Source organism: Solanum stenotomum, chromosome 4 (assembly GCF_019186545.1).
Source record: "Solanum stenotomum isolate F172 chromosome 4, ASM1918654v1, whole genome shotgun sequence".
Lineage (NCBI taxonomy): Eukaryota > Viridiplantae > Streptophyta > Magnoliopsida > Solanales > Solanaceae > Solanum > Solanum stenotomum.
Window position 1 is genome coordinate 54,613,508 of NC_064285.1, and position 68,205 is coordinate 54,681,712.

Consider the following 68,205-nt stretch of genomic DNA (forward strand, 5'->3'; position numbering starts at 1 on the left):
ATATATATATATCTAATATAAAATGTTAGTATTTAGTAACAAAAAAATTATGTTAAATGGATTAACTATTAGCAACGATTAAATTAATCTTTTAAAGACAAATATTTTTGTCACAAAATAAATTAGGTTGTCATAAGTTGACTATATTAGTGACAAAAATATATTTGTCACTAATTATAATAATTTATAGTGACAATTTTATGTTGTCGGTAAAAGCAATACTTTTGATGACAAGATGATAGATTTAACTACAAAATTGTTAACTTCTTTTATAATAATAAATTTGTCACTAATGTATACATTTAAGGACGAAACACTTTTTTGTATATAAAAAGTAGTCATTAGTGACAAAATTACATTTGTTCAACTACGAAATACATATAACTTTAGAGACAGTTGGGATCGTCATTGATTGAACTAAATAATTAGTGACTATGTAGTTTGTCGGTGCTAATAGCTTTTTTAGTGACAAAATCATAATTTCAACCACAAAAGTTACATTTTTTATGACAAATAAATCCGTCACAAATGTTACGCATTTGGGGATGATTTTTTTATTTTTGTAGTTAATATAATCTTTTTAGCGACGACGCACTAAATCATCTTTATATACTTTTAGTGACACATGTTTAGGGACGATTGATTGGCGAAATATTTTTTGTCACACGAGATCTTTGATGACGAAATATGATTTATAAGTGACGAAATCATTTGTTGTAGTGGGTCTAGACAACCTATGCAGGTCTATATTGTTGCTAACATAGCCACTTCGAGCTTTAAAAACTCATAATTTTAAAAGTGAAACATATCTCATGCAAAGGGATTCAACAACAATAGAAGATGATACCTGTAAATTGTAATCGATCACTCAGAAACTCAGCAATAAAAAGTCCACAATCTCATCATTGTGTATCATTTATTAAAAAGCTAATAAGATCATATTTGTAAATAGTAAGACAAAGTTATTGTATTCAAGGTACTATGATAACATTGTAGCTAACTTTTGAATATGGGCAATTTTTTGTTTCTATTTCTCCTCAATAAGAGCATCAATTTACGCACCTTAATGCATCGTTCCTTCAATATAACAATCGTCAAAATTCAATGAAACTCCCCATCACAATTTACTGAGACATAAACCTTATATGTTAGGTATCAAGGCAGTCCACCAGGTATACTAAATTCTTTGATAATGTTAACAACTCTCTTCTCATAATTAGCCTTGTCAGTGTATATTTTGAAAAAAATAATTAGCAGTGGTATATCAATATTATGAATTACGATGTTGCTTTGAATTCTTTTATAGATAATAATAAATTACATCCAGATGTTGCACACATGCATCAACGATTTATGTATATGTTATTTGTATGTATGTATGTATATATCAACGGGTGTTAATCCAAATATAAGTGAGCATGGTTATACCTCATCATTCCAACACTTGTTGAGTTGGGACATTAGGTAAAACTAGTCCTTTGTCTTTGGAAATGCAACTACAAACTCTAGTTATTCAAGTCCAACTCTAGAGCATTTAGCCATGTACTTAGTTCCCATATTTGTATTTGGTGTCATTGTATAAATATTAAATAAAATTAATTAGTGGACATCAAGAACATTAATAACAATTGACTGACTTACTTTTGTGCATGATGCTTGTAAAGATTCTCGCGTATCCATTCGGAGAACGAGGACAATAGTTGAGTTGGACATTCACTCGAGATGTTATAACCTTCAAATGGATGTTGGTGCGGCACATCAATGCCTTTCTCCTTGCCTTTTGAGGTTGAACCAAAATTTATTGAAGGTAGAACAGATAGTGGAGTAGCATGACTTGATATTTGTCTTGTTTTGGGATTAGACAGTGATCTGAAAATTGATTTTTTCAATCTCCTAAACTTCAAAGGTTGTGCAATCTGCTTTGATGAAAGTACAATAATATCATATGTCAAATTCTTAATAGTATTTGTCAATTCCTTAACATGATTAAGAAATAATCATGTTTTGGATGACATACTTTGCATTGACAGGAAATGTAATTTTGGTTAGAAGAGGAAACAACAAAATATTTAGCATTTGTTGTTTGTCCTACTTCTGACATTTCATCTACAAGATAAACAAAAAAATTATAGTTAATTTCAAAAATGGTTCATTTGTTGCAGCATACTATCCATTTGTTGCCATAAATGAACCTTCGCAACACATAAGTGACATGTTATAACATATGACTCATCTTTGGTGACGTATGGATCACTTGTTAAAACATATGAACATTCTGTTGTTATAGCATATGAGTGACCTATAGCAACTAATCAATGACCACTCTGTTGGAATTTCTACCAACATATGACTCTTTTGTTGCAACAGATGACACTACTTTCAACAAATCAATTATGTTGTACAATTGAATTGACTATATTTCTACCAATATATGAGTCATCTATTGTAATGGATGACACTATTGTTTACTTTCAACAAATATGTCTGCTTGAACCAACAAAATGCTAAAAAAATAAAAGAACAAAAGCAATAAAAAATGAGTTTTCAGTTAACAACAAGAACACATCACATATTTTAAAGATTTTTAGAAAATTACGATTTTTTGAATTTCTCGATTTTTCATAAACAGTAAACAACGAACCCCATTAATAACCCATTATTCAATTTTCTCACAATAGAAAAATTTAAAATCCTATTTTCAACAGTGTTTTTGTTCACAATTCCTAAAATTTTACAAAACAACAACTCACTTGGTAGAAGAGTGAGGTCGACAACAACATTGAGTTTCATACAGAGTGACGGCCGCCGCCAACGAGACAGAGAATCTGTTGGTTGTAGAGGGGCGCTGTTGGTAGAAAGAACGTTAGAGAAGTGAGAAGTTTTGAATGTTTTTTGTAAAGTGGTTATGTTTGAATTAAAGTAGTTGAAGAATGAGGTGTTTTTTTATTTTTGAAATGATTAACAAGTTTTGAAAATATTAATTTGGTCCCAAATTAACTTATTAGATTTTTAAGTGAGTTTGACCTTTTCTTGGTCAAAGTATCACTAAAAACAAAATCAAAACTTATTTAACATTTTTTATTCAATTTTCTCAACTAGCTATATATCCACTCTAATGATAAAATTAAGGAGTATATGAGTTGTTTTTTCCTAATTTATTTTAGAGATGTATTTTATGAGTGATGAGATAATTAAGGCTTGTTAGGAAAGGAGTAATTAGACTCTCCAATTCCTAGGAAGGGGCTGTGAATTGCTGCTAATTATATGATGTAATTACAAGCTAATTATTTTTTCTTTTTATTTATATTTTTATTTTTTCATTTTAATTTATTTATTATTTCTATTATTTTAATTTTTTTATTCTAAAAATTCTAAATGTTTATATATATATATATATATATATATATATATATATATATNTTTTTTTTATTTTTTTTAATTTTTTATATTTCATTTCTTTCTCATTCTCAACCTTTACTTCATTTGATTTCATGCAATTTTCGTATTATCTATTTTTTATGTCATGTTTTTTTTATTAAAAAAAATTGACATAATTTTGTTAGTATACTAATTTTTAAATTAAAGTAGAATTCATTATTGAGTAAAGTTATAGACTTACATTTTTCTTTTCTTTTAAATCATATTTATGTATGTTATGTTGAAATTTGACATAAGACTAATTTGTTTTGAATATAGAACTTATGTTATGTTTTCAGTTTCATTTGTTTTAATACAATTGGTTTGACGCTTCACATTGCAAGTCATTTATTTTTTAGTTAGACATGATAGATTATATTTTTGCCAAATATTTTAATAATTTATGACATTTTATATAATATTAATGTTTTTAACAAACATGCATTTCATGATATTCATAATATTCATAAAATCTTGTGTTCTTGGTTTTTATGATTATTCAATTGAAATATACTAATCTGAAAGATATAAATTGATTATTTTTCATAATATTAGTTAAGAACATAATTGTGAAGTAATTGCAATAGGGCAAAGAATCATGTTGATATAATTATTAGGGTATGTAATTATACCAGTTTCAATTAACTCCCAAACTCGTTAATTGGAGTGAGATAAGAGAAATGGGCAGTGAATGTTGATTGTGGATAGTTGCGTGTGTCATGGCAGGGCTTTGTGTGCGGCTTCCTCAAATCCCTGTCACAAATCTGAGATTTTCACGTTCAGGCACCCTAAAGATAGTGCGGTGCTTTTCGACATCACCTGAAGACTTATCTGTGCAAAGCAACAAATGGGATCCTTTCATAAAAAAGAAAGTTGTGATGCGCGTGGGATACGTGGGCTCTGATTATCGAGGTCCTTTCTTTTTCTTTCACCACAAGCTCATATACCTAAATGTTGTTTTTTCCCCTAATATTGTTTATTGCAGGTTTGCAAATGCAAAGAGATGAACATCAACTCTCCAGTAAGATATTCTACCTATTTCTCTTTTCAATTTAATTAACTATTATTGCTTCACCAATAACTTAGCTATAAAGAGTGCTAGTGCTATTATCAGTAGCATTGATTCGAACACACAAACACTTTAAGTTTGTGTGTCTTTACTCTTTCTAGGCGCCTGAAACCACTAGGCTACATCCTATTGTTGTGTCAAGGGTGTCCAAAATATGTTATTTAGCCATTTTGTTTATCATTTTACTTGTATATACGGTATAATATTCCGACGAAGGTCCAATTGGACACCCTGACATAAGGGTAGCTACGTCACCGACACTAGGTCCCCTATGTAATCATAAACCCATCAACATCCATTTTCCTCCTTCACTCTACACAAAATCCTGACTGGTTATGATGCCTCAATAATATCTCACAATGTGCTTTGGTGCAAGGACATAAAGTTTGTTTAGGTTTGTCCATCTACATACTGATAAGCATAAGGCTGATTGCATACATATGTCAGGTGAGCGTGGGATGTAGCAGACTTCCTACTATCTCATTGGCGTTCAATCAATATCTTTGTGTTATGGAAACCTTGTTTAATTTCATGCTAGTGCAAATTGGATCACACTACCATTTCTTACTCATATTGAGCTTTCAATTGCATATCAATCTGATTGTATAATGCCTCGCTAACAGGTGCATACACTTTCTCACTCTCCTATTTGGATCCTTTGCTACAAGTCTTACTTGATCGTTGTCTATGTCTTCATTTTTGTCTTGAACACCCATTCTCCTAAACTATTTTCGATCTTTGGCGTTGAACTTGAAGTCTTTTAATGGTTGACATCTCCTCATTTTATTGCCTACTTTGAATGCTCTCTGACATACATTTAGTTTTTTCAGTTACCTCATAATTTACCATTCAAACGTATCCACACTCTGGTGAGGTCTCACGAGTAGCTTTGCATGACAAGTTAAACCTCCTTGGGCTATTATATATCATGCAGCTTTCTCCACCATGGGTTTGCTATTTGGCATCAGTATTTTAGGCATATGATGCCTTGCTTTGTCTTTGTCCCACTACCAAAGCTCTTCCTTGTAAAAGATTCCGTGCTAATTATGCTTGTCGATATACTGAGGCAGGACAGTTTTTGTACAATTTTTTAGCCATAAATCACACACTTCTCTCCTTTGTTTTGCATTTGGTACGTGTGCATTAGCAATGCAAACGTGTGCATTAGCAATGCAAAATAACAACAACAACAACAACAACAACAACAAAATAGCAATGCAAAATAAAATTTTAAATAACAACACCCATCAAGTCTTTTTCCATTTCAAGTTTCTTTGGGTCTCATGTCTTACAAAGCAAATGCTGGGACTCCTACTGAGAATGTGCACACTTCAATGCTGCTTCATGCTATAATTTCTTTGTCTCTTAATCCTGGTAGACTCTCACCATATTCATGATTCAGTTCTCCCTTTCACCTACTTCATTTTGCTGTGGAGTGTAGGTCGCCGTTATCTATCTCTTAATCCCGTTAAACTCATAAAATTTTGAAAAAATACTGCAAGTCATACTATGGTCCTTACTCCTTCCTGCTTCGTTATTTTTTGCTGTTTATTTAAACATCTTGAAAGCTTTGGATTTTTGTCCAAAAATTACTCGGAGATTTTCTTCTTATTCAATCATAAATGTCGCATATTACCTTTTTCCACTATTTGAAGTTCGGTTATAGACCAATATTTATTTCAGTGGACAAGTTCTGTCACTAATCCTGATTTTTGAGTTCCTCCTTTTCAGAAAAGACTCCTTGTGCTTCTTCCAATGACACTATCTTCTCAAATACCAGATTCTAGTAAATTTGGAATACCAGTGACTATGCTGTATTGTAAAAAATTCTTCTCCTCGAAATGCAAGTGCTCATATCTGAAAAGCCCCAACCAAGCTGTCTCCTTTAGTTGATAATGTATCTTTAAACAAGACAATGGAAGTGTCAACCATCTTTTTTTGCGCTGTCCCATAACAGCTGGCATATGACATTTCTTCTTCTCATTGTTTGGCCTTCAATGGGTTATGCCCCTCTCCACCAAAGTTGCTTATGCTAGCTGTATATGTGGAGAGTTGACAACACCATCAAAAGGATCGGGAGGGTGACTGCAACAATAATTTTTTGGAGCATTTAGAAAGAGAGGAACTGCGGATGCTTTGGCCTTTGATGGAATATCAACTCCCATAAATACCATTAAGACTAGGTGTTTAGTTAGTCTTTTCATGTCACTCTCTCTCCCCCTTAAATAGTATGGATAATTTTGGATTTTGTTAGCTCCCTAATTCTAACACAGAAGGGTTTAAGGGGGTATCTTTTTGGCTGCTTTGCAGGTTTTTGCTCAGTTAGCTTCATGTTTTTTTTTTTTGTTTTTTTCTGTTTGAAGCAATTTTATTTTTAGCTGTAACCGCTGCATCTCCTTGATGACTTCTAATACAATTTAATTACTTCACCAAATAAAAAGAAGTAAAACATGACTGTTCAACATGACTGGTTTTTTTCCTTGGGTTCCCACCCGGTGTTTAGTACTCGCATTGGATCCCGACTAATCCGAATTTGCGCATTGCAGGGCCCATTTCTTGGGGCAGCGCTCCCAACATGATCTTTTCCATACCCAGGGCTCGAATTCGAGACCTTTGGTTAAGGGTGGAGGGATCCCAACCATCCCATCACAACTTAGTCAACATAATTTGCTTACTTGTGCTACAAATGTGAAATTCTATCTTTTGCACATGACATCCTTAATTCACTTGATAGGCTTCTATTAGCAGATGCTTAGTTAGTAGGTCCTCCGCATGGTCAAAAGGGTATATAAGGAATTTAAATCAATTGTATCCCTTTTGTTCAATTCTAGTCTGACATTTCCTATTTTGGGAAGTTCTGAGTTATCTCCAAATTTCACATTGTCTCTGAAGATTTCTCTCAATTTGAGGAAATTTTCTTGTTACCACACATATGGTTAGTGCAACCCAAGTGCCACTAGTCTTTGGCAGCTACATCTTTTATTGTTTTTCTTTTCGAACATCTTTTACTTGACATTTATGGCATAGAAGAGTGAAGTTAAGCTGTAATTGGATCGGACTACGTTGCCTAGATGTAGACAACTAAGATATTTAGATTTGATGTTAAAGTAGACTGAAATGACATAAATGAAGGATTTACACTAAGAATAAAATAAGATGGTTGAATGGAGAAGCGTTGTCGGAGTAATATGTGATAAAAGGATATTTACAAGAGTAAAAGGAAAAATTTATATAACTGTAAGAATAACAATATTGTGTGAGAGCGAATGTTGGGTCTCTAAAGTCAAAAGTATTCACAATATAAGTGTTCCGGAATTGCGGATGCTAAGGTGGATGTGCAGTCATACAAGATTAGACAAGCTTAAAAATGACTATATTCGGTAGAAGTTGCCAGTGTCAGTAGTGATGATAAAATGAGAGAAGGTTATTTGAGATGGTTTGGTCATATCCTACGTCAACCTCTAGATGCACCGATTTGTAAGTGTGGAACTAGTGTGAATGATGATTTATAAAAAGGTAGACCTAAAATCATGTGGAAGAAAACTATCTTGAAGGACTTGTAATTTCTTGGAGTTCGCATGGATCTAGCAAAGAATATGGCAGAATGGAAGGAAAAGATCCAATGATTGGAAAACGTAGAGACATTTCTCTTGTGTCTTCTTGGCACTCCTCTTGGTGTAATACAAGATTAGATAAGCTTAAAAATGACTATATCCGGTAGAAGTTGCAAGTGTTGGTAGTGATGATAAAATGAGAAAAGGTTATTTGAGATGGTTTGGTCATATCCTACGTCGACCTCTAGATGCACCGATTTGTAAGTGTGGAACTAGTGTGAATGAAGATTTATAAAAAGGTAGACCTAAAATCATGTGGAAGCACACTATCTTGAAAGACTTATCATCTCTTGGAGTTCGTATGGATCTAGCAAAATATAGGGCAGAATGGAAGGAAAAGATCCAATGATTGGAAAACGTGGAGACATTTCTCTTGTGTCTTCTTGGCACTCCTCTTAGCCCATTTCCGCGTTTTGAAATGTGGTGACATTTTGCTCCAGCTTTTTGTCCCAACCTTCTTTTCTTTTCCCTCTTCAAGTCCGAGCTTTATTCCTTGATCTTTCTTCTACCCAAGTAATGTGAAGTATGAAGTGGACTTCTCCAAGTGGTCCTTTGATGCCCCCCACTTCGACATAAGTAGTTCCAATGCTTTTAGCTCCTTAGCTTTGCTACGAGTGAAGGGTCTTGAAACTTGAGCACCACCATCATGTGGCCAGTGAGGATCATATGACCAACCTAACTTGTTTGGGATTGAGGCATAGACGCATAGTTGTTGTTGATTTGATAATTGAGAATTTGACATTTACAACTTCAAAAGTAAGTGGATGATAATGTTACCTTCTCAAAAAAAATAAAATTCAGTGGCCAGAGATGTTTCGAAAACAAGAGTTGCTCTCTGCAGAAACTGAAGATGAACTGTCTAGTCCTTTTCTTTTTTTGGTGTAAAAACTGTAAGAAATATAGGAAAAGAATATTATTGAATTGTTGTTGTGTCTACATTATTACATTGAGACCCTATTTATAGACCCTAGAATACAATCCTTTACCAAGTAGGATACTATTTGGTATTCCTATTTCTATTTCTATTCCTATTCCTATTCTAATAGGATTGTATAAACCTATTCCTATTCTTATAGGATTGTATAAACCTATTCCTATTCTAATAGGATTGTATAAACCTATTTATATTCTAACACTCCCCCTCAAGCTAGTGCATACAATTCATGTACCTAGCTTGTTACAAATGTAATTAACACGAGGACCGATGAGGGGCTTGGTGAGATATCTGCAAGTTGATCACTCGACTTCACAAAATTGACAATAAATTTCAATGTGCTTGATCTTCTCATGAAATACTGAATTTGATGCATAATGCCGATAAAACACAAAGTGATAAAATTACAGTGTTGGAACTTCCCAAACCAAGCTTGCAAAGACTGTTTCAGACCATAGAGTGACTTACGTAATCAACATACAAGGCTACTAAACTCCCCCTGAGCAACAACATTAGGTGGTTGCTCCATATAGACTTCTTCACAATGCAGCGAACATTGTAAGTGCTCAAAATCTAGTATAAAGTACATGGTTCATGTTGGAATCAATAGACAGTCGATATTAAACAAGTCACCGAAAAAACTGGCCAGAACATGCTCATATGCCGGAGTATTAGATTTGATGGCTAAAAGTAGTCACAATCTAAGAAATAAAATTATATGGGTAGGGTCAGAATGATGTCATAACCCAACTAGAAAATAGAAATAATATAGGATAGTTCGAATTGATGGAACGACCCTATTGAAAAAGAGAAATAATATGGGTAGGGTTGGAATGATGGCACAACCCTACGCAAATCAGATTTGAGGAGTCACCGGAAAGACGAATGGAACTATGCAAATCAAATCTGAGAAGTCACTGAAAAGACACATGATGCTATGCAACTCAGATATGAGAAAATAGTTCGGAAAAATCCACGGTACTACACAAATTAAATATGAAAAGTAGTCCGGATAGATGCACGGTGCTACGCAAATTAGATATGCAAAAAAAAAGGTAGTCACCGGAAGGATGTCACGATGCTACAAAATTATATATGAAAAAGTAGTCACTGGAATGATGACACAGTGCTACACAAAAAAGTAGACACCAGAATGATGGCACGGTGCTACAAAAATTAAATATGAAAAAGTAGTCACCGGAATGATGGCACGGTGCTACACAAATTAGATATAAGAAAGTAGTCACCGGAATGATGGCACAGTGCTACACAAATTAGATGTGAGAAAATAGTCACCAGATAGATACACGGTGACCCAACTTTTGCTAACATAATCATTGGCCAGACGGGCAGCATATATGGGTGCCACCCGCCGGCAGCGGAAGCTCTTTAATTCTCTACCAAGTTCGTAGAGTCTCTGATACCATGTAAGAAATATAGGAAAAGAATATTATTGAATTGTTGTTGTGTCTACATTATTACATTGAGGCCCTAGAATACAATCCTTTACCAAGTAGGATACTATTTGGTATTCCTATTTCTATTTCTATTCCTATTCCTATTCTTGTAGGATTGTATAAACCTATTCCTATTCTTGTAGGATTGTATAAACCAATTCCTATTCTAATAGGATTGTATAAACCTATTTATATTCTAACAAAAACGAATATCCTCAAGAAGAAGAGGATATTCCTAGTATTTTAGATTATTTATGAAGCTTAGTAGGGACACCCCTCCCTCTGTAATTTTGTTGTAAGTATTATTGGAATACTTTTCTGAGTATTCCTTTTGTTCATAATACAAGTTACCTTTTTCAAAAACAAAAACAAAAAAAAAAAAAATTCAGTGGATAATGGGCTTGCCCCTACCCTTTCTTAAATAAAACCTGGTTCCACTACATGATTTAAACCATTGATGTGCACCTACCACACATCTCGTGATGTACTACCTTTGCTAGGATGTGAAGGCTTCTACTTATGTAAAAGCAAAAACACTTATTCACTCTTTCATGTACTAGGGGATTTCACTTTTTCACCTGGGTAAATTCTTTCTTTGCTGTTGTTCTGTATGCTTACTTGAGTAGAGACTTGAAGGGCTTGAGGATCCTACCACATCTTTTTGCCTTATCACCATATTCTTGACTGATTCTTTGACTTCCTGGAAGCTTCAAACTTGGTGTAGCGTGCCAATTCAGAGTGCATGAAGTTTCTACCTGTAAGTGACAGAAGAACCTGGGTACTTTTTTGATAAGAGTCCATATGTGCTTGGAGTTGACTTTGGAAAGAACTATCTCGAAGATCAAATGATCTATTGCCTATAGCCTTCAGATTTGTTGATTTCGACTAGTCTACCTCTGCCTTTTGTGCTTCAGTTGTTCACATGACCACTTGTGGTGAACTCTTAAAGCTATTTCCACTTTTCTTTTGATTTTAGAAAGTTTTCTGCTGAAACACTGGTCATAATGACCATCAAATCGTGGAACATATTGTTGGATGAAGCTTGCAGACGCGATGAGAGAGAGCATAAGCTTATCAAAACATAGCTGCTGCAATAAACATGTTAAAGTGTTCTCAAAGTAATTTGTAATGGTTCTGTTCTGGGTTTTGGATTCTCAATTTTTTTGGTAAGTGTTGAATGGTCAGATTTTTTCACATGTTATCATAGTCAACAACATACATTAGCTCTCATCTGTTTTATATCTTTGTGCTCTCTCTCTCAATTTAGTCTGTCAGTCGCTCCGAGTTCCACTTCTCAGCTTAGCCCATCGAGACACCAACTGTACGACAAGCTATGCTACTCGGACTCTTCAAAAATGTCGACAGGTGCATGTAAGATACTCCAAAAATTGTGCATTTTCAGAGAATCCGACACTGGTGCGGCAACATTTTTGGAGAGTCCGAGCAACATAGACGGCAAGAATACTCCTTCGGCTCTTGAGCCACTTTTCTCCTTGCATTAGGTCCACTATTCAGCCTTCACTTTCTGCTGAATATACTCTTCAGCCCGTTGAGTCACTTTGTTCTTCTAAAAGATTACAACAACAAGAAGATATCCTTTGAAATCCCACAAAGTGAGGTATGGGGAGTATAGAGTGTACGCCCTTATCCCTACCTCGTGGAGGTAGAGAGGCTGTTTCCAAAAGACCCTTGCCTCAAATGAAAAAAGGAAAAAAGAAAATAAAGGAATTTCAATTCATGTGTAAACCCTAGAACTGGTTACCAAATATAAATGTCCCACATTAGTTGTTAAAAGGTATTTTTGGTATGGTCCTCAGCTATTCCACTCATTGCCAAAGTTTAGATTGGAGGAGAGGATTCTTGTTTATATACCAAATGTTATAACTTAAGACGAAGGATCAAAGAATTGAATATCACAAGAGACAGAGAATAGATGAACTCCGAATGTAAATATTCATCAAAATCTAGACTTAACATTGGCTGAACATATTACTAGAAAACAATAAATGGGCTCATGATCAGTTATCTACCTGCTACTTTTTGAAATAAATTGATATTTCTCTCCTGTATGCTATGATTCAGTTCTTAAAAGATCTAACAGGAAAATTATAATACTTTATTAGAAGTTAATTTTTTACATTTCTCAATTACTTCCAACCTTCTTTATGATACCAATTTAAAAATAATTACTTTTTTTTTTGATTTGCACCGGGTGTCCGAGTCTCTTTGAGCCCCGACTAATCCCGGGGTGCACAGGCCCTCGGCAAGGAGTTTCCCGCAAGTGCACCACGGTTAATTCAGGTTTTACCCAGTCCGATGGCCCTCAGAAATTGTTTGCACCTAGTGGGTTTCGAACTTGAGACCTTGAAAGGGAGCAAACCCCAAGGCTCAAAATTTAAAAATAATTACTTCCAACCTTCTCTATGGTGAGAGGAGAAAAAGAAATGGAATGGAAGTGCTATGTCTTTTGTTTTGTCCTAGAATTTTTCTCAAGGTGTTAATGATTTGCTTGACTTATGATAACTAGTGGCAAACTCCCACTATTTCTTGATATTTGGTGGTCTTTTATTGGGTTTCACTTAATGTTACTCATTATATTCAGCATAGAAGTACAACTGGAAATGGCTTATATACTAATACAGGACTATTTAGTGATATTTATGATTGATGTATTCACTAGTAGCAATTTTATCTAGGTTGCTGGATTGTCTTGCTTGGGAGATTAGCATTCCGGGTGTTGAAGTAAACATATTATCGAGTGAATTGGAACTTGCAGGGTTTAATGTATAATTATCCTTGTAAATTTGGGTCATCTGCTTCATGGATGTGCTTTGTTGGAGGAGAACTTTTCGTGGAATTTTGTTCAATATTTTGTGTATGATAATTTGAGTTAGCCTTCCCTTTGGCAATCCTCTATTTTTTTACCTGCTGCATAAAACTTGACTTGTATACATGTTTCGTTAGTCTAGATGCCATGTGTGGGGTTTCACTAAACCATTGCAAGTTCTGTAATGCAGCCATTGAAGGTGAACTGGAAAAAGCTATCTTCAAAGCTGGTGGTATTCGAGACAGTAATTTTGGAAATTTATATAAAATTGGCTGGGCGAGAAGTAGTCGAACCGATAAAGGAGTAAGCTAGAGATTTAGAATAACTTGCGCATCACATTTATTTTTGTTTCCCCCCTAAAAGTATGTCTTCTCTTGCCATCATGCTGATTTTATTTCAAAAATACATATTAGGTTCATTCCTTGGCGACAATGATATCTCTTAAAATGGAGATTCCTGCAGATGCATGGGAGGATGATCCAAATGGGATCACTCTTGCTAATTGTGTGAACTCAAGTCTTCCAGAGAATATCAGAGTTTTCAGTATTCTACCCTCAAAAAAGTTAGTTTCTTTCTCTTATTTCTGAATTAGCGTGTGACTTTCACTTTAGTTCTTGTCCAATTGATAACCACAGATAGAAGCACATTTACCTAGAGACTTTTGTTCATTCTGTTCTTAGTTGAGAATTGAATTTTCATTATCATTAATTGTGAAGGAAAAACTTGTAACTTTGCTTGTAAGAAACTTGTAAATTTGCAGATTTTAAGGTTAGAAGTGAAAAAAAAAACATATTTCCTTCCTTCCTGCGGGTTATAGCAAGTAAATTTGTTGGGCTAACCTGAAACAAGCATAACTCATAAAGTAAGAAAATACTCCCTAATGTACTTCATTAATTGGAAGGCTATGACATAGCATCAAAAGCATTCTAGTGCAGACTGTTATGTGCATTATTATGTTTTCTTATCCTTTCTGCTGATCAGTTGTTCAGTGCCTTATGTTTTGGGTAGTGCTTTAGTTACTTGAATATGGGTAAACCTCATGACTCAAAATCCCTAAGCCGTGATGGCAGTACACCCCAACCCGATAGGCAAACCATTTCCAGTTTTATTCAATTTCCATTTAATTTAAGCAGAAAAAATTAAACATGTGAATCACAATAAGTCATAACTGAGTTTCGATAATCATAAATGCGGAAAATGATGGAATCACACCCGAAATCTGGTGATATGAATATAGGTGTCTCTAAGAGTAATCAACATAAATTTGAAAGCAGTGATGCACGGTTAGAAACGAAACAAGACAATAATGAAATAAACAGAAAGAGAATCTGGTGTTGCAGATTTGCCCATCAGCTCACCCAAAATCTCCAACTCACGAACGCTCAAAAACGACCGTGGGCTCCACTGGTACGGGCTATGACATTCTTCTTTTTACTCCTCCAAGTCATGAGATTTCCCTAGATAAATGTACAATATCTAGACGTTGACCTCCTGTCAGTAGTAGAACCTGCCCAATCTGCATCGGTAAAGCTTTCAGTACCCCTATGTTGATGCTTTTTAAAAACAATCCTTTCCCGGCTGAACTTTTATATATCTTAGAATCATGTAAGACCGCTTCTTGGTGCTCTTCCTTTAGAGAGTGCAATAATTGACTGACTAAGCTTACAACAAAGCTATATCAGGCAGAGTGTGTGACAAGTAGATCAATTTCCCCACTAGTCTCTGATATTGACTTTGGTCAATTCAGTTTCCTTCTTTGTTTCTGAATTTTATATTCGTATCAATAGGTGTTTCAGCTTGACGACAACCACTCATCCCTGTCTCTTAGATCTAGCACATACTTCTTGTGACACAATAATGCCGTCACTTGATATCTCGCTACTTTCATGCTAAGAAAAATATTTCAAATGACCAAAATATTTGATCTCAAATTCTGAGGCCAATTGTTTTATTAAGTTCTTCATTTCTGACAAATCATCTTTTGTAAGTATAATATCATCGACAATTAGTTAACTCTATCAAAAGAAAAATGCTCTCAGGCACGAAAACCAAAAATCTTCTCTCTCCTACTTCCTAGGAGGGAGAAACATCTTTTCTTGACATTTTCCGGCACTCCTTACTGGAAAACCTCTCTCTCACCTCCCTGAGTTTATCACCTTCTGTGGTCACTCTTTTTTCGCCCTTTTGAGCACTTCTCTCAACCAGAAATTCTATTTTTAAGCATGGAGGACAATAGGATCTATTTCAACGCAGGGTTTATGTCATTGGATATCACAAGGTGGGAAAATGGCATGTCTGAATGGTATGAATGGTATGAATGGGTGGAAAGGAGTAGGAAGATGATACGAAGGTCCACTGTGAGCAGAAAAGCTATGGAATGGATATGCTTTTGTATGGAAGAAGCATCGAAAGATCAGAAGAAGGAGATCAGGAGATGGAGATTTTCAGAAAAGGAGTCAGACCTTTTTTGCACTAGAAAGAGCAATCAACATGGGAGATTTATAAGCATAATCTCATTGAATGGAGGGGGAAGGTCTGGCTTAATCATTCCTGAGATAACATTGAATGTTGGGTGGATGGATATTGCATTAAAGATAGAAAGGTTCATTAAATGGCAGAGGAGTAAGGTACAGATACCTCCTCCGAGAGTGACGGATGCCAAGTACCCTTTTGCAGCAATTGTACGAGAGAGTAAATGGCAGTCACAAAGTCTCCGTACTGCTGAGATAAAGAGTAGGAATGGCAACATAAAAGTGACTGATAGAATGGACGATCAAGCAGATAGCCTACTCAAGAGATGTGTAGTTGGTTCTTGCGGAGAGGAGTTGAAGGAAAAGCTAACACTTGCTGACATTAGAAGGTGGTCCTCAACAAACTCGAAGAAAGCTTTTGGTGTCAACATCTACAAGCTTAATGGTTGAATTTCCAAACAAACACATGGCGGAGCAAACCTTACAAGGGCAATGGAGATGGAAGAACTGCAACTTCTATCTGGAATGGTGGAACCCTTTAATAGGAAGCATCCCCAACTCTTTAACATGCAAAGAAACTTGGATCAGAGTGGTGGGCATTCCCCTGCACTTGTGGTCTCAGAAAGTCTTTCAAGAAATTGGAGGAGTCTGTGGAGGATGGATTGCAACTGAGGAAGAAACAAAGATAAAAAATCACATGAGGTGGGCAAGGATTCTGGTGGCCAACGACGGTAGGAAAATACCCAAGGAGTCGGAGTTTGGAGGACTATCAGAAGCTTTTCGCCGACTCTAGAAGTTAATACTAAAGTTGGGAGGGGGGATAAGGTTTTATTCTGGAAAGAAGACTGGATTGGTCAAGGATCTCTTCAAAGGTTGTTTCCTGGATTTTATTCTATCAGTATGCATCCGGATAGCAAAATCAGTGAGATGTGGTCTCAACAAGGGTGGAATTTGGTATTTTGAAGGTTGTTAAATGACTGGGAGATAGAAGGGGTAATTGAGCTACTGAATATGATAGAAGGCTTTCCAGACACTAACTTGGAAACGGACAGTCTATTATGGAGACAACACCCAGATGGAAGATTCTCTGTCAACAGATTGTACAAGTGGGGTCTATCAGTAACTGGAGGAAGGAAAACAGGGCCATGGAGTGCTGTTTGGAAGAGTGTGGCTCTTACTAAAGTGAAGTGTTTTGTTTGGCTGGTAGCTAGGAGAGCCTGTTTGACGCATGAAGCATTACAGAAAAGGGGCATCAACATAGCCTCTAGATGCTTACTATGCAAAGACGCACTGGAAACCAACAAACACTTATTTCTGCATTGCAAAGTAACAACACAAGTATGGGCTTTATTCTTCAATTTAGCTAGCCTAAACTGGTGTATGCTAGAACACACAGCAGATTTATTGAGTTGTTGGATCAGAAGGGGGGGCAGCCAGAGTCAAAAGAAGTGGTGGAGGACAGTACATACTTGTATCTGGTGTAATATTTGGAAGGAAAGGAATCAGAGGATTTTTGAAGGAAAAGAATGCTCAATACAGAAGATTAAATGGAAAGTAATTACTTCCTTAGGTTTTTGGTGTAAAGAACAAAATATAGAAGAGGTAGAAGAGGAAATCCAATTAGTTGATTTCGTAGGTTATTTGTAAGTATTTCTGTTTTTCTTTTTTTCTTTTTTTCTCTCCTCTGTTAATACTTTTTGGAGGTGGCCAACATAGCCCTTAATGTTGAGGAATACGAGTTACCCATTTAAAATAAAAATAAAAATAAAAATATAATATCATCGACATACTCTATCAGGATAGTTGTCTTTCCCTCGAGAGAATGTCGAATGAACATGGTATGATCTGCTTGCCCTGGAGTGTGTGCTTGTTTTCTTACAAATTGAGTGAATCTCTCTAAAGATCCTCCTTTTTATCCCTTGAATCTTCACTATGTTTCTCCCCGTGAAGATGAGTGAGTTCCCAAAAACAACGGAGATTCAAGAGTGTGACATTTATTGTGACAATAACCTTCCTAGTATTTGGGTTATAACACTTGTATGCCTTTGACTGAGAGCATAGCCAACAAAAACACATTTTTAGTACTTGGATCAAGTTTACTCCTATTATGGTCATGACATGAACAAATACAGTACTCCCAAAGACTCTCAAAGATAAACATAGACGTAGGAAAGTATATCTTGAACATACTCAAAGAGGTTTTAAAACCTAGAACATAAGAAGACATCCTATTAATAAGATAGATGGATGTTTTTTTTTTGAGAAGGTAACAACTTGTATTCTATTTCCAAAAAATCTAAAACCTGTACCACAACAAGTTACAGGTTTCCTAATTACAATTGAGGTGGAGTATCGAGAAGATCTTCAACCCTTTTAACAAAAAAATTACAAAGATCTTAAGACATCTATAATTGATTCTAGATCTTCCATATACTCCTATTTACACCAAAAATGAAACAAAACTAAAAACTTCATCTTCATCTTCTGGATGCTATTGCTCTTGTTCTGGTGGCACCTGAGGTTTCTTTCTGTCCAAGCAGCCCATCAGATGCAAGCTGGTATAATTTTCCATCTATCCGTATGATCCGAAATGTTAGCCTAACTGCTCCTGATCTTCTAATCTATTTTGCTTGGCATCGCCCAGCTCAGACCCTTCATACTTAAGGAAAATTTCCCATAGTTGAAAGGTAATCCTTCGGTGTATAAATTGATGGGTTACTGTCTCAGCCTTTTCTTCACAAAAAAAATACCCAGGGCTTAGATGGATAGCCCTTTTCATGAGATTTTCTTGCGTAACACAACTTGTTTAGCTAATAGCCAAGTGAAACAGGAAACTTTATAAGGAATTTTAACTTTCCATATAAGCTTCCAAGGCCGGTCATCAATCTGATTATCATAAGGGTAACTTTTTGTAGGCCTCTTTCACACTGAATCTACTATGATTGTGGCCCTGCCACTCCAATCTATCTTAGTCAGTTGAAATTCCTTTGAATTGCTCCAATTTGCTGTAGAACTCAACTAACCTCAAAATCTCCCCGTCATTGAAAGGTCTTCTAAAGCTCAAATTCCATCCCTAATTTGACCAAACTTCAGCCACAATGGCCCTTTGCTATTGGTTTAGGATGTAAATGTCATTGAAGGTATCCCTTGGGGGAGCTTGTTCTAACCAATTGTCTTCCCAGAAAGAACCTTCCTGCCATCTTCTGTTCATATACTGCAATTCTCTCTAAGCTTTGGCCATAGATTCTTGATGGACTTCCAAAGATTGATTCCATAAGTGATTTTGGTGATCCAATGATCTGCCATTTCATACTTCAGCTGGATTACTTCTTTCCAGAGTGCTAACTTACTAGATGCAAATCTCCAGAGCCACTTCATCATAAGGCATTGATTCTGAGTTTCTAAGTTCCTCACCCCCATACCCTTTTTGTTTACTCCGAGTCAGTGCATCCCACTTTACCAAGTGAAATTTCTTAGTTTCACTATTTCCTTCCGAGAGAAAATTTCTTCTTAGAGCATCCAATCTCTCAATGACCCCATCAGAGATAGGGAAAAGGGATGATCATATAAGTAGGCATCGAGTCCAAAACACTATTGATTAGTGTTAAGTCTTCCTCCTAAGGAGAGGTATTGACTTTTCCAGTTCACCAACCTTTTCTCACACTTCTCTACCACCCCATTCCATATATCTATAGACCTATTCTGATCTCCCAATGGCATGACCAGATAGACACTTGGTAACTCCCCATTACTTCCACCAAGAATCCAAGCCAATGAAGTTAAATTAGGAACCTCATTTACTGGATATAAGCTCTTATTCCAGCTGATGTGTAACCCTGAGATTGCTCAAAAAAACAAAAAAGACCCTGAGAATAATGAGTTGGTTCCTACTTGGCCTCACAAAAGATCAATGTATCATCAACATATTGCAAATGAGTAATCTCCAAGTTAGAGCCTTCCCTATGTGAAGCTTTGAATCCCTTCAACCAACTATTTTCTTGGGCAATTTTCAACATATCATTTAGGCTCTCCATGGAAATGATGAAAAGGAAAGGAGATAGTGGGTCTCCTTGCCTTGGACCTTTCTGTGAGGAGAAGAATCCTATAGGGGTGCCATTGATAAGGATAGAGAATTTAGCTGTGCTTATGCAGAACTTCATCCATCTGCCTCCAAATCCCTTTTGGAAAGGGTCTCAAGCAAAAAATTCCAATCAAGGTGGTTAAGGCATTCTCTTTTAACCACCAACCAAGCAAAACATTTTACCTTGGGTTGGGGATGGACTCTTTCATAAGTTCCTCCATATTTTTGGTTGCCCTCTATTGTCATGATCCAAGGTACACCCTAGACCTGACATGACGCATAAGACCCCGAGACGCCCTACACAAGCCACTTAGCGTACATCATACAAGATAATAGAAGCAAAAGAGTTTTAAAGTAGCATTTCATATAAAAGAGTTTGACACAAGTAGCGGAAGTCTAAACATAAGTCTCAAACCATCTATTACATCAAAGGAGTGATTGGGACATAACCCATACCTCACATACAACAATCTAAAAGGAAAAGACATGAAAAGCAATAAAGGAGTCTCGGTCCTTGGACCATGAGGACTCACCAATCTTCAAAGCTCATTATGGGATCACTAACCCCGAGTATGCAGAATGGAAGTGTCCGACCCTACATTAGAGAAACAATGTAGACACAAGTATGCATTAGTACATGGAATGTACTAATATGATAGCAATGCACAAGTGTATGAAGTCATCTGAAAAAGGGACTTTATATGACATGCAATGACCAAGCTAAATCATAAGTTAAAAAGGGTTAGAAAACATAAATCATAAGCACGATCAATGCATGCTAAACATCTTTAAAACACTTGTGAGATACTTCTAGAAGTAACCTTAGTTCATTATTGTGGGAGATTTACCTTTAACCGACATATAGACCATGTGAGTTATAACATGGAATCCGGTGTCTATCCCACACCGAAAAGAGATGTCCTTACTTGCTAAGGTAAGAACCATTAACTTCGTCGGGATCTTCTCCCTTGGTCCTCTAACTCTGATTCTTGCCCATCTCAGATGATTTTTAATTTATGTCTCCTCTTAAGTTTTGTAGCCACCCTCCACATTCATCACCTATCTTTTCCATTACCTTGTTCCAGAGTTGCAATGGTAGCCCTAAAACCCTAATCCAAAACCAATCAAACCTTTTTTCATCTGGGATGACTCCTATCGTTGGAGACCACCATTCCAGCTTCAAGGTTAGACCTTGTCTCTTCCATTTTTTTTTGAAATAGACCTTGTCTCTTCCATTCACCCATGATAACATGTTCAGCCATCCTTCTGGTCTGAAATTCGAAGAGGAAGAGGAAGCCATTCATGTTGTACACCTGAATATTATGAGCTCCTTTCCACATTTGTTGGGCCCATCTATGCACTTCATTTCAAATTGGTGCATCTCCTTCTCCACAAAACTTGCCAACGAGACATCGTCGTAACATGTTGCTGTCATCTACATTGGAAGACACTGTCAACATTGAATTCTCACTGGGGTTACATTCATTTCTCTCTTGCTCCATTTACTGTTGTGCTGAGCTCCCTTGTAATCCCCCTTCCCAACGATTGTATTGAGATTTAATTCCCTTTTTGTAATAAATACCCCTTTCCCTTTTTGTAATAAATACCCCTTTCTTCTCAACAAGTATGGGCAGATGGAGGAGTGGGTGTCTAATGTAGTAGATAGCACGTATGGGGTATCCGTTTGGAGATAAATCAGAAATTTATGGGATAGTCTAAAGGAGAATTTGGTGGTCAAGGTGGGAGAGGGTAACAGAATATTTTTTTGGAAGGACAAGTGGATTGGACAAGAGTGTTTAAACTCGGTCTTCCCTGATCTTTTTTCTTTTTGTACCAATCTTGAGGCTAAAATTGCTGAGATTTGGTCCCCTCAGGGATGGAACCTCACTTTCAGGAGAAATCTAAATGATTGAGAAGTGGATAGAATTGCTGAACTGCTACTCAAATTGGGTGAATTCACGGGCCTTACTACAGAAGCAAATAGTATAAGATGGAAACATAACTCTGATGATAAGCTCTCTGTGCGTAGACTGTATAAGAGAGAGGTCATGACTCACTCTGGGGGAATTCTTGGTCGATGGAAACAAATATGGAAGGGCAACACCCCAACCAAGGTGAAATGCTTCACCTGGTTGGTCATCAGAAGGGCATGTCTCACTCAGGAAAAACTCAAGAAAAGAGGCTTCCAGATTGTTTCCAGATGTTTTTTTTGTCATGAGAAGTAAGAAACTAACAGCCACTTAGCCACTTATTCCTACACCGTAGGGTTACTGGCCAGGTGTGGCGCATGGTTCTCAGCATTTCTCAAGAGCCCTGGGTGATGCCAGAACATACTGCTGATCTTTTGAGCTGCTGGATGAGGAGGGGGGGGGGGCAGCAAGACCCAAAAAAGATGGTGGTCTATAGTACCTACTTGTGTCTGGTGGGCTATTTGGAGAGAAAGAAACCTTAGGTGTCATGAAAATATTACTAACTCTATTCAGAAAGTTAAAGAAAATTTCATTTACATGTTTTTTTGGTGTAAAGAAGATGGTATAGAAGAAGTAGAATAGTTGGTAGATTTCCTAGGATCTATGTAATTATGGTTTTAGATTGTAACTTTTTGGAGGTAGCCAGCATACCCTTAATGTTGAAGAATACAACTTTAACTTTATCAAAAAAAAAATGAAGTGTCACTTAGTAACAAAACAACAAATTTACTAAGTAAGAAAAATAAAGACTATTAAGATTTAAGAGCAGCAACCAGAGCAGTCACACTGTATTGAAATAAAAATAAAAAACAGAGCAGCAAGCATACACACATCACTGATCACAGTCACTGTATAGAAATAAAAAAGAAAACAGAGCAGCAAAAGAATTGGAAGAAACAGAGCAGTAATATTAATTGAAAAAAAAAAACAGGTCAGCAATAGAGATTGAAAAACAGAGCAGCAAACAGAAATTGGAAAAAAAAATGCAGCAATAAAAATATAGAAAACACCCAGCAACAACCAAAAAAAAAAAACAGTAGCAGATCAGTCAGCAGCCTCGCAGAGAAGAAGAGAAGAATAAGAAGAGAACTTACAGCAGTGGCAGCAACCAAAAATAGAAAAAAAAGTCGCAGAGCAGTCGCAAAGAAGAGAAGAAGAGAAGAAGAGAAGAAGAAGAGAACTTATAGCAGCAGTCGCAGCTTCTTAGTCTCGCAGCAATCCAAAAAAGAAATTTGAAGTCGCGAAAGAGGTATATTAAGTCGCATAAGGATTTCAGAAATTAAAAAAAAAAAACCTTACAATTTTAAAAAAAGAAACCCTAATTAGCACTTTTTCAAATTAAGTGCGCTTTTTTACGCTTTTGCTTTTCTTGCGCTTCTCGCTTCTATAGTAGAAGCGAGCGCCTTTTCAATGCTACCTTGCTTCATGAAATAAAAGCGCAGGGGCCTTGCCTCGCCTCACTTCTCGCTTTAAGCGCTCTTTTCTGCGCTTTTTACAACACTGCACAAACCTGAGTCAAATAGTGCGCAAACAACTAGCAGATCAATAATTCTTGCTACAAAAGGCAATACACCACCTACTTATAATGGCACCAATAACCCATTAATTCGGGCACATCATTGTGAACAATCTTTTGAAAAAAATCAACATAAACGAAAGCAAAAAAAATATTAGTGTGCTGGATTTCACATGTTCGGACTAGCACCATTATTGTATTATCAACTTAAACGAGCGAAAGACTCAATGAGTTAGGAAGAATTTCAGCGACTTGGACCTCATGAAAATAGCAACCTGATGGGTGGATTAGTCATGTTTCAGCAAACTGATAGAGTCGAAATTTATCAATGTCAACTTCAAGCTAGGGCTGGAATTGGATAAGTTGATACTGATCCAAATTTTCTGGATGATTATTGTGAAATTCGAGCTTGAGGACAAGCTTTTTCAACGTAAGAGGGGGGGTAATGTTGTGGATGCGTTTCATAAGGATTAGGTTAAGTTATAGTTATTAGTTTGGAATAGGATTTAGGTCTCCTACTTTTATAAGAATTAGATTTCCTATTGATGTAATAAGACTCCTATTTAAAAGGGCTCTTGATGAATAAATCGTTAAGTCATTTTTCAGCAAAAAGCTGAGTTCTCTCTTCCATTGAACTCTAAGGTTTCAGCCTCCCTTTGAAGAGTTGAGAGATCAGAGTTCTCTCTTTTAATGAACTCTAAGGTTTCAGCCTCCCTTTAATGAGTTGATTTATAATTCGCCCCCGTGAATCGATCCTTCCCTAAAGGTTCATTAGAGTAACAAATAGAAACTAACAAATAAATAATCGATATGTAACAAGAAGAATAAATCATTGACCTCGACAAAGTAGTGGTGAGGGTTGGTCTTTGAAATGCTTACGACCACACTTAGACATAAGATAATCTTTAATAGTTAATGGACAAATAGAAAGATATAACTCATCGATATGTAATAAATCATTTAATATGGTGGGATTTAGCACAAATCAACTCAATCAAATGGAGATGTGCATATCAATCCAATGCATATTATGTAAAGTGGAAACTCATGGACAACACCAAATAAATCAATATCCTCAACACCTATGTACACCTGGATGGGCTTGGGGTTGGTCAGCCCAACAATTCATGGGGAGAACTGGGTTGTCCATATGTCGTACTCCACGTGCAGTGCATACTATATCAACGTGCTATCATTCTCATCACGAACGATCTCAACATGCACCTTTTATGATCAATAACTCATATTTAGCACAGATAGTCTCCACGTGCTTGTCTCATATCAATTTCTCAATCACGATTATAATCACCAGATAAAAGCATGATAGGAAAATTTCCATAGAGTGAGTTTCAAGTAATCATGTCATCTTATATGCAATTAGCTCAAGATAAAGCCTATCTGGCATCAATATTAATGGATTTGTCATTTAGCATGAATTTCCTCTTACGTATCAACTATTGAAGTAATTAAATTAATTAAGCACTTAACACATGTCAAGTCACTCGATGTTTCCATAACCTCTCAGCACCTCATAAGGCACACCCTTACCCTTAATACACTACATTAATTGTTTAATTAAGGCAAACTATCCCCTATCGAAGGTCAAGTCTGAACTTACCTTGAACCAAGTGCCACAATGTCAACGAATGGACTTTCTTTTCTGTAATGCTTTTTATAGCTCCCAGTCTATTAAAAATTACGATCTCCTCGATTATCAAGTCATACCCTTGCCCACCCCACCTTATTTGCTGGAGGGAGGATACGATTGTCGAAGATGAAGTCCCGTATTGACATGATAAGAATTCGGTCAACTAAAATCTAACGTCGAGCCACTGTGTCCAAAACCATAAAGATCTTCTAGAATTGGATCCCTCATAAGCCTATAGATCTTTCCAATCATTAATTGGATCCCTCATAAGCCTATAGATCTTTCCAATCATTAATCGATCCCCAAATTGGATTAAAGCACTAATTAGGATTAAGGAATCATAGGAAAATACTAGAATCAAAGTTAGATACTTACCCTCTTATCAATTTGAGTTGATTGTTTAAAAAATCGCCATAATCCGAGATTTAGAGCTCCCAAAAATGTAATTTGAATAGTAAGTTTGAAGTGGGGATTCATAAGTCTACCCAGATTCCTTCTCTATGAACGTCAGGCCCACCTCTCTCGATCGTGGGTCCTTGATTCCTTGCACTTTGCGGCTGTGAACTCCCCGTACGCGACCACGGTGACCCCTGGAACACATTCCCCTTAACGATTGCGTCTACCAGCCCACAAAACCATGAGTCATGAGCCTAGCCTCCTACATGACCATGGCACAGTCCACGCAACTGTGAAGAACAACAATTGATGGCACCAACAATAAAAAAAATTGGTCTCTCCTTTGCTGCCCCAAACACATCCGAATCCATTGGGATGGAAACCAAATATGCAAATCACTTCAAAAAACCCTGTAAACCCGTTGGAATACTCAAATTACCAATCCAGTGTCATCTAGGCATATATTTGACCGTGGTAAGCTGTTATTTTCTTAATTCACTAGTTTACTACCTAAGTGTCCGAATTACTCCCGAGTCCCTTGAGACCATCCAACCAAGTCCTAAATCATTTTCTGAACCTACAGGAGCTTTCAAATCTCGATTCTGAGCTCGTTTACTCCAAATGTTGATTTTGGTTAAATCTTTTGTTTTCTCCCAAACTTCTAGTATTTAGTATTCTTTTCTAAAATACATCCATGTCCCTCGGGATCCATGTCATCCGTTCTCGCAAGTCATAATTCACATTTTGTATTCTTTTTGAGTCGTTTCAGTTATTAGTAGGTGGAACAGAGCTTCCTTCATTACATTGTTCCATGATATTGGTCAATTTGTGCCATTTGCCTGTCTTATCTGCTGTCTTTGATTTGTCTTAATTCAGTTTGAAAATGATGTAGCAGTTATGGTTTTCTTTTTGTGTCAGTTAGTTATTAGTAGGTGGGGGAGAGGTTCCTTCATTACATTGTTGCATGATATTGGTCGATTTGATCATTTGTTAGTCTGTCTGCTGTATGATATGTCTTTATTCAGTTTGAAAATGATATAGCAGTTATTGTTTTCTGTTCCTTTATAGTTAATTCATTTTAAACGAGCTTCAGGAGGTTTGATGCCAGAAGAGAGTGTAATGCACGCAAGTATTCTTATCTCATTCCTGCTGAAATCATCGGGATAAAGAATGATTCAACTTCTTCTGAAATCGAGTACCATATAGCCAATTTTAATGACATACTGAATTCTTTTGAGGTATTTTCAAGTCTATTAGATTGATCTTCTTTTAATGGCTGTGTTTCATGTTCTTTAAAATTTTCTTTTATATTCCTCATTTTATAAGTGATTTGTATTGTGCTCGTATGGCATACCTTACAAAACTTCAATTTTCTCTGGTCTGTATCTTAAAGAGCTCTCTAGTGTGGTTTGCGAGCTATTGCGTAGGAGCAGGGGTTTTACCTTGTGTGCACCCAAAGAGTAGCGGCTGCGGGTTTCCTTGTCATAAAAAAAAAGAATTATTCTTCATATTAGTCCTAAGAGGACTGACCTTAGGTTTCACTGGGAGAAATAGTTCACGAAACTTAGAAAATGTTACGTGCCAATTCAGTAGATGAGTGATTTCATTTTATGATATCTAGTCGTTTTCCGTTGATAAAAGACAATGATTCTGCTCTCTTCACTTGCTGTTTGTGATTTGGGTTGCAGGGAGAACATCCTTTCCACAATTACACAATACGATCTAAGTACAGGAAACAATCTCCTGCCAGAAACTTGTTAAAAAATGACAGTCTCTTAAAAAAAGGGAGGCCCTCTAGTGAGAAAGAAATATCTGGGTCTGAGGAAAGTGATGGAGAACAAAACGGTAAAGAGAAGGGGGTTGTGACGATTGTTGAGGCTGGAAATCAAAATCCAGAAGGCAACTGTAATGAGAAAGTTAGTCATTCAAAGGATCTCAATTCTGTTATACCAATTCAAGCAAGATGGCTCCATGAACCCGATGCAAGAGATAAACTTAGCTCTGCTCATTTCCGAAGGATTTTTCACTGTCATTGTGGAAAATTGGAGAAGTTGCTTGGCATGAATTATGTTGAAGTTTCCATCTGTGGAGAGTCATTCATGTTACATCAAGTAATTCTCTTTGACTATCATTTTGCCCTGTTCATTCTTTCTAAAACGTTTTAAAAGGGAACACTCTTGAACTTGCTAAAAATATTTATAACACCTGGATACTTGTCCATTGAACAAGGGTGCCACTTGGTAAGCAAGGATCTGTCTGTCCACAGGAAGAAATGTATTGTAGTTGCATTACCATGATTCTCATTTGCTTTGATGTATACATTTCAATTGGGGTGGACATAAATGTGAATCCTTCTTATGGATCCTGCAAAATACACTGGTATCTTTTTTTATTTGATACACCAAAATTTGTTAGAACTTTATTGTGCTTGTTGTATACATAACTATATGGGATACTCGCCCTTGAGTCCATGCATGAGCCAAAAAAAGGGCCAGTGATTTTTCAATATGGCAGCTTAATGACCAAGCAGAATGAACTGTTGTTAACTTTCTTGAGTTTCATTACATGCAGTTGTTTCTTGTCTTTATTCAGTTACATGTGCTTTGTTGTGATGTGTGTTTTTGTTGACAAGATATGTTGTATGCGTCTAAGCCTATATTGTTGCTCTTTTTCAGATACGCAAAATGGTAGGGACAGCAGTTGCGATAAAACGCAATCTTCTACCACATGATATTTTGAGAATGTCGTTATGCAAGTTTTCAAGGATTGTCTTACCCCTAGCCCCATCAGAAGTTTTGGTTTTGAAGGGGAACAATTTTGCTTTGAGAAACCATCCAGGCAACATAATAAGACCTGAAATGTTGACATTGTTGGAATCAGATGATATTCTCAAGGCAGTTGATGACTTCTATTACTCTAAAATGTTACCTCAGCTGTCTAGATTTTTAGACCCTTCAAAGTCCCCTTGGAGTGAGTGGGTAGAAATACTGGATGCAAACACAAGCATTCCAGATTCTCAATTAGAAGAAGTAAGGGTTGCTTGGAAATTGTGGAAGGCACAATATGATAGCAGAACTGAGTTTCCATCAGTATTGGCTCAAGGTACATTATGCATTATCACTAATTTGATGTTCTGTTGAGCCCTTTCTCCTTTCTTGGCTTACTGGATGTTATGCCCAGGTCAGGTGTGTGTAGAAACAATAAAATATGTTTCTGCCTCTTACTGCACCATCTTGTATCACATTGGGTACTTGGTGCAGAAGTTTTTTTTTTTATGGAATTGTATCATTGAAATGATTTGTGTTTCTCCTGTGCAGAGTCTGGTGTCTTGTGATGGTCAAATTGTTAGGAGCAGCAATCAAAGATAAAACCTCTGTTTGGTATTTGCTAAAACAAGGATGGAAATTGGCAACTTGGAGGCCATTCTAAGAAAAATGACCTTTTGGGCATGCATGTCGACAAGTCTGTTCCACAATCAATATTGCTGCTTATTATGACCACCAGACAACTATTACTCTACCTACTTGGCATATGCAATAGTAACTGTGACTTGCCATTAGCTTCACTTTTTTTTTGTTTGTCAAAGAAGAAAATAGTTTATTTTTGAACCAGCTTTTCTTTTATAAATTCAAATACAATATAATTCTCATTTTCTCTCTAAGTTCAATAATTTAGGCTTACTTATCAATACGTAAAAACAAAAATTATTTTCAACAAAATGCTTATATGTATATATAATGTATGTTTATGTATATACAATCTATTGACATTGTATACATAGTTTACAATCATGTATAAATAATGTATAATCATGTATCAGAGATATATATACGTTGTTGATACAATGAAGTATATATATCTTTTTTTTTTCAATCTCAATCAATTCAAATCTCCTCTAAATAGTCCCAAATTTTAAACAAGAGTTCCGCTCAATGCTTTGAGTATTTTGATATATATTATTCACTCAAAAAGATCTAGGTTTATTGCACTTCGATTTTTAAAGTTGAGCTTTAAACATGGAAGAAAGAAACAAGAAAGAAAGAAGCAAAGAAACAAGAACGAAGAATGAATGAAGGAAGAAGCCAATAGTTGTTGGAAGAAGACAAAGTAGAAAGGAAAAACAATATCGATAAAGCATTGCACTTGAAATTAGAAGTGGCTAAATGACCATTTTATGTAATTAGCTTATTTTGGGCAAGAAATTTTGACCAAATCAACATTTTTTTTAATTCCAAATAATTTATCCAAAAACTTTGGTAATATTTTCACAAAAGCAATCTAAAAAAGACAAGTTATTTCTAAGAATTTACAACAGGTAGTTCTATACATATTACTCTCAAGTAATATAAATATTATTGTACTAAAAAATAGGCTGAAGAAGTAACAAAAATGTCATGCATTAGAATTGTGAGTACGTATTTTCTGGACCAGTGACCAACCTCTCCACAAGCATAGGAGTCTGAATCCCGGCATGAAGAACGCGATGAGTTGCCATGTCTACCTCCACCAAACTTAAGACCACCCCTAGCCAACTACATCGGGGCCCTACGACAATCTCTAACAAAAGGGCTTACTTCACCACACTCGTAGCAATCGTCACCAAGAGCAACCTGTTGCGAAGACCGATCTGGAGTAAAATGAGCTCCAACTCCCAAAGGAACAAAATGCACACACAGATAAGTCTGACCTGAACTCTGTATACAATAGTCACCATGACCTGTCTTAGATCTCCCCCGAAACCTAAAGTGCTACAGCTATTGTAACACCTTAGACTTTGGAGAAGGTATAAGAGGTTAACGGGCAAGTCCACGAACCCAAAACGGATCATGAACCCTTCACAGAACCCTAAATGGTCCGTTTAGGGAATCACTAGTAGTTTAGGTGAAGTAGCCTGGCCGTTTAAGGCAACAAGGAAATTAGGTGATCTGTACGGCTCCCTAAACGACAAGTGGTGACTTATACATACCGTTCAGGGATCCTAGGTCACCCCGTCAGCTTTTAAGTTTGGGCTATTTTAGTCTTTCCCCTATGTGTTTGTTACCTAAGCTATGTTGTTTTAACCCCTATCCTAAGACCTATATAATTGATTTAATTCATAAAACTACCCATTGATATGCTTAAATTACACCTCCTTAAGAAGTATAAACAATCGTTGTCAAATAAAGAACCTAATTGAAGTTAGGGTCGATCCCATGAGGAATATGGTCTAGACTTTAGTCTAATTTACTATTGATTGTACATTTAGTCAAATTACTTCTATAAAAAGGTGGGATTTGTAACATATAATAACAATTGATTCATTTGTATTAATAAGCAACAAGTAACAAGTAACAAGATTTGCAGTTTGTAATATCAATATGAGATGAAACTAGGGCACATGTGTTCCCCATAAGTTTTTAATGCAATATTCCTAATAATAGTAACTATTTCCTAGTGTTCAACATGCAAAGTCAGTAAGTTAGGTATCTCCTAAGTGATTGGTCGTCCAAGTTGGAAATTTCGCCACACAACTTGGTCGATCTACGAGTGTATGCTTTACTAACCCTTACCCTTGACCTCAGATTAGCCCTCACTTATTTGGGTTCTGCATTAGATGATGGATTATCACGCTAAATCTCCGTTGTTTAATCTCTTTCTAATTCATTACTTCTGTGGTGGGGAAAGTAGGAATGTGGCGAGTTCTAACGCAGTGCACTGTTAAAAATCATTCAAAACGAAGAGATTAACATTACATGCATAAACACTATTCTAGAGTTACTTTAGTTTTATGTTGTTAATTACTCATGGTTCCCACAATCCTAGTTGTGGATTTAGTTACTGATGCATGTGTGATCACAATTCACAATAGGGTTAATAGAATAAATCATGAACTTACAATTCAAATAGATGAATTTCGGAATCTTGAATTGAAGAACAAAAATAAAATTTCATAAACCTACACTCCAAGAATTAAATGTCAAAAGTGTTTGCAAAATAATTCTAAAAGCCAAAAGTACATATCTCAAAAAGTCTAACAACCCATAAACGAAAAATACAACTAATATTTATAGAAAACAAATCCTAAATAAAGTAGGAAAAGGAAAGATAAGGAAATTTGGTTTGGGTAGGGTCGTCTATGGTTGGGCACCTACGACTCGTATATACTTCTACAGTTCTTAGGTTGCCTCCACCAATCAGCAGTTAGTCCATCATCTAGAGAGTACTGATACACCCAAATTACACCTCACTAAAGAAGTATAAGTGGTCGTTGTCAAATAAAGAACCCAACTTGTAGGTTGGGGTCGATCCCACGAGGAATATGATCTAGACTTAAACTTAACTCACTATTATCTCCGTTTAGTCAAATTATTTCCGAGAAAAGTAAACAGGGGGAATTTTGTAATTAAATTAACTGATTGTTGATTAAGTGACAAGTAAACAAGATTCAAATTTTGAATTATCAATATGAGATGAAAACTAGGGCATATGTGTTCCCCATGAGCTCTTAACGCAGTAATCCTAATAATAGTAATCCTTTCTTAGTATTTGTCATGCAAGGTTGGTAAGTTAGGTATCCCTAAGTGATTGGTCCTCCAAGTAGGGAATTTCACCACACAACGTGGTCCGTCTATGGGTGTATGATTTACTAACCCTTACCTTTACCCCATATTAGTCATCATATCAATTTAGTTTGGTTTTCACCCTCACTTAAATTGAAATCAGACTATTAGATAGCATCCACTAAATCTCTGTTGTTTAATGATTTTCTCATTCATTACCTCCTTGGTCCGACAAGTATGAACTAGGTGAGTTCTAACGTTGTCCTACGTTAAAAAGACTTCTAAACGAGGGATTAACAATACACACATAAACACTATTCAAGAATTACTTAATTATTATTCATACATTGTTAATTGCTCATGGTTCCCACAACCCTAGTTGTGAATCTAGCTACTCATGCTTGAGAGTTCACAATTCATAATTAAGTTGAAAGAATTCATAAACTTACAATTAGAATAGATGAAACCCGAAATCTTGAATTGAAATTCAAAGTGAAAATGTATAACCAACTTTTGGAAATTAAATTGCTAAGAGTTTGCAAACTAATCCCAAAAGAACAAAACTAAAACCTTACAATGGTGTCTAACTCTCAAAAACAGAAATAACAACTTATATTTATAGTACTAAAGTCTTAAACCAACTAGGAAAACAAAATAGAATTGGGCCGGACTCGGACTTGACTGACGGCCTGACCTACAGACCGTTGATTGACCTATGGTCCGTGGGTTGCCTCCGTGGTTCAGGTACTGGAACTTGATACTTGCTGATCGCATCGACGGATGTACAAGATGGTCCGTCACTCGACCTACAGTTCGTAGGTGACTCTTGTGGTTCCACACTTGATCAGAATTCCCTGAACTCCACTTCTACTGCAGCACCTACGGGGCGTCGTTGGACCTACGTTCCGTCGATGGCATCGTTGGTTGCTGTTGCTATCACTTCAATCCATTTTTCTGTTAATCCGCTTCCGAACCAATTTCCTGCAAAATATTACATAAACACATTATTTCTAATAACAAAATAGCCTAAGATGCGCACAAACTTTAAGTGAAATGCATCAAAAATACCGTAAACTCACGATATATCAACATCCTCAACTTAAACTTGTTGTTTGTCCTCAAGCGACACACTAAAACTCTAAACAACACTTATGTAGAAGCAAACATGCAAACGCAAGCAATCACACGACTTTTTCAATCAATTCCATCACTTAGTGCAAATCTTTTCATCTAGACTCAACAAGCTAACTCATGAGGATCAAAATATGACATAGATTGACCAATAGACATCACAACATACACTTTTCACAATCACCAAGGTACCAACTCTCCAACAATGTAACTAGTGCCCTCACTTCAAAAGAAATCATTTTTCACACAATAGCTATGAATTTTAAGTTTAAGGATTCATTCAACACTCACGCTTAGAAGTAACTTCAAGTACAGTTAGTTCTCAATACCATAGGCTTGTCCTTATTTTCGCTGCATAGATTCACCAAACTAGTCACTAGGATCACTATAGGACTTTCTTAGCTTGTAACGTAGGCTCAGGGTCAGGTAGGGTACATTTGGGTACTTTATAGTGACTTTTCTGCCCTCCTTGAAATTACATTGACTTTTTACCTCTTTTCTCAACCAATTTTTGACATCCTTTTCTTTTCTGCTCTTTCCCTTGACTCTCTTCAACACAGATGAGACTTTGACTTTGTCGCTCTTATTTTTCACTTTCTTCTTTTCCTTTTATTTCATCTTTCTTTGTTTTTTCAGCATTTTTGTCATTCCTCTTTTTGTTTCTTTTGACTTCATTCACATCTTTTTTCTATCATTTTGTTTCTTTTACACAAAACTTTTTTCGTACCCTTTTTCTTTCAGTTTCCTTTTTCATAGCCACCCTCAACTTATGTATTTTGCATGAGTTGAGGTGCACAATATCTGATGTTGTACCAAAGGTAACTTTTTGAATTGGCCACCCTCTACTTAGGCTTTTGGCCTAAGTTAAGGTGCACATGTCCAAAGAGGGACTGGGGCCAAAATAATATTTTTAGGGAAGGTGAATTAGGTGTATTGAAAAAATTGGTATTCGTTAGACTCAAACATTTGGATCAAAGGGAGAGTTTATTTCTTTTGGTTGACTTTTAGGCTTAAGTGGACTTATTTGAACAAGGGGCTATGATCATTTCCCAACTTCTAGCCTAGATTATCTTAGCAGGACCAACGAGGCAAGTTCTAGAATGGCACATACTGCATGAACATACAAACTTTTCTTACACACTTGGCACATTGTTTCATTATCGAATTATTGAATTACCCAGTTCAAGTTTTAGCTTAAGTCATGAAATCATACCGGTTCCTTATCATGTCATATGAAGATCTAATACATTCAATTTATTAAGCCTATAGATCTAGCACATTTCAAATTTTTTGGACAGGTATCAATTTCATGCTCTTTTTCCATCATGCTTTCATTCTTCTACTTACTTCTACACCTACAATCCTAAACATGCCGGTTCAACATAAAAGTAAACAGTCCCTTGGGGGAAAATAACACAGGAAAGAAACCCCAAGGGAGGATTATAAGTTGGGTTGCTCAGACTTCACCCTATCACTCACAACCCATTTACCCCACCCCAACAAAAATAAGGTCCAGGTGCCCTTAATGCACAAAATAAAAAGTAAAGCATATAGTGAAACAAACATGTGGCGCAAATGCACCAAAGACCTATCAAGAAGTAGGTGGGTCCGATATCCCGGAACCAACTGGATCAATACTAGGGACGCCATCAGTAGCGCTCTCATCAGTAGTCGGAACACCCCAGTAGTGCTCAATACGCAGATGGACCAACATCATCTTCTCGGACCCGCTGCTGCTGCATCTCCTCATCAATGATGGATTGCCTCTATGCTTGATTTAACATTTCAAGCACACCTCATCTAATTCTAGGTGTTCAACGACCATAAATCAGTATAAAACCCAACTAAATGAGTTGGGGTCGAATTCCACAGAGAGTGGTATGTGTTTCAGATTCAATTGGAAAGTATAAATATGGTCAACTCAGTCATAGGAATAAAAATTATCGAATAAAGACATTATTCGAATCAAGGGGTGACACGAATGTCAAATGGGGTTTTGGTTTTGATTATCAGCAACGAACAGTCACAAACAATACGAATTAACAATATTGAGATGGATTCTTGGGATGCGATCGATTATAGGCTAATTCTTACGCCGCCTAAAACTAGAAGAATAAGCTAGAGCCTAATGTGTAAACTAGTAGCCTAAATGGGGTTTAACGTAAAGGTTAGAGTTGTAAAATAACCTCAGGTGTTCAATATAAGTGTTTTTGGGTGTAGACCTCAAGGTATCACTCCCCAAGGACCAACCAAGGGTCCTTGAGGAGCTCCCTATGGTAACCCCAAAAAGCCGTAAAAAACAACCTACTCACGAGGGCATCCACGATCCGTGGATGGACCCACGCCCCATAGGTGGTGGTCGTGGGTCAAGGCTGGACCTCCCCTATTTTTCTTAGCCCTAAACCATGACCTGCGGACCTGCAGGACGGCCAGTAGGTCCACCTACGGTCCATAGGTCACCAACCATAGGTCATGCTTGAAACTGCCATTTGGTAGTTAAGGTTAGGGGTTCTTTTGTAAATTCCTTTTTATTAAATGGTTATGTGGTGTCATTTTAAGTTTATTTTAAAGACCTATATAAGTATTTTTACCACCTAAAATAACCCATCTAAGATCATAATTCATAAATCCCCAAATCCAATCAAAACCTCTCCAATATTTCTCTCACTAAAACCTCCATTGAAGAAGAAGAAGAAGTTGAAGTCTAGGAATCAAGAACTCATCTTTTCTACCCAAATTCATGAAGAATATTCATATAAGGTATGGTAGTTTTGATTCATGGTTAGATTTTTATCCATAAAGTCCTTAAACTCTCAATTTCAAAGCAGAAATGTCTCCAAAACCTAGGGTTTTCACTCCAAGTTATTGATTCTTCCTAAACACGTTTTCAACGATTTAATTGTCTTATATTATGATTGAATTACTCTTTTATGGTGATTTTATGATCAAATCTCCCATGGATCCAAGATTTTCCCATAACCTTAATTTATGACTTGTGATTTGGGTGAATTGCAATAACTATGAAATAGTACTTGTAGTAGTTTAGTTATTTGATTCATGTTACCATCTATATCTAATGTAGTGATTCTAGATTTATTGGTTGAAAGTGATCTATAGCCCTTGAAGGGTAAAGCATGAGAACTAGCTATGTGTATGAGACTTGTGTATATACAATTGGATTGGTTTGAGAGTAAAGTGCTTATATTATGATCTAATTGTGGTGTTGATTGGATGATTATCTTCATGTACACACTTAGGTATGAATGTCATATAATGTGAAAGGTTTGTCACATATAGTGATTCTAAGGTTTGAAGACTTGTCTCACCTATTAAATCTAGGAGCTTTAGTATGAGTTGTTCGATTAGGTGTCAAGACATTCTTCCATAATTATTGACTTAAGTCAAGACTTAATATGAAATAAATGGGAATTAATGCTTAGCACCGAGTAAATATGAATATGAGTTGGAAGCTTTTACACTAGTTGAGTCTGGCTTTCTAAATGGGTTCCTTTTACACTAGCTGAGTCCGGGTTCCCAAAGTAGTTATCTCATGAGATGGAAACCTTCTACCATAGTTGAGTCTGGGTTTCTAGAAGCTATCTCCTTATCCCATAAACTATGTGCCCATATAGGTCTTTAGCTAGTGGATCCACTTAAGCTAAGAGTTTGGTTCTACCTTTGGCAAGTAGGACAACCCCTTTTCGGTGTGGTGTAGACACCGAATTACATGATTAAGCTCGCATGGTCTATATCGGTTAAAGCTAATTCCACTATGATAGAATGAACTAAAGGGTGTGTTATGAACTATAGTCACTTAATAAGCTTTCCTTAGTGTGGATAGGAGTATGGGATCTTATTCATTTATTGCACAAGAATACTTTGAGGGTGCTTATGGTTTGTTTCCATTATGATATGATGATCAATATGTTGAATATGCTTGTATCTTATGCTTTTAGACTAATTTTCATGATGAACTCTAAACTTGGTAACGTGCATACATTTCAACTAAAATGTCCCTTTTTAGTATGTTAAAGGTTTTCATGCATAGCTACCATACTTAGTGCATTTTTGTACTAACCCATATTTCTTCTACATTTTTCTACAAAGTGTAGGTTCCGGTGTTTGAGGTGATTCCTTCTAGTTCAAAGCTTGGATTGACTATTCACCAAAACTTGTGGTATGTCCTCATGGATCTGAGGACAAGTGCTATGTTGTTTTTTCGTTTCTTTTATTATACTAAACTTTCGGATTTCCTATTGTAAGGGCTGTGACCCTATTTTGTCTTTTTGAGACTTTGATTGTAATAGATGGCTAAATGAGACTATGTCTAGACTGCCGCTTTGCTTTTATGAAAACTTCTCAAAGACTTGAAAAAGGTGTTTTTTTACTCTTTATTATTCTTTACTTATGTGATTATATGCTAAGTGGCTTACATAGTGCCTTTAGGGGTGTTATGTGCCATGTTACGTCTAGGGGGTACCCTTGGGTCGTAACACTAATATAGACATATGGGTAATTGGAACTATTAGTAAATAACTAGATATTAGTGAGTAGGCTAGGCAATAAGGGAGGTAAATTTTCTCTCGAACAATTTACCCCGAATCAAGTGATTTCTCTCGAACACCAACAAGCATGCAAATGAAGAACAACCCACACCTTAATCCATTTACTCTCTCGAGCTAAATGTGTGTAAAAAAGGTTTAGGATTCACTCTCTCGAGCTGAACCCAAGTCAACCCAATACCCAAAAACTATCAATCAAAAACCTTAGTTCTAAAACCTGTCTCTCTCGAGCAAGCCAAGAACACAAACATAGAACTACATTTGCAACTACAATTCTTAAGTTAACCACAATTAATGATTAAACTCACTTTTAAATAGCATTTAAACTAACAATTAGGAATAACCATAAGCTAAATCACCCCATAATCACATAATCACATAATCACACGCCAAGAATTGGGGTTTTAGCTAGACATCATAAAAAGGTAAAAACCATTACCAAATTGATTATCCATCAATTGGGTAAGAGTGATTTCATCTTTACAATTCTTCAATTTGAAGATTCTCAAAGATCCACTTCCAAATTCTCAAAAGTGAATTTCTTCAATCCTTCAAAGCTAAGAGAAACTAGAGAAAACTGTCTCCAGATGCTCAAAACTTAATAACAAAATTGTTCTAAAAAGTATTACTAAAAAAATTGTTCAAAAATGTATTTATAGTCGCCAAAAATGAGCTACGAAAGTGTCAATTGGCGAAGTAAGTCGGGCTAGTCGAACCACTCAGCGAGCCGCCCTTTGGTCTCTTCCATCACCCTTCTGCCTTGGTATTCAGCATCCTTAAGGTCTGTAACTTTGGGCGATCTATCTTGGCTTCGTAGAATCACTCGGCGATCCACTGACTGCTCCTTTCGCCAAATTGGTTCTTTCCTTCAGGGCTTGGCACACTGGAACTTTAGGCGGTCTGATAAGCCACTCGGCAACACGCTGAGTGCTCTTGGCGATCCTCAGGCTCGCCCATCTTCATCTCTTTAGCCTGATTTGTTCATTTTTGCCTGTTAGTGTCCTTGTTTTGTTCCTCAATCTATATTTATGAAAATCAAGGATTTAACATCAGTTATCGGTACAATATAAGAATTTGAGGACACTAAATCTATATAAAAACCCCTAAATGAGTCCAAATCTCGGACTCATCAACACCCCTAACTTAAACTTTTGCTTGTCCTCAAGTAAAACTCAAGTTTAGTAGTTCAAAAGGGATGTCTCAAATAGTGCTACATAAGACTCAATCATGAATTCACACAACAAGACTCAACTTACTCTGCAAGAATGAATTGTGCACTTAAAAATTCAAATTGTGACTCACCATTATCAAAGATGCTCAAGTTCACAATACTTTCTTCAAATGCAAGTTCAAACTTAACAAAGGTACTCAAATGCCCTCACAACAAAGGTGATTCCATATTCACACACTATTCTTCAACCATTTATAGCTTCAGAATCACACACGACTCTCACACTCACAAAGATGAACACATGCATGACTTCACCCATAGGTTTGCCCTTATTTTCCAGTCAACATTCGTTTAAGCTCACTCAAGATCAAAAAGGTCTTTTCAAGGCTTGTAACGGGGCTGAGTGTAAATGTATGATCATTTAGGCTCAATGGCTGCTACCCTCATGAAATGTGGTTTGAACATTACTTTTCTTCCTTTTCTACAACATTTTTACTCATTCTCAAAATTCACCCCATTATTCAACTTCAAATGAGTTTTCGGACACCCCATTTCTTTTGTAACTTTCAAAACTTTGTTTCTCAAGTTTTTCATTCATTTTCTTTTTCTTTCTTCTTTTCCTTCTCTTTTATTATATGGAGGGGTTCCATCTTTTTCAAGACCATGGCTCAAAGGGAATTCTTCACATTTCTTGATTTACCTTCTCTTTTCACCACACCCCCGGCCTAAGTTGGCTATTCAAACAAACCACACTTCATGAGAGTTACGGGTGAATGGAACAAGAGGGGTCACATTTGTTCAAGTTTCTTCCAAGAAAAGGATAAGGCTCAAAGGGGTTCAAGAAAGGTTCACACCTCTCACAAGGTTGGCCACAAAAGAGATATATTGTCAAATTGTTTTTCACTCTTCAAAATTGTTGCCTAAGATCATTTCAAGTGCTTGCATCACTTAGTCAACCGGACCAACGGAGAAAACTCTAGGTGTCATCAAACAGGGTTCAAAGAAAGCTCATCACACAAAGCATTGATACCAATATCAAATGAGACTCCACACTTTTGTTAGTGTGCAATGTTCATCACAAGAGACTCATTGGATAATCGGCTAGTCACAACGAGATGCAAAAAGTTTACACTTTGTCTATGCAACTTCATTTGGCCTCATCGTAGCCGCGCATTCATTTTTGTTCGATTAAGAGCACTATTCAAGTCATTGGTATTGATCATTGTCGCGCCCCATTTTTCACAAAATGGGTTTTCGGGGCACGACCTAATAACTCTTTTGGGTTTTAGAGATTGAAGAGTCGCCACCTAATGAATTAAGGCGCGTTAGGGCATCTATCTAACCTAAATAAATCTAACTAAAGGTCAACGAACCAGAGATCGGGTAAGGGTTCAAATTGTCGTGAGGAAAAAGTATTAAAATCCCTCGAGGTCCACAAATGTGGGTCCCAACAGTATCTCATGCAATTTATGTGGGAGTTACAAGTAGCAATTAAGGTCTATGTTATTATTTAGTTAGTTAAACATGCGAACTAAGTGATATAATAAATAAAACATTAGACAAATATTAAGCATGAAGCAATTAGAGGAGATAAGCGAGAAGATAGAATTATACACAAATAGATATAGAAGATAAATCAATTTTATTTATTAAGCTACCCCAAACAAGAATAAAATGTGCAAAGAATTAGTTTTGAAAATTGAGCAAATTATGAATAGAGTTTTTTATATTTTTTAAAAAATGTTGTTTCTTTATAGGGATGATACCACAATATTGTTAATCGCGCTCCTCGACCAAAGAAACAATATTTATTTGAGGTCGGTCTTAGAAAATTAGTAATAGTTTATTTGAAGAAGACAACTAAAAAGATTTTGTTTACACATAAACACATAAATAAACATAATCCCTTTTTGTAAAATCTTGGGTAGGTGGTACTCCTGGGGACGCCTTGGTTTAATTTGAAAATTGAAATTAGGCCTCGTAGTTCCTTTGACTTTTCCTCTAGCTATAGGTTAGGAGATAGTGCTTATACAAATTTTTAAAATGTCATAGTCAACTCAAAGATTTGAAAAGAGAGTTGAACGATGACTTTGACAAAAGAGAGATATACATAACATGATTATAGCTCATTTAAAACTAGACATAACTTTTATTGCAGAGAAACAACTTAAGAATGCAACAACAGATTATTAATGCAGAATGTTTATTTTAAATGGCAGCAGTTTATTAAATGCAAAAAATTATTTAATAGCAATATTTAACTATGGCAAGCAAGTAGCAAATGCAGGAAATGATTATTAATTGATTTTAAGTAGAAGAACAAATATTTATAAGCGAGCAGGACTTAATAGGGCAGCAGGTAGTAGCAGATTTTAAGAAAGATATGCAGAAAATAATTAATCATGATGCAGAAAAATTCGTGGCAGATTTATTTCAATTTTAAAACATGTTGAAAATTGTTAGAAGCCTATAGACATGCTGTCTAAGCGATTAGTATACTTGTACTAAAAGTTTAACATGCTGTAGCCATTGACATACAAGATTTATTAAAATAATCAACTGATAACAACTTTAAAACTGATTGGCTGAACTTACCGATCAACCTGCTATAATTGATAGCTAATTACTCTAAATGGATTATTACCAAAATTATTAATCTTACTAATTATACAGATTCAAAATTCATGCTGGATTTATTTAAACTGATTAGCCCTAGCTTTATTAATTAAATCCTATAGTCATGATATCTACTCTTTAAATAACACTTAACTATCTACTGGCGATCAAAAACCATTTTCATTCATAATAAGGAGCCATAAGCTCAGACATCTACAAGATTGAAACCAAAAACACAATTTAAAACACAAAACCCAATATATTCAAAATATAGTCGCACAAGAGGTATGTATGGAAATTCCTCACCCCACCACAAACAAAAAGACAGTTGTCCTCAAATGCAACAAAATAATCAAAAGTCAATAAAAGCGATATAGAGGGAGGTAAAGAAAGGTCTTGTCTACATAGTCGCTCCATCAGTCGGGGCATCAATACCCGAGGTCACATCAGCACTAGCTCCACCAGAGTCTGCCATGGGTGTATCTGCTAATGAAATCTGCACAGTTGAATCCACCATAGCCTCCTCAATCCTTGTAAGGCCCTCATATATGGTCTCCTCTTGGACACCGAGCTGTTTCTCATTCGTCTCTGTCTTAGACTCAGCAGCGGCCACCTCCTCAGCTCGAACCTAATCTTCGGTGGTAGCCAGAAGCACATCCACATCAACTGGCATGTTGGTGATGAGTCCTCAAATTGGACTCATTTAGGGCTATATTTTGATAAAATTAGTGTACTCAAATGCACATTTTGTCTCAATATCTAATGAAAACCCTTAAGTTTCAGGTATTTGGAGTTTGAGGGAAAGCATGGACACTACTTAGCAAAAAAGGAACAAAGGCTGCTGAAAGAACGAAGAAATGAAGATCTAAGAATCGCCGAATAGGTCTTATCCTTGCCTTTTGTTCTAGTGTACTGAGCCCAAAAGGAAAGGATCAAATTAGCGGTGAAAAGGAGCAGTCGGCGTGTCGCCAAATAGTTCTGCAAAGCAGTACTATGTCGTCTAATGATCCAAAACACGATGATGCTGAAGGCTAACGTAAGACGGCGATGAACTAGACCAAAGGGCGGATCGCCGAGTGGATCGGCGATCCCGACTAACTGCGCCGAGTGGATCCTTCGCAACACATTTTCTGAAATCTATAAATACTAGTTCAGTTTTTATTCTTGTAAAAGATTTAGAAGGATATTAGACATTTTTTCACATTTTCCAGCTTTTAGCTCTAAGTTTTGGGAGACATTGTTCTTGAAGGGTTTCAACTCCAAGAAATTGGGTGTGGGTCTTCAAGATTCTTCAACCTTGACTTGTTTAATGACTTAATTCTCCATACCCATTTGATGGTAACACCTTTTGGTATCAATCTCTATCTCTTTAGCATGTCTAGCTAAAACCCCGATTCTTGGGGTGGATTATGTAAATATGAGTTAAATTTACTCTTGGGTATTGCTTATTGTTAGTCTATTTGTTGTTTATTTGTGATTTCATGTAGTAGTTGTGTTTGAACGTAGTGAAGTTGTAGTTGCAAATATGACTTCTTCTTCGCGTTTTTGGCTTGCTCGAGAGAGAGGTTTGAAAACCAAGACTACTAAATCGATGGCCGGTGGTATTGGGTCGACATGAGGTTCAACTCGAGAGAATGAACCCTAGTCCCTCTCACACACATTCAGCTCGAGAGAGTGAATGGGCTAAGGTAGAGGTTGTGCTTAAAACGACAACTTGGTGTTCGAGAGAAACTGAGTTGATTTGGGGTAAGTTGCTCGAGAGAGAATTTACCCCCACTATGGTCTAGCCTAGTTACAAATATTCAACTATTTTCTATCAATAGCATTTACCCAATTGTCTAGTTTATCCCATATTCCTATCACATACCAAGAATCCCCATCTCCTAATTCGTATTCTCTTATTTGCACTGTTTTTAGTTGTTACTTGCTACAAACCCCCCATTTTATAATTGACACTTTTGTTAAATCCCTTTAATTTATAATGTTTTTATTTGTTAATATTGTTTAGCTATGGTTGACTAAAGCAAATTCGTGTTTGACCATTAATTCTCAGAACCGCTCCCTTGGGACTCGACCCCAACCCATTCGGTTGGGTTATATTACTATTGTAGGATCGTAGACACTAGAATTTGAAGTTGTCTTGATTACGCAAAAATCAAAATGGTGCCGCTGCCGAGGAGTGGTGTTACTTGAGAATTTTTAATTAAGTTAAATTTTGTTCTTGTTAGTTATGGTGATACTTACTTTAATTGTAGTATTGTTTTGTGTGTTGCTATTTTAAGCAGAGGAAATGAGTGAGGAAGAGGTGAATGGTAGCATGGCAGGTCATCGAGATGGTATCGATGATATTAATAGTGTTTGCAATCCAACCCAATATGGAGAAATGGGTGCAATTTGCCTACCACCAGCTGATGGGAATGCGATATTTGAGGTCTTGAGACAACAAGGGGGGTTGCCTAGTGACACTATGACAAACCTCATGAATGAAGTTTGAATGAGGACTTGCGTCGTGCCACGACGTTAACTAATGCACTGTTTGGGAGGCAACCCAAAACCCTTTTATTGCTTTACTTTGCTTTGGTAAAATAATGGTGTGTTGTTTATACAGGTTGAAGTGTGGAAAGTGTTTGTAAAAGTGCAGGGTGGCGATAAACAGGTCCAGTCGACGAGTCGCCGAAGTGATCGGCGAACCCGACCTAATCCGCCGTTTGACTCAAGGGACTTAAGACAATTTCAAAGTGGAGTCTGTAAAACTCGGCGAGCCTAGGAAACTATTGGTGAATCGCCGACCAGGTCGGCAATCGCGATGTAGTACACCGTTTGAACCCCCAAATTTCCTGGAGGTCCTATAAAACTGGGCGAGGTATGTGACCGCTCAGTGTGTCACCGAGTGGGTCGGCGAGCACGACTAATATCACCGAATGGGCGAGAACTGGATGGTTTTTAAAAGGCCAAAGGTTTAAACTTCTAACTCTTTCACTTTTCCTCACTTTCGAACTTCACAAACTCACACCTGCACTTTAGTTTCTATATTTTTGCATTTCTATAGTATTTTTGTCATTGATTTGTGCTCGGATTTGGATTGCATTGCTGCCTAGCATCTCAATTGCATCTTAATCGGCACCAAATGTTGGTTTCCAAGCCCTAAGCTTCTTGTATTGAAAGTTGTACTCAAATAAAATGTCATTACTTTGATGATGTGTGCGGGGCCTCTCTGATAGGATTAGAATATTTGTTTGCCTGTTAGGTTCGCAAAATTTTTCCTGTACTAAGTTAAATAGCTAATTCCTGAAGGTTGCGCTTTAAATTGGATGAAAAATCATGGGTTGTGCATGATTGTCACTGGGTCTAAGCCTAATTTGAGTTGTGCATGCCTTAATTTTGTTTTCGGGGGTTGCGCGGTTGAATTCGGATAGAAAGCAGGCACGTTGGGTCATTTGGCGAGCTGGGTCTAGCTCGCTAAACCACTCGGCGGTTCACCTAAAATCCCCATATCGCCTTTAATTTAATGATAAATATGATGTTGAATTCTGTAACTTTCGGTGAGAAGCATGATGTCGCCGAATGCATTCGGCGTCTCGTCGAAAGACTTCTAGTTTGCCCTTTGTCTGCACCCTTTTATTCTCTATGCACTACACTTGGCGAACCACCTAAGTGGTTGCGCGCTTCGCTAATTGGTTCGGCGAAGTGATTCTGCAATTGAACTGCCTTGCTTTTGTCTGAATACTTTCTAACTTTTTCTCGAAGCTTTGCAAAAATGGCTAGACCGAAAGTAGCTGAAAGAGATATGCCAACCCGACAAACAAGAGCAAAAATTTCAGGAAAAATACAAAGGCAACAAATCCTCCCAAAACGTATAATGAGGGCAAGAAGCCCAGTGCCAGCAAGAGAACAAATCCCCGAGACCCCACTATTCCCTCGTGAAGACGTGGATTCTTCACAGCTATCCACTCCTTTTTGGCGGCTCATGACTTGGACAATCTTAGTAAGTTAGCTACCGCTGAATCTTCTGAAGAAGCTCCGGGGGCTATTATCAAATTCCAGACTGATACATCGGGCACTGATTCCCAAATAAATGGAGCAACTGTGTAGACATGATTTTTCTCTACCTCCCTCTCTGTCTTTCTTTATTCTAAATTCTGGATATTTTGTTATTTGCATTTGAGGATAAATGTTTTTTTTATTGTGGTGGGGTGAGGCCCACCTTTGTGTGCCACTCGTGAATCGTGCTTTGTTTGAGTATTTGGGTTGTGAGCTATAATGTTGTGTTAATACTGTTTTTGTGGATGTTTGAGCTTGTGGCTCCTTTTGTTATAAATTGCAAAATAATTTTTACCCTTCCAAAAAGTTTTGCCACCTCTCGTGTGTTGAATATGGCTGTTCTTTTGCAAAATTGAAGTCTTGGTTTCGATCAATATCGATGAATCGATAGTGCTCTCAATTGAACGATCATGAATGCGCGGCTATAACGAGACCAAATGAAGTTGCATAGACAATATGTGAACTCTTTGCATCTCGTTGTGACTTGCCAATTATCAAATCGAGTCTCTTGTGATGACCGTTGCACCCTAGCGAAATTGTGGAGTCTTGTTTGACTGTAGTGTTAATGCCTAGTGTGATGAGCTTACCATGAATTGTGCATATGATGAATCCTAGAATTTGCCCCATTGGTCCAATTAACTAAAGTGATGTGAATTCTTGAGATGATCTTAGGCACTTTTGAGAGTGAGAACCAATTTGACATATACCTCTTTGTGGCCTACCTTGTGAGCTTGTGTGAACCTCTTTTTAACACCCCTTGAACCTTACCTCTCTTTGCAAGAAACTTGATGCAAACATAACCTTTCTTTATCTATTACCCCTAATCCTCATAAAGTTTTGGTTAGTTGAATAACCAACTAAGGCCAAAAGCCTAAGTTGGGGTGTGGTGAAAAGAAAGGGTAAATCAAGAAGTGCAAGAAAGTCCTTCTTACCCATGGTTTTGAGAAAAATGGAACCCCTCCATACAAAAAAAAAAAGGAAAGAAAGAAAGAAAGAAAAAGAAGTGGAATAAAGTTGTGAAAATACAAAGAAAATGGGGTTTCCAAAAATCCATGGGAAGTGAATAATAGGATGACTTATGAGCACTAAAGAGAATGATGAAGGAATAGGAAAGGAAGTATTGTGAGCACCACATTTCATGAGAATGAAAGTCACTGAGCCTAAATGACCATACCTTTGCACTCAGTCCCATTACAAGCCTTAAAAAGACCTTTTTGATCTTGAGTGAGCTGAAACAAATGTTGATTGGAAAATACGGGGAAACCTATGAGTGAAATCATGCATTGTATTCATCTTTGTGAGTGTGAGCGTTGCATTTGATTACGAAGCTTTAAATTACAAACCATTGTGTGTGAATCTGGAATTATTCCTTGTGTGAGGGCATTTGAACACTTTAGTTGAGCTTGAATTTGCATTTGAAACAAGTATTGTGAGCATGAGATTCTTTGATATTGGTGTGTCACAACTTGAATCTTTGGTTACACATTTGATCTTTGCATAAATAAATTGAGTCTTGTTGTGTGCATTCATGATTGAGTCTTGTATAACACTGTTCGAGACCTCATTTTTGAGTGGCTGAACTTGAGTTTGCTTGAGGACAAGCAAAAGTTTAAGTTGGGGGTGTTGATGAGTCCTCAAATTGGACTCATTTAGGGCTATATTTTGATAGAATTAGTGTCCTCAAATGCATATTTTGTCTCAATATCTGATGAAAACCCTTAAGTTTTAGGTATTTGGAGTTTGATGGAAAGCATGGACACCACTTACCAAAAAAGGAATAAAGGCAGCTAAAAGAACGAAGAAATGAAGATTTGAGAATCGCCGCACTCGTTCGGCGAGTCGCCAATAGGTCTTATCGTTCTAGTGTGCTGAGCCCGGAAGGAAATGATCAAATCGACGGTGAAAATAAGTAGTCAGCGTGTCGCCTAGCAGTTCTGCAAAGCAGTCCTATGTCGTCTAATGATCCAAAACATGACGATGCTGAAGGCTAATGCAAAACGGCGATGAACTAAACCAAAGGGCGGATCGCCGAGTGGATCGGCGATCCCGAATAACTGCGTCGAGTGGATCCTTCGCAACACATTTTCTGAAATTTATAAATACTAGTTCAGTTTTTATTCTTGTAAAAAATTTTAGACGGATATTAGACATTTTTTACATTTTCCAGCTTTTAGCTCTAAGTTTTGGGAGACATTGTTCTTGAAGGGTTTCAACTCCAAGAAATTGGGTGTGGATCTTCAAGATTCTTCAACCTTGACTTTTTAAAGACTTAATTCTCCATACCCATTGGATGGTAACACCTTTTGGTATCGATCTCTATCTCTTTAGCATGTCTAGCTAAAACCCCAATTCTTGGGGTGTGATTATGTGAATATGAGTTAAATTTACTCTTGGGTATTGCTTATTTTTAGTCTAATTGTTGTTTATTTGTGATTTCGTTTAGTAGTTGTGTTTGAACGTAGTGAAGTTGTAGTTACAAATACGACTTCTTCTTCGCGCTTTTGGCTTACTCGAGAGAGGTTTGAAAACCAAGACTACTAAATCGATGGCCGATGGTATTGGGTTGACATGAGGTTCAACTCGAGAGAGTGAACCCTAGTCCCTCTCACACACATTCAGCTCGAGAGAGTGAATGGGCTAAGGCGGAGGCTGTGTTTAAAGCGGCAACTCAGTGTTCGAGAGAAATTGAGTTGATTCGGGGTAAGTTGCTCGGGAGAGAATTTACCCCCACTATGGTCTAGCCTAGTTACAAATATTCAACTATTTTCTATCAATAACATTTACCCAATTGTCTAGTTTATCCCATATTCCTATCACATACCAAGAATCCCCGTCTCCTAATTCGTATTTTCTTATTTGCACTGTTTTTAGTTGTTACTTGCTACAACCCCCCCCCCCCATTTTATAATTGACACTTGTGTCAAATCCTTTAATTTATAATGTTTTTATTCGTTAATGATTTTTTAGTTATGTTTGACTAAAGTGAATTCGTGCTTGACCATTAATTCTCAGAACCGCTCTCTTGGGACTCGACCCCAACCCATTCGGTTGGGTTATATTACTATTGTACGATCGTAGACACTAGAATTGGAAGTTGTGTCTTGATTACACAAACATCAGTCGGGGATCTCCACACTCCCAAAAATCATCTACATATCCATGGACTTCAGCTGGTCCACATCCTTCCTCAATTCAACAATTGTGGCCTTTAGGGCGGTCACCTCATTAGTCGCTCCTTGGCCCCTCTCACAAACCTCTATTGTTGCCGCGAGGGTATCAATAGACACATGAAGAGGTGTTACAGCAGCAGTGAATGATGATTAGTTTTAACATTTTCAAAGACACTTCATCTAATTCTAAGTGTCAACGATTGTTAATCAGTATATAACCCAACTAAATGAGTTGGGGTCGAATTCCACATGCGGTACATGTTACAGATTCAGTTGGGAAGTATGAACATGGTCAAATCAGTCATAGGAATAAAAATTATCGAATAAAGACATCATTCAAATTAGGGAGTGACACTAATGTCAAATGGGGTTTTTGGTTTTTGATTATCGACTACAAACAGTCACAAATAATACGAATTAACAATAATGAGACGGGTTCTTGGGATGTGATTTCAACTATTAGAAAATAGATAGATATTAGTGAGTAGGCTAGACTATAGTGGAGGTAAACTTTCTCTCGAACAATTAATCCGAATCAGCTTAAGCATGCAAAATAAGAGCACCCCACACCTTAATCCATTCACTCTCTCGAGCTGAATGCGTGGGATTAGGTTTAGGATTCACTCTCTCGAGCTGAACCCAGGTCAACCCAATACCCACAAACCATCAATCAATAATTTTAGTTCTAAAACCTCTCTCTCTCGCAAGTCAAGAACACAAAGGAAGAACTGCATTTGCAACTACAATTCTTAAATTAAACCATAATTAATGATTGAACTCACTTTTAAATAACATTTAAACTAACAATTAGCAATACCCATAAGCTAAATCAGCCCATAATCACATAATCACACCCCAATAATTGGAATTTTAGCTAGACATCATAAAAAGGCAAAAAACCGTTACCAAACTGATTATCCATCAACTAGGTAAGAGAGCTTTCGTCTTTACAAAGCTCCAATTTGAAGATTCTCAAAGACCCACTTCCAATTTCTCAAAAGTGAATTTCTTCAATCCTTCAAGCTAAGGAAAGCTAGAGAAAAATGTCTCAAGAAGTTCCAAACTTAACAAAAACTCTTTTGATAGCCAAATAATGATAAAAGATATGAAACTGAATGTTCAAAAATGTATTTATAGTCGCCAAATATATCCTACTAAAGTTCATTTGGCGAAGTAAGTCGGGCTCACCGAATCACTCGGCGAGCCGCCCTTTGGTCTCTTCTATCGCCCTTCTTTTCTTGGCATTCAACATCCTCAAGTTCTTTAACTTTGGCCGATCTATCTTGGCTTCGCAGAATCACTTGACGATCTGTCGACTGGTCCTTTTCATCACCAACTTGGTTCTTTCCTTCAGAGCTTGGCACACTGGAACTTTAGGCGGTCTGATCAGCCACTCGGCGACACGCCGAGTGATCTTGGCGATCTTGAGGCTCGCCCATCTTCCCTTCTTGAACCTGTTTTGCTCCTTTTTACTTTTTAGTGTCCTTTATTTGTTCCTCCATCCATATACCTAAAAATCAAGGGTTTTACACCAGTTATTGGCACAAATTAAGCATTTGAGGACATTAAATCTATATAAACAAAGCCCTAAATGAGTCCAAATCTTGGACTCATCAAGGGCTCTCTCAATCATCCCAGGGACTGTAGCCTCTAGCCTGGAGGCACGCCTATCAGCAAAATGGGCTAGCTTTCCCATCCATAATATCGCAGCTTGGGTAAGTGCAGGTCGGGAAGCAGCAACAACATTAGCACCATACCTAGAAGGCAAGGGAGCAGTAGAGGAACACATAGTAATGAAAAGGGTAGCACTAGATACACCTAAAGGCCCAATGCAATACTGCCTTTGCAGGTAGAGTCTCAATGTCCACATCCGGGGAAGAATCCATCGGGGCTGCCTTCTTCTTCTCAGCCACATCCTTTAAGTACTCAGCCTCGATCCGCTGGATGCCAGTATATGAGGTGGGAATTACTTCCACGTCCTTCTTCTCATCGCGAGGTACTCGGGCTCGTCTGCATAATTTGGTGATCAACACTGGGAACGAAAGTGAAGTCTAATGCTGCCTAGCCCTCATGGCCATTTCTTGGCCAATAATCATACCCAAGTTTTGACTTATCGCATCAATGATGCAACCAAGACAGGCTGCCTTCGTGTGGCAGAGGATAGACTAATTCTGGGATGGCATGATAAAACTACTGATGAAGCCAAACCAGTACCTCACTGCTACATTGAGGTCCTTCTTTTCTATGGGCGCTCCAGCCTCGATCTACCTAGGAGTACCATCAGATAACAGAGGGGACAACCACTTTTTCATAGTCTCTAATGATTTTGTCTTGATCATGTATTGATAGTCATATGAAATGTTGCTGGTGCACTCCAAAACTGCGTTGATGTCATCACTGTCACACTTTACTTTCTTGCCCCTGACGACCACATCATCTACCGATTTGAATATGGCAGCCTTCCTCTTCCTTTGTTGCACTAGAGCTCCGTAGGTAGTGTAAAACTCTTGAACCCAATTAGGAATGTAAGGGCCACGGGGTCTAGTGAAAATATGGAACTTGTGGGACCTCAAGGTGCGCCAGATCTCTATATATCTGTCTATCACTCCATCTGTAGACAACCTCTTCTCCTCTATGATGGTCTTTAATCCCTTAGCCTTTAGTCTATTCATAGACCGGGGAGGAGGAACCTATGCAGGTGATGTTAGGACCACAACCTGGTTTGGGACAGGAGGAGAGGTATGGGTCTGAGGCACCCTGATCCTAGACGGATCATGCATCCTCTTGGAATGTAGCTCAGCTCTCTGGGCCAATAGCAATTGCTCATCCTCAATCTTAGAGATGGCAACCTGAGGGTCCTGGTGCTCTCCCTCACTCTCAGAGGGTGGTAAAGTGAGTGGTGTACACTCCCTCACTGTCGGAGCTGACCTCCGGTGACTCAGGAGTCGATACCTTTCCTTTGACTTTACCCTTATCACCTGTGGTAGGGACTTTTATGGCCTTTGCTTTGGATGCAATTGCATCCTCGTTGATAGTGATTCCCTTTACCCTTTTGTGAGGTGGCATGTCTCGACATGTTACTTTTGGTTTAGCCATATCTGCAAAATACATCAAAAATAGTAAGAAATAGTTCAAGAAAAATACAGAATATAGGTTGCAATAGGACTCACCAAACCACTCGGCGAGTCGCTAAGTCACTTTGGTGAGCTAGATCGGGCTCACCAAATCGATTGGCCTAAAAAATTCCCAGAAAATAGCAGGTCGGCGATAGGCAGGGCCGTTCAGCGAATCACCAACACCATTTGGCGAGCTCATACTAGCCCGCCGAAAGTTACAATATGTTTTAGGGGTTAGGGGAGTAGAAAGGGCGATCAAGGGATACTTTCGCGAGTGAGCTCAGGCTTCTCGTCGAAAGTTACAGAACCACACTCAACCAAAACATAAAATTAAAGGCGATCAAGGGAGACTTTGGAGAATCGTCGAGTGGTTCGGCGAGCTCGACCCAGCTCGCCAAACTGCTCAACGTGCCAATTTTTGACCCCTCTTCCCAAAATCAAACCCGCAGCCCTCGATAACAAAATCAAACCACATACTCAATCAATTAATATTAGACCCTAAGATGTCAACGGACACATCACCATCAACACTCAATCAAAGAAGTTAAAGATCACAAAAGAATCAAGGCTAAGTCTACACGGAAACATGAGATTCATCTTAAGCTTTATTCTTGGAAAATAAAGATCCCTTGCCTTCTTTTTCGAGTATCAACTCTCTTGGGTTGTTATCTCTTCAAAGGAAAGATTCAAGACTCCAAACACTATAAAAGAGAGCTCGATTGCAATAGGAAAAAATGTATAAGTCTGAATCATCTCATATTCTCTTCTTTACTTTTAACAAGCATTGTATTGCCTAGTTCTACTTTGTAAGAAAAAAGAGAGAAGAGATAAACATTGTTGGTAAGGCGTTGTATCAAAACAAAAGAGTATTAAGAATAAGTATCCCTTTTCGTGATTTGATAATTTTTGTTAACAACTTCAGGGAGCCACTTGTTTTTCTAAAGTAGACCTCAAATCTAGCTACCATCAGTTGAAAGTAAGAGACAATGATATTTCAAAGACTACATTCATGACCCATTATGGTCATTATGCGTTTCTCGTTATGTCCTTTGGCTTGACTAATGCTCTTACAGTGTTCATAGACCTTATGAACAGAGTGCTTAAGCCATATCTTGACATGTTTGTTATCGTGTTTATTGATGTCATCCTGATATATTCGAGGAGTGAGAAGGATCATGCTACTCATTGCAGAATAGTTCTCAAAACTCTTAAAGATAAGGAGTTGTATGCTAATTTTCTAAGGGTGAGTTTTCGCTTGAGTCTGTGGCATTCTTAGGCCACATTATATATGGTGAAGGGATCTGTGTTGACACTCAGAAGATTGAAGCATTGCAGAACTGTCATAGATCCACATCTCCAACTGATATAAAGAGTTTCTTGGGTTCAGCTGGTTATTCTAGATGGTTTGTCGATGGTTTTTCATATATTACATTCTCGTTGACAAAATTGACTCAGAAGACAGTAATTTTTTAATGGTCTGAAGGTTGTCGGAAAATCTTGTAGTAATTAAAAAATTTGGTTAATTATTGCCCAAGTGTTCACCCTACCGCAGGGTACACAAGGCTTTGTTAGGTATTGTGATGCGTCTAGAGTGGGAGTTGGTTGTGTATTGATGCAGAATGGTAAGGTTATAGTGTATGCCTCCTCATTGCTTAAGATTCATGAGAAGAATTACCCAAATCATGATCTCGAGTTTGTTGATGTAGTATTTTCTTTGAAAATATGGCATCGCTATCTCTATAGTGTTCATGTAGATGTATTCACCGAACACAAGAGTCTTCGGTATGTTTTCAATCAGAAAGAGCGTAATCTCAAACAATGGAGGTGTTTACAGTTACTCAAGGATTACGACATAAGCATCCTCTATAACCTAGGTAAGGCTAATGTTGTTGTTGATGCTTTGAGCAGGTTGTCCATGGGAAGTACTACAGATATTGAGGAAGGTAAGAAATAATTGGCCAAAGATGTTCACAAATTTGCACGTTTGGGAGTCCGTTTGTTAGATTCCAATGAAGGTGGAAAGTGGTGATGAATGGGGATGAATCATCACTAGTGTCTATAGTGAAGGAGAAACAAGACCAAGAACCTATTTTTCTTGAATTAAAGTGAATGTTCATAAGAAAAAGGTGATGGCTTTTGAACAAGGGGGAGATGGTGTATTGTGGTATCAAGGTAGGCTATGTCTACTAAAAGTGGATGAGCTCCAAGAAAGAATCATGGAGGAAGCACATATCTCTAGATATTTGACCCATCCCAGTTCCACAAAGATGCATTGTGACTTCAGAAAAGTCTATTGGTGGAGTACTATGAAGAGGTGTATTGCAGATTTTGTTACTAAGTCCTCAAATTGCCAACAAATCAAGGTAGAGCACCAAAGACCCGGTGTATGGATCAAAACATATATCTTCTAGAATGTAATTAGGAGATGATTAATATGGATTTTGTTACTGGCTTTCCGCGATCTCGCAAGCAACATGATTTGATTTGGGTAATTGTAGATAGGATAACTAAATCAACCCATTTCTTGCTGATAAAGACTACCAATTCAGCCGAGGACTATGTCAAATTGTATATTGAAGAGATAGTCCAACTTCATGGAGTTTTCGTGTATATCATTTCAGATAGAGGTGCATAATTCACCGCTAAGTTTTGGAAGTCTTTTTAGAAAGGTTTGGGTTCAAAGGTAAATTTGAGTACTGCTTTCCATCCTAAGATTGATGCTCAAGCAGTGCGCATGATTCAGACCTTAGGCGATATGTTGAGGGCATGTGTCATAGATTTTAAGGGTAATTGGGATGACCACTTGCCTCTCATACAATTTTCTTACAATACTAGCTATCACTCTAGTATATAAATGGCTCTTTATGAGGCTCTTAATGGTAGAAGATGTAGATCACCTATTTACTGGTTTGAGGTTGGTGAAGTCGAGTTGATAGGACTAGATTTGGTTCATCAAGCAATAGGGAAGGTGAAGATTATTCAGGAAAGGTTAAAAACAAAACAAAGTCGTCAAAAATCCTATACAAATGTTAGCCGAAGAGACTTAGATTTTGAGGTGGATGCTTGGGTTTACTTTAAGGTTTAACCCATGAAGGGTGTTATGAGATTTGGCAAGAAGGGGAAACTCAATCCTTGGTATATTGGTCCTTACCGGATATTCAAGAGAGTTGGCAATGTAGCTTATGATTTGGAGCTACCGTCAGAGTTAGCAACAGTCATCTGGTGTTTCACATTTCTATGTTGAAGAACTTTATGGGTGATCCTTCACTTATTGTTCCTACTGAGAATATTGGTATTAAGAACAACCTATCTTATGAGGAGGTGCCTGTTCAGATTCTTGATCGTTAGGTTTACAAGCTGAGAACCAACGAGGTTGCATCAGCCAAGGTCTTATAGAGAAATCAGTTTGTTGAGAAAGTTACTTTGGGGACTGAGGAGGATATGAAAAGAGATACCCACAACTCTTTCCATTCGGAGAGTGTCCAAACCAAGGTACTAATCCTTTGTGAGGTACTCTTTAAGTTAATATGTTAAGTTATGTGAATTGCATGTTATGTACTTGAGTTGGGGTTGTTAGATGCTTTTCCTCCCCCTTTTGGCTTCTTGTGATCTCATTCGAGGACGAATGTTACCAAGGGTGAGATATTGTAATAACTCGTACTTCGAAAAGTCAACTATCGATTCGTACAACTAAAATTTCTATTTTAGTTTTGGGGTCAACTTCAAACGACCATAACTTTTAGCACATATAAATTTAAGTGGCCCATAAGGTATCAAATAGAAGGTTTTTGAGTTCTCTTTCCAACGTCACCTAGTTTGCTAAATTCCTAGCTCGAATGAAGGAGTTATGCCCGTTAGGGTACAACCTCTCTAGTTAAGACATTTAGTTCTTTTTAAGGAAGGGTATTTTGGTCTTTTACCTACCCCCACTAGGCCTAAACGTTTTCGTCACCCAAATAGTGATCTAAAATGATTTATATCAGTTTTATTCATTCCTAAAATGCTTAGGGCTTTTAGAGAGGACTTTCAAGAGGAGAAAGGAGAAGGTTTCAAGAGTTCATAAATAAATTTGGGGAAGATCGCCAAGAACTTAGTTCTTTTGAGGTATGTAAGCTTTCATAGTGTTGGATTTGTCACTCTCACACCAATCATGTAAATTTGTACCCATCAATTAATTCTTGATGTTGATTGATTGAGTTCCTGAGCTTTAGCTATCAATGGAGGCCTTTGAGTTCATGAAGTGAAGGTTTTGCTAATGAGTTGAGTCTCTTGATAGATATTTGTGTGAGTTTCATTGAAAATTTACTGGGTTTATGAAATTTCATGAATTTGGACAATGAAATTGCATTGGGTATGAATTGAATCAAGTTTGGGAGAGGAAGAAAAGAACGACCAAATAATTGTGCCCAAGGCCACGTCACAAATATGTTTTAAAATTTTCTCCTCCAGATGATCCCCCCTTCTCCTAATTTTGAGAAATCTTTTACAGTTATGTACAACTTCATTTAAGAATTGAGTTAATGAGTAGGATAATGAGGAGAGTTGAGTTTCATATTAAAAAAATAGTAAAAGGAACTACGTATTCCCAAATGTGTAATACTTTTACATTTAAGGCGATTCATATTAAAAAAATAGTAAAAGGAACTACGTATTCCCAAATGTGTAATACTTTTACATTTAAGGCGAGAGAAACATTGATTTCTAAATGAGTTTATGAGGAGTTTTGAGCATCACCTCTTCTAAGAGGATCTTTTGAGTAATTATCTCAATTGGAGAAAAGAGTTATGTTTAAAACATATGAGCATGAGTTATACACTTTTGGGAGTAGTATTGAGAATCGATATGGGGATGAGTTCAGACAACTCAGAATCCTCATAAACCATGTATGCCAACATGGTTAAGGGTCATACTTTTTAGATGATACCTTATTGGTCTTAAGAATTACTTAGTTGATCCACATAGTTGAGAAGTTCTATACCCCGGTGAGGTATAGGACAGTTCTAGCATTGTGGACAAGACGTTGTATCATTATGTAGCTCATAGTGGTGGTATTTGGTTATAGAATCTCACAAATAAGAGTAAAGAGTTTATTATTGTATTTTTATTCTTATTGAGATAATATCTACTGTTTTAAAAGCTCTTATTGTTGCTTTCACGTTTGAGTTGAGATGAGGTGAGTATGTATTCCCATAGTATCGGTCAAGTTGCTTATGCTTCATTTTCCCCTTACATGCTCGTACATTCAATGTATTGACATCATTCGACCTGCATGCAAGTGTTCAGGGTCATTAACAAGCGCTCTGTTGATACCATTTGTATTCCACCTATCTTTGATGAGCCTTCTTGCTTTCCAGAACAAATTCACATTTTTACTTTGTTAAGGTCTCGTGGGTCTTGTCCCGACATCTATCATAGTATTTAGAGGCTGCATAGATAGTAGTAGTTGAGGAGTCCTTCACTATTTCCCTTTGTTGATGTTCTTAGACTTGGAGATTATTAATTATGGTTATTAAAGTACTTTCATACATTTATTTGATGTTGAGTTGTTTGAAACTTTATGAGTTAAGTTTGGTAGTTGGAGTTTCCATTTTACTTGAGCAAGTCTTCCGCTAAGTAGTCACCCATGCCAAGGGTTTTCTTGGAACCACTGATGGTTCTCAAGTGCCTACCACGTCTAGGGGGTAGGCTCGGGGCATGACAAATACAACTGTTGAGCATCCTAGGTACGAATTCCAAAGTACTTAAGATGTCAAAATATCCCCTGAAATGCAAAGAGGAAGAGAGATTAGATCAATTATCATCTGACTAAGTAGTACAGATTCAGATTATCATTATGTTATATATTCTTTAGTGCCTCATTATTTAGCGATACTAATGCCATCCCTACCAGCTTGCATGAACCCCAACTAATTTACTGGGAAACTTCCCCGTCCTACAAGCACAGATAGGTGCACTAGGTGTTATAGTTGGGATTCAAACCTAGAATGCCCAAGTTGTTAGTCCTATGCCTTAACCACTAGGGCATCTCGTCAAAGACCAACATTATTTTGTTGACAAAATTTATTATACATGTTTTCGTACTTGTCAATAGGGAAATTACGAAGAATAGGTTAGTCAGTCACTTGACTACTAGCAATGATGGGTCATCCAAAAATAGACATGAGCTGAATTTGAATTAGTAATAACTGTACACGATGAACAATTCTTACTTCCAACAAGGAACTAGAACAGGATCATGAGGGTGTGTTGCATATGAATTCAACATTTGACTCTCATTCACAGTATCGGGACTCTTATGCTCCAGACTGGTAGAACCACCCGGGCCTAAAAATAGGCTACATCAATAGGATGGAAGTACAGAAGTAAATAATTTTTTATATGAGAGCTTTACAGATATTGATGGTGTAATGAAAATCAATTTGAAAGATAATATCAACATCATTTTAAAAAAACTATTCAAATTGTATGCTAGAAAAAGAAATTTCCGAAGAATAATAGTATGAGAAAAGGACAAATCAAATTAAGTAATGAATACAAAAGATGGTGGTGAACACTTAACCTTTAGATAATTGTACTATTTTTTGCTCTCTTCAGTGTTTTTGGCAATTTGAAGATTCTGAGATTTCGTATATCCTGTTGATCCTAATGCCTAGTGCACTGTGCTCTTCTCACAAAAAGAGTTTGTAGTTTGAGCTCTAGACTTGCTAAAAATCCATCGAGTCAAGGTTTCCATGGATTTGGTTGACACAACTCTTGAGGAGACAATATTTATTAGAGGAGATCCATATTTCTTGGTGCTTGATGATAGACCAAGTGCTTCTTCAACAAGTAGGTATCTCCTTTTCCCGGTCCGTACCTCCTTTTCCCAATTAATATGATGTCTACCATGAATCTTACTATGTTTCTTTTGTTGCACAATACTTTGACAAACAGAGGCATATAACTTGGATCCCTCAAATTTTCTATCCCACTTGATGAATACATTATCCTTTTGCCAATATCACATTCTTCACAACACCAATCCACTGGTGCATCAACATAATACCCCAGCATGCAATATCTCAAAGGAAGAGAAAAAAGATGATTTTTTTAAAACATGAAGAGGACTATATATGCATAAAAGATATAGACAGGATTTATGAGAATTAAGTGCCACAACATGAAAAATAGATTCCAAAAAAGGAAAGAAAGATAATCTAACGAGCAATTTCTTCAAGAGGAATAACCCATTGTGTAAAAAAAATCAACGTCTCTCTTAGAAATGTCAAGTAAACTAAAAAACAAGGGGTTTGGGATTGAGACAATGTTTGAGGTTTACAAGGAACATATATATATGACACAAGGTGATGATGCTTGATAAAGAGTTGTGGCTTTCAGATTTTCTAACTGATTGTCCACCTTTTCATGCTAAAAATAGAGAGAGAGAGAACTTAACTATAGACATAAACATTGTTACAATGATAACATGTAATTATTGATTTTTCAAAACCTGTATCACCGCAAATTTCACAAATCTTTTTCCTCAAGTTCACATAGAAACACATGAAACTTAGAAGTTGAGAAACTCTTGATTGGAATTAAGATTACAATATGAACAGAATGAAATACACGGAGACAAAAATGTCATTAGATAGAGAAAGCTAAATCATAATTTGTTAGAGTTTCCTCAAATTCATTTTTTCCACTAAATCTTTCTATTCATGTATGGATGTTCCAGCTTGTCTTGATATTTCCATAATTTCAAGAAAGCTAAATAGATCATGGGATTATGGTGCAGTTTACTGGGCATCAGATTTCACTGGAAGTGGAGCCTATTTTTCTAGGCATTCTCTATTTCTTTGTGACAGATATATATTTATATTCTTATAACTCCTAGAAGTACAATTGTACTGAAAATGAAAGAATAAAAGAACCTTCTTTGTCCTTTTTTTTGTTTTATTATTTTGAGTTCTTAAGGACTTGTTGTACTCTACCTTCTACATAGTGAATTTGCTTGTCAGTACTCGTAGTTTTTTCCTAACTTGGGTTTTCACATTAAATTATATGTCATTTGTTGTGTTTCTAGATTTCTTTCTCTATTATTTACATCTGTCTTTTTTTTTATACATTCTATTTCATAACAAGTGATATCACAACAAGGTTCAAGTATGCCTACTGTAACCAAGTTTGATATCTAGAATTTGATGGAACAATTAGCTTTAGTATCTAGAAGATATAGATTAAGGTTGTTCTCACACACAATGGTTTGAAGAAGGCTTGAGTAGTAAAGTCAAAGAAGCCTGATTCTATGAACGGTGAACAATATGAGGTGTTGGATGACAAGTCACTTTCTTCAATTCAACTTGGTCTTTCCAAAGAGGTTCTGCAGGAGGTTATTCGTGAGACTACTCCTGCAAGTCTTTGGATGAAACTTGAGTCTCTCTATATAACCAAAAGTCTTGCCAATAAACTCTATCTCAAAGAGCGTTTATATACGCTTCATATGTCTGAAGGTTTATCCAATCAATGTCATCTTGATGAATACAATTCAATTATAATAGATCTGAAAAAAGAAGATGTTAAAATTGAGAATAAGGACAAGGGTGAGTTGTTAATTGTCTCTCTACCATGTACCTATAGACACTTCAAGGAGATTACGTTATATAAAAATAATGACACTTTGTTCTATGAATATGTTAATCAAAATTTGTTGTCCAAAGAAAAATTTGATCTTGACGTTCATTATGAGGATAAAGGTGAGGCCTTGTTCGTTAGAGGTAGATCACAAAACAAAGGGAGTACATCTAAAAGAAGTTCAGATCTAAATCCAAAGGGCATAATTTCAACAGGACATGTGACTATTACAATAAACTAGGGCATGGTATTTTGGACTTCTATAAACTAAAAAATAAAAAGGATAGGGAAGAAAATAACAAAAAGATGTTGAAAGTTGCTGAAGCAAGAGTTGTTAAAAGTGATTCCTAAGTTGTTGTTTTTTTGGCTGTCTCTATTGATAAAAGAAACTCGTCCGAATAGATTTTTGATACTAGATATGCATATCATATGTGTGCTCATAAGGACTGGTTTGCAACATATGATAAAGTTGAATGTGGCATTGTCCTAATGGGAAATAAGGTCCAATGCAAAGTTTTTGGAATTGGTATTGTACAAATAAGTACCCGTGATAGCGTTATCATGACCTTGACCAACATTCCTTATATTCCTGACCTAAAACACAACCTGATTTCTCTAGGTACTCTTCAATCTCTTGGTATTCTTTATTATATCAATTCAGTTTTATATGGGAATGTTCCATCTCTTGGAGGAAATGCTACATGAAGACCCTCACTGATGATTTTTCACGCAATGTTAGGGTTTATTTCTTGAGACATAAGAATGAAGCTTTTCTTAAGTTCAAGAACTTCAAGGCTCTTGTTGAGAATAAAACTGGAAGGAAGATTAAAAAGCTCCGCACTGATAATGGTTTGGAGTTTTGTGAGTCAAATTTCAATGAGTTCTGCACAAGTCATGGTATTGCTACACACAAGACTCTTGTTGGGAAACCCTAACATAATGGAGTTACAGAACGTATTCTCTCAAATGCGGGATTGTGGAGTCATCGTGATATTTGGGCTGAGGCTATTTCTACAACTTATTATCTTGTCAATCGATCTCCACACTTATCCATTAACTTTAAAATACTAGAAGACCACGTAATCCTATGAATTTCTAATTAACATTTCAAAGACACTTCATCCAATTCTAAGTGTCGACGATCGTTAGTCAATATATAACCCAACCTACTAAGTTGGAGTCGATCCCACAGAGAGTAGCTTTCTTTGAATTCAAATACGAAAGTATGACAATGACCTTTGCAGCTGAGCAACACAACACTTAAGAGTTTCACAGTCAAAATTCAGGATGTTGTTACCAACCCACTTTAAATTATCAACAAGAAACAATCAGATAACTAGAAAACACTTGGGGGATTGACTAACCAATTGTCGAATTCAACTTAATGGGTGTATCTCATTACCGATAATGCTAATTCACTGCGGGTAAACTGGACTATAAGTAAGGCAAGTTTCTCTCGAACAATTACCTTATTTGTGTTGAGTTCTCTCGAACCTCAACACGATCTATGAGATGACCAGCCCACATTCTCATCAAATCCACTCTCTCAAGCTGGATATAAAGGCAAGCTCTTGGATTTCACTTTCTCAAGCTAAAACCTTCAAGACCCACTACTAAGGATGACAAATTACTACATTGGTTCGTACTTCGCTCTCGAGCAAGCACAAAACTATGAAATTGATCACACTAAATATGCAATACGAAAATTAAACCACCATAATAATTTAGACCTGCTTCAGATTAACACCAAAAATCACTAATCAAGAACACAAAATTAGTAAAATTCAATAATTAGTCACATTGTCAAACCCCCAAAGTTAGGGTTTTAACCAATCATAGTGAAAAGATGAAATTCAATACTTGCCATGCTTTCCATAGCTGAGTAAACGAAATTAGAAAGTTAAAATTTACTAAAATCTTTTCTATTACAAAATTCAAATGGGAAACCTTGCTAAAATCCCTTGAAATCCACAATGGTAGTATTTTTGCTCTTAATCTTTTGTTCCTCACATTTTTGAATGCCTTTTCTCTCTTCCAAAAAATCAATTTATGCAAGTCTGATGTGTGGCTGTTTGGGACCAATCGGTGAGGTAAGTCAGGCTTCGTCGACCAGTCGGTGACTCGCCAATTCTCCTTCGTCTCGCCTTCTTTTTTCCCCTATTCTTAGTACAACCACTGTAATTTTAGGCAAGCCAGATCGGGATCACCGTCTCATTCCGTGATGCGCCCTTTTTCCTTTCATCTCGCCCATCAGCACTTATCTGGATTTCCATCAGTACTTTTGGCGACCTGGTCATCCATCGCCGATGTGATCGGCGACGCGCTGAGTGGAACTGCTGCTCGCCGAAACCACTCCTAATCCAGCCTCAGTGTTCTGTAACTTTAGGCGGTAGAGTGGCAACTTTGCGAGTCACCAAGTGACATTGGCGATCATTAGGGTTGTTTTTCCCTTCTCTTTTTTTGCTCGTGTTCTCTATGTTGCCCATTTCTGTCCTAGCTTTGTTCCTCAATCCATATATCTGAAGAGCAAGAGTTTTACATCAGTTGGTGGCACAAAATTATAAGCATTTGAGGATACTAAATCATTATAAATAAAGCCCTTAATGAGTCCAAATCTCGGACAATCAACATCTCCAACTTAAACTTTTGCTTGTCCTCTAGTAAAACTCAAGTTCAACAGTTCAAAAGGTATGTCTCAAACAGTGCTACAAAAGACTCAATCATGAATGCACTCAACAAGACTCAACTTACTCATGCAAGGATCAATTGTATACTCAAAGGTTCAAGTTGTGACTTATCATTCTCAAAGATTCTCAAGTTCACAATACTTGCTTCAAATGCAAGTTCAAGCTCAACAAAGGTACTCAAATGCCCTCACACAAAGATGATTTCATATTCACACACTATTCTTCAACAATTTAAAGTTATGGAATCACATACAACTCTCACACTCTCAAAGATGAACACATGCATGACATCACACATAGGTTTGCCCTTATTTTCCACTTAACATTCGTTTCAGCTCACTTAAGATTAAAAAGGTGTTTTCAAGGCTTGAAACCGGGCTAAGTGTAAATGTATGGTCATTTAGGATCAATGACTGCTATCCTCATGAAATGTGGTATGAACAACACTTTCTTTCCTTTTCTTCAACATTTGCGTTCATGCTCACAAGTCACCCCATTATTCACTTCTCATGGAATACAGGACACCCCATTGCTCTTGCAACTTTCACAACTTTATTTCACAACTTTTTCGTTATTTTTCTTTTTCATATCTAATCTATCTTTTTTTTTATATATGGAGGGGTTCCATCTTTCTCACAACTATGGCTCAAGGGGGACTTCTTTTGCATTTCTTGATTTACCTTCTCTTTTCACCACACCCCCAACTTAGGCTTTTGGCCTAAGTTGGCTATTCAAACAAACCACACTTCATGAGGATTACGGGTGAAGGGATAGAAAGAGGTCTCATTTGCTCAAGTTTCTTCCAAGAAAAGGACAGGGCTCAAAGAGGGTTCAAGCAAAGTTCACACACTCATAAGGTAGGCCACAAAAGAGGTATAATGTCAAATTGGTTCACTCTTCGAAATTGTTGCCTAAGATCATTTCAAGAGCTTGCATCACTTAGTCAACTGGACCAACGGGGCAAATTCTAGTTGTTATCACACATGGTTCACGGTAAGCTCATCACACAAGGCATTGACACCAATATCAAACAAGACTCTGCACTTTCGTTGTGCAATGCTCATCACAAGAGACTCAATTCGATAATCGGCTAGTCACAAAGAAATGCAAAAAGTTCACATATTGTCTATGCAACTTCATTTGGCCTTATCGTAGCCGCATATTAATTTTTTTTGTTCGATTGAAAGCACCATTCAAATCATCGGTATTGATAATAATTGATACTCAAGTTTGTACAAGAACAACCACAATTAAACACACAAGAAGTGGCAATTTTTTTTCCACAAGGGTCCAAGCACACAAGGGACTCACTGACCAAGCACACACCCCCACCAAAAGCATTCAACATTGTCCCGAATGTGAGTAGAGAACGAACACTCCCACAAATAAAATAAGAATAAAAATAAAAACTAACAAATAAAGATAAAATTATAGAATGTAAACATGCAGAGCAAGGTGACGAGGAATCTTCACTAAGCGCCCAGTTGGCGAGAAAATGAAACAGTCGCTGAATACCTCGGTGGTGCACCCAATGGTCCTGATATTGCCCTAAGTTCCAGTGTGCAACATTCTCAGAAAGGGACAAATCGGTGGAGATGAAGGATGTCGCTGAACAGGTTGGCGCTTCGTTTAATGGACTTGTAACATTCCCAAACAATCATTGAGTTAAGCTATCCGAGATGGAATAAAAGAGCGGGAAAAATTAGGTTGTCTAAGCACATCAGCGAGTCACCGAACGATTTACCAAACGAACTCACAAATGGGCCCATGAAATCTATTCCCCAAACATCAAATAATTCAACTTCTAAAATGGGCGTAAGAGGCAACTTGTGTCTTTTGGACACTCCACTTTGTTTTTCTGACATGGAGTGCACTTCTTGACAAACTCATAAGCATCTTTGTAGAGTGACGGCCAGTAGTAGTCACTTTGGAGGACTTTAGCAGCTGTACGTACACCACCATGATGATCCCCAACTGGTGAAGCATGACAAGCATGGAGAATTTCGATGGTTTCTTCTTTCGGAACACATCTTTTAATGATATGGTATGCACACACTTTGAATAAATATGGTTCATCCCAAAATTACTTCTTAACATTGAACAAGAACCTCTTTTGTTGGTAGAAGTTTAGTTCGTTCGGCATTAATCCACACACTACGTAATTGGCAAAATCAGCATACCAAAGAGGTTGTTTGAGAGTAATCGTGAATACCTATTTATCGGGAAGAGAATCATTTATGTTGATCTCTAGATCTTCATTTTCCTTGCCTTCCAATCTTGATACGTTGTCAGCCACCTAATTTTCACAACCTCTCATATGTTTGACTTCAAAGTCGAATTCTTGCAATAGTAGCACCCACCTTATTAATCTTGGTTTGACATCCTTCTTTGCCATCAGATAACGCAGTGCAATATGATCAGTGTGAACAACCACTTTAGTACCTAGCAAGTATGCCCGGACTTCTCAAACGCATAAACTACCGCAAGTAACTCTTCTTCTGTAATTGTATAGATACGTTGAGCACTATTTAGAGTTTTACTTGCGTAGTAAATGGGGTGAAATAGCTTGTTGTGTTTTTGCCCCAATACAACACCTAATGTCATGCCACTTGCATTACACATTACTTTGAAGGATTCTGACCAATCAGGACTAATGATAACCGGGGTGGAGACCAATTTTTCTTTCAAGCACTTGAAAGCCACCATGCAAGCATCATCAAAACCCTCCTTCTCCAAGAGTTTGCATAGAGGATGTGCAATCTTTGAGAAGTCTTTGATGAACCTCCGGTAAAAACCGGCATGTCCCAAGAAACTACGAACACCCTTCACTGAAATTGGTGGTGGTAACTTCTAAATTACTTCAATCTTCGCTTTATTAACCTCCAGCCCCTTTTGCGACACTCTATGACCAAGAACTATACCTTCCTTAACCATGAAGTGGCATTTTTTCAAATTTAGGAACAAATTTGTCTCCACACATCTTTGGAGAACTTTTCCTAAGTGTGTTAAACATGCTTCATAAGTGTCACCCACAATCGAGAAGTCATCCATGAATGCCTCCATTGAATCTTCCACCATGTCAGCAAAAATAGATAACATACAGCGTTGAAATGTTGCCAAAGCATTACATAACCCGAATTGAATTCATTTGAAGGCAAAAGTTCCGTATGGGCAAGTGAAGGTGGTTTTGTTTTGGTCTTCCGAAGCAATGGAGATTTGGTTATAACCAGAATACCCATCCAAAAAGAAATACCAACCTCTCTCTGAGAGTCGATCAAGCATTTGATCCATGAAAGGCATGGGAAAGTGATCCTTTTCAGTCCACGAATTTAACTTTCGATAATCCATGCATACTCTCCATCCGGTCACCGGTCTCATAGATACAAGCTCTCCCTTTTCATACTACTGTGATGCCTCTTTTTTTCGGTACACATTGTACCGGACTTACCCATTTGCTATCTGCAATAGGGTAGATCACACCTGCGTCCAACCACTTTATTATCTCCTTTTTCACCACCTCTTGCATCGATGGGTTCAATCTCCCGTTGATGTTCAACACTGGACTTACAATCACTATCAAGCTGAATTTTGTGAGTTCAAATACCGGGAGGAATGCTCACTATGTCAGCAATAGTCCAACCTATAGCTTTGATATGTCTTCTCAACACCTCAAGGAGCAATTTTACCTGCCATTCAAGTAAGTCAGCTGCAATGATCACCGATAAGGTGTTAGTTTCCCCAAAGAAAGCATATCGGAGATGGGAGGGAAGTACTTTCAACTCCAGATTTGGTGGTTCTTCTGTTGATGGCTTTGCGGGAGGACTTTCTCGATTTTTTAGATCAATGTCCAACTTCAATAGAGTCTTTGAATACCCCGCCCCCCCAAGCCTGAAAGAGCAGCTACTACCTCTTCATAGCCTTGAGTTTCAAATTCATTATAGTTAGCATGCACAACTTTAAGTGGTTCACTCATACACATCAAATGGCTCACACTAGCCCCCGCCTCATCAATAACATCAATAGTGGAAACCACGTGAATATCACTTGGGTGTTTCATTGACTTACAAGCATTAAATGTTACTTCATCTTCATTCACCTGAAACTTCAGTTCTCCGCTTTCAACATCCAACAACGCTCTCCCGATTGCCAAGAATGGTCTTCCCAAAATGATGGAAATTTCAGCATCTATTTCAAAATCAAGAATGACAAAATCAGTTGGGAAAATGAATAGGTCAACCTTTAACAAGATGTCATATAGTATCCCCACATGATATTTAATTGATCGATCCGCCATCAAGAGTCTCATTGTTGTGGCTTTCGGTTCACCAAACCCAAGTTGTTTATAGATCGCATATGGCATTAGGTTGATGCTTGCTCCCAAATCGCATAGGGCTTTAGCAAATTGGAGCATGCCGATGGTGCAAGGTATGGTGAACGCTCCAGGATCTTCTCTCTTTTTGATCAGCTCATTAGTCATAATTGCACTACAACTATGAGAAACTTTGATTGTCTCAAAATCCAAGCTCCTTTTCTTTGTGACTAACTCCTTAAATTTGGCATAACCCGACGTTTCCACCAATGCTTCCACTAGAGGGAGATTAATTGATAATGTCTTGAAAACCGATAAAAACTTCTTGAACTTCTCATCCTCATTCTTCTTCTTAAGACGTTGGGGAAATGAAGGAGATATTTTGGGTAAAGGTTGCATAACTCTTGGGATTGGATTGTGTTTCTCCACATCTTTTTGTGGTTCTTTTGCAATGCTTTGATGGATAGGTGTCTCTTATTCCTCCATACGTTTGTCTTCTTCATGCATTTGAGCTTCTTCATTGCCTGTCACATCGCCTATTGCTACCTTTCCACTATGAGTAACTGTCACGACCCAAGCCTAGGGCCTAGACGTGACATGGCGAATGAGGAACCCGAAGGGACCCCAAACAAGCCTCTCAAACTTGTCATCACACTTTATCGGTCGCGGAAGTACATTCAACATTAATTAACGGGAAATAGGGACTAAGGGCAAATCATTTCAAAATGACATCATAGAACAAGAGTCAAGCTCATTTACAAAATACTTGTCCAACACACACCTCTACATACATAGATAGGACGGGGGCCATGACATACTACCGGCTCCCCTCATAGTTAAAATACAATTG

The 68,205-nt window shown here is 37.2% G+C and overlaps 3 protein-coding genes across 4 annotated transcripts; 2 read left to right on the top strand and 1 right to left on the bottom strand.

Moving 5' to 3' along the window:
- Positions 1-4,096: 4,096 nt before the first annotated feature.
- Positions 4,097-28,819, top strand: LOC125861771 (putative tRNA pseudouridine synthase). 2 transcript variants are annotated; one of them, XM_049541635.1, is made up of 8 exons: positions 4,098-4,329; positions 4,403-4,438; positions 13,509-13,621; positions 13,732-13,880; positions 26,494-26,638; positions 27,089-27,511; positions 28,076-28,502; positions 28,718-28,819. In XM_049541635.1, exons 1-8 carry the CDS (start codon positions 4,137-4,139, stop codon positions 28,732-28,734), a joined length of 1,503 nt encoding a protein of 500 aa, XP_049397592.1. In that variant the 5' UTR covers positions 4,098-4,136; the 3' UTR covers positions 28,735-28,819. The 2 variants fall into 2 exon arrangements, with proteins under 2 accessions (XP_049397591.1, XP_049397592.1); XM_049541634.1 differs by lacking the exon at positions 28,718-28,819 and having other exon boundaries at positions 4,097-4,329; positions 28,076-28,540.
- Positions 28,820-54,600: 25,781 nt separating this feature from the next.
- LOC125861567 (uncharacterized) lies at positions 54,601-55,094 on the top strand. Its single transcript, XM_049541432.1, has 2 exons — positions 54,601-54,825; positions 54,993-55,094. Exons 1-2 carry the CDS (start codon positions 54,601-54,603, stop codon positions 55,092-55,094), a joined length of 327 nt encoding a protein of 108 aa, XP_049397389.1.
- Positions 55,095-62,725: 7,631 nt separating this feature from the next.
- On the bottom strand, positions 62,726-67,754 carry LOC125861568 (uncharacterized). The gene is made up of 4 exons (XM_049541433.1): positions 66,954-67,754; positions 66,651-66,732; positions 66,495-66,604; positions 62,726-62,878 (listed from the first exon to the last, which is right to left on the bottom strand). The coding sequence occupies exons 1-4, from the start codon at positions 67,752-67,754 to the stop codon at positions 62,726-62,728; spliced, it is 1,146 nt and encodes a 381-aa protein (XP_049397390.1).
- Between the last annotated feature and the right edge of the window lie 451 nt (positions 67,755-68,205).

Coding starts and splice junctions, on each gene's coding strand:
- LOC125861771 (XM_049541634.1), top strand. CDS start 4,137: ATGGCAGGGCTTTGTGTGCGGCTTCCTCAAATCCCTGTCACAAATCTG. Junction 13,622..13,731: donor GTAGTCGAACCGATAAAGGA/GTAAGCTAGAGA, acceptor AATACATATTAG/GTTCATTCCTTGGCGACAAT. Junction 13,881..26,493: donor AGTATTCTACCCTCAAAAAA/GTTAGTTTCTTT, acceptor AACGAGCTTCAG/GAGGTTTGATGCCAGAAGAG.
- LOC125861568 (XM_049541433.1), bottom strand. CDS start 67,754: ATGCAACCTTTACCCAAAATATCTCCTTCATTTCCCCAACGTCTTAAG. Junction 66,733..66,953: donor AAACTCAAGGCTATGAAGAG/GTAGTAGCTGCT, acceptor CTTGAATGGCAG/GTAAAATTGCTCCTTGAGGT. Junction 62,879..66,494: donor CTATTGCAGATAGCAAATGG/GTAAGTCCGGTA, acceptor CTTGCTCTTCAG/ATATATGGATTGAGGAACAA.
- LOC125861567 (XM_049541432.1), top strand. CDS start 54,601: ATGGCTCTTTATGAGGCTCTTAATGGTAGAAGATGTAGATCACCTATT. Junction 54,826..54,992: donor ATGCTTGGGTTTACTTTAAG/GTTTAACCCATG, acceptor TCTATGTTGAAG/AACTTTATGGGTGATCCTTC.